At 43.3% G+C, this 72,089-nt stretch overlaps 1 pseudogene; it reads right to left on the bottom strand.

Moving 5' to 3' along the window:
• Window positions 1-29,673: 29,673 nt before the first annotated feature.
• Window positions 29,674-71,753, bottom strand: LOC139044050 (sodium/hydrogen exchanger 9B2-like; annotated as a pseudogene).
• Window positions 71,754-72,089: the final 336 nt, after the last annotated feature.

Here is a 72,089-nt window from a genome sequence, read left to right as displayed (position 1 = left end):
TTCAATCTGACGCAGCCCTCAGAGAGCCCCTGGTCTTGTGAAAGTCACAGAAAATTCTAATACAAGGTGGGATGTTTTGAGGAGAAGCACCTGGCATCCTTTGGGTGGGAAGAGCTCTCTGGAGGGAGTTTTGCCCAATTGGGGTCTTTAAGAAGGAGTAGGAATTATATAGGGAAATAAGGTGTGGAGCGTGTTCCTGGCAGAGGAAATTGCATGAGCAATGGCCCTGTAGGCAAAAACAGCATAGTGTACGGGAGAAGTGACAGGAATTTGGTTTGCCTGAAGCACAAAGCCTAACTCAGAGTGAATGCATCAATGAGGCTGAAGAGTCAGCAGGAGCCAGATGTGCAAGGGCTTTGAGTGCCAGGTCAAGAAGTTTGAACTTAACCCTGAAGGCCTTAGGGAGCCATGGGTGATGCTAGAGCAGGAGTGTTCTAGTGAGATCTTCATTTCAGAAAAATGCTTCTAATGTTCAAGGCAGAGAACATCCTTTAGACAATGCATCCAGTGAGCATGTTAGGGTGTTGGTTCCGGTGAGAAAAGATAAGACCTACCTGGGACGTGAATGAACAGAAGGAATGCATTGAGGAGCAATCTGTAGGTGCAGTTGGTGTTACCGGCAGGGGAGGGAGGAGGAGCTGAGAGATATGCTGGCTTCAACTTGGATGAGCGCAGCATTGAGTGGTGGTTCCACTGGGAGCAAAGGCAACAGATGATACTGAGTTCAGGCTTCTGATCTGGTCTCAGCCCAGCTCTCAGTGATGGCCATCTCTCTCCCTCTCTTCTTGCAGCCAAGGGGCACGACCTGAAGGCCCTCACACTCAACTCCACCATCTCCAACATCCAGTATTTGACAGACATGAGCAAGAGCTCAGCCACATTGAACTCCACTGAGAGAGTCCTGCAGCACCTGATGAGACCCTGGTGCCAGCAGCTCCCGGCAGGATGAGTCCCAGCCAGGAGCACCCCACCTGCTGTCTCTCCTGCTCGTCCTCCTCCTGCCTCCTCCCCTGCTTGGATCCTTGTTCAAGAAGAGCAGCCTGGGCCCCTTGTCTTGGGCTGTAGACTGATCTCCCTCAGGGAAGTCCCTTTTCTGAGCATTTGAGAGTCATGAACACTTTTGGTGACCACCCCAATTATCACTCTTCCCACTGACTGCCAATTTGCTCCTCCCTCCCTCTGGCCCCCATTATCAGAGGATTCAGGACATCTCTCTAGAGTCCCCACATTCCTCTCTCCCCGGGCCTGCGGAGGAAGGGGCAGCCTCCAGCATGGAAGCTGTCTGCACCTACCACCCTGACCCCATGGCTCATGATGGAGAATGTGACAGAGACCCCATGTGACAGAGAGCAGCATTCCTGGGTGCGGAACCAGCTGATCCACCATGTGACCCCGAGGGGCCTCTACTCCCTGGTCAGGGACAGCCTTTTTGTCGGTGGTGAGTGCTCGTGCTGAGCTGGATTGACAGTGATCGTTACTTATGCCTGTTCTGCTTTATTTCCTCTCTAACACGTCAGCCCAGGTTCTGAGTGGGGGACACAGAAACCACATATGTAAAAAGTTTCAACTTACAAACGGAGACTATGTAAATGGATTTGTTGATCCCAATAAAAAAAAAATGTGAACTATCTCACTATTAATTTTCATATAGATTGCCTGGACAAATGGTAATATCTTGGTTATAATGGGTTTAAATATCCCATTAAAAATTAGTTTCACTTGTTTATTTTTACTTTTTTCAATGTCAGTATTTAAAAAAAGTTTAAATTTAATTAGATAGAGTGTGAAATTCTACTGTTGGACAGCACTGTTCAAGACGTGAAAATAAAGCCCAGAGAAAGTGGTTAGGGACAATTTTTCCCAGGAAAGGAGTCAATCTGACCCACGTGGCAAGATGCAGACAACAGTCTCATACACACATACATACACACACACACACTTAGAAAGCAAGACCAACATCATCATAGAGTTGAACCACTACTTCTCATGTGGCAAGAGCTTGCAGTCCTACATTGTTCTAAGTGGACGAACCTCAAGAAAGGAGCCAGGAGTCAAGAAAATTTACCAACCAGGAAGATCTAAAACCAGAGAGTAAAGGTCAGGATCTTTGGTGAAGTTCCCAGCAGTGGATTCTGTTAGAGACTCAATACATTAGCGAGAACTTTGCAAGAAGCGTTGTTACAGAACTCACCTATCCTTTCCTATGTAAAAGTACACAAGTTTCGTAAAGAATACTAGCTCCTGCCAATCAACGAAAAGATGGTAGAACACGAATATCGCCCTTGTAAATCACTCCTGGATTAGTGAGCCAGTCAGGGAACAAATGACAGTGCATTGCGCTGGACCTCATTAGGCTGATTCTGACTTCATGACCATCCTGTGGATTGTCTCATGCCAGGAACTCTAAAACATGCTGTCCCCACCACTCTTTTGCCACCAAGGTCCACCAACCAGACCTTGCTGACAAATGCCCTGGCTGGGCCCCTTCTGACCACACCTGGAGGACTCTCCACAAATCCTACTCCGTCACGGCGCTCTTCCACCTGCCACTGGCCAGGGAGGCATTTCCTCCAAGGCTGACACTCTGTGTGCCCAGCTCTGGGAATGACACGTCTCCCTCAAGTGAAGAAAAGGATCTGAGTTCAGAGCCTGTGGGCTGCAGCCATTAGGACAAGGCCTGGGGTTTGCTGTCAGACAGAAGAGAACCTGTGGTGGGTGTGGGTCCCAGGGTTCAAGAAGCCCCCGTGATTCCTGGATAGAATCCCAGAAGACGATGCAGGACGGAGGAGGGATGCTTGGGTGTGATTGTCCTTGGGAATGTCCATAGGGAGGCGGATTTGCCATTGGTAATGCCTTCAACAGGGTTGTTCATTCATCGATTCATCCTGTCTCAGGGAGTGCTGTCTACATCCTTCCAGCCCCTAGTCTCCCGTCTGGAGCAAACAGACAGCGTCAGAAGAACATTTACATTTCATTTGTAATGTATGCGTACAGGGCATGCAATGTGCTGGATGTTGCAAGTGTTTTGAAACATTAACTCCTTTAGCAGTCTCCATATCCTCACAAATTAGGTACGCTTATCCTTCTTGCCAACAACAGATGAAGAAACTGAGGCACCAATGAGGTAAGTACTTTGCCCTCTACCAATATCTAGGAAGTGATTGAGGTGGAATTTGAACATAAGTTGTGGCTCCATATTCTCTGCTCTTAACCATGTTCTTTGCTCCCTATGACTTCACACCATGAAGACGTTGGCTCAGTGTATCCATTTTCTTGTTACACCCGGTAGCCCCACTCTTTGATCTCTGTCTGAAAAAGATGCTATTCGCATCAAAACTGCTGCACATACACAACCAAAATGACTTCTCCCCATATCCCATGTCCTGGAAAATACATAGAGAACATTTCAAAACATTTCTTGCCCAGGCTGGGAGTGCTTCTGGGAAATCCCACTGTTCCTGTAAGAAGCCAAGGGCAGGCTGGGAGCTGTGTCTTAGCGGAAAGGTGAGATCAGGAGATACTATGGGGTTACAAAATGGATGGGGGACCTCAGCAGGAATTGACTTCAGGATCTGGTGGTGTTTCAAGCTGGGTGCTAATTTTCTGGCTTTGGGTGTAGGGGCTGGTGCCGCATTCCAGGGAGAGGCCAGTCTCCCTGTGTTCTTGGGGAAACCAGACCCTTGAAAGCAAGGGAATGAGAATTTCCTTTCACGATGGACTTGGGAGGGGAAACATTCAGCCCAGAAGAGACAGTCATGATCCTGAGGAAACCAGAAGAAGCTGCCTCCTCGTCCGCCAAGCAGAAAGCCCTCCTTCATGGACTCACTTTATCCAGATGAGACCAAGAAGGAGGACATCATGAGATGCCCTTGCAGGTGGGAGACCTGTGACAGTGGAGCCTGTGCCTGGGAGGCTCTGAAAGGCATCATAGGGGTGACATTTGCTGTCAGCAGGGTGCCAGATGAGAGGCACGCCCGCTTGTGTCTGGGAACAGTTTGAGTGTCAGGGAGAAGGCACCGCTGGCGCAGAGGCTCACAGGAAGAAGTGGGTCTGACCAATGTCCGAAAGAGGGCAGTGTAGCTGGAAGGAGCCTGAGAAGAGAGAGGAGGGTAGATGGGGACAGGCAGGGCCAGAGGGCAGGAACTGGCAGACTGTGCTTTTCCCGTCGCTCTCTGATGACACTGCTCTAAGACATTGCACCTAGAAAATACAAATCCTTAACATCTCACAAATTCTGTGTGCCAGGAATGGGGCACAGCTTAGCTGGGTGCCTCCGCCTCAAGGTCTCTGTGAAGCAGGGGCTGCGGCTATATTGCGGCTCGACTTGTGGAGGGTTTGCTCCCAAGTTCACTCACATGCATGCTGACGGGGTTTGTTTGGACTGAAAGTCTGAGTTCCTGCCTGTCTGTTGGCCAATCATTCCCTCCGTTCTCTCCTATGGAACATCTTCATAGGGCAACTGAAAACATGCACACTTGCTCCCCCAGTTCCAGAGATATAAGATGCAGAGAGAGAGAGAGATGGAAACAGAAGGAGGGAAAGACGGAGGGGACTAAAGCCAATGAGTAAGAAGGAAGGGCCAGGCTTTTTGTTCTTAACCCTGGGTTGCAGGCCATCCCATCACCTTGGCTGCATTCTATTCAGAAGGCAGTTCCTGACCACTTGTGGTTCCACAAGGACGTGCACAGCAGAAGACAGTGAGCACCAGGAGCCATAGTGGAGGCTGCCCACTACATAGGCCGACACGAGGCACTTGGGTCTGATTCTAAGTCAAACAGGAGACCTTGCAAGGTTTCATGCCAGTGAATGGAAGTATCTGAATTTCCCCTAATTTCCACCTCTTAAAGGTGCAGACCTGGAAATGAGGCCCAGAGGGGCAGTGACTTTCTCAAGGTCACAGAGCTGGAACCCAGTCCTGTTTTGAGGGGTACTCCACACTACATCCCACCCCTTCTTGTCATTCTTTCATCTCTAAGTGTGTGCATCAGACACATGCAAACCAGACCACAGGTGTTGTTGCTATTGTCTCTTCTACACCTGAGGACGTCCCGAGGGAGATATTTCTGGCCTCGTCCCCATTGTGCAGGTTGGGTGATTGAGGAGGCCCTGGGAGGCCCATTGGCATTTCCAGGACACAGAGCTTGTAGGAAAAAAGAGGTCGGAACTCAGCTGCATGTCCTCAAGCTGGAACCCTGGTTCCATCTCAAGGTCCTGTGTTGGGATCTGTGCTGGCTATTTGTGTACAGTTCTGGAGGTGACATGGGCAAGGAGGGTGAGCAGCCAAGATCCCAGAGAGGTTTTCGGTGGGTGTGATTGAAGAAGGCGCCCAGGTAAGGGAAACTTGAGGAAGTGACCTCACTTCCTTGGAGACAGACCCCAACAGAACTTAGCACACTGGTCTCCAGGCGCCCACATTCTAGACATAGCATCCTATTGAGCCCACTTGAGTGGCGACACTGAAGACAAGAGGATGTTCTCCTGCTGTCTCCCGAGTTGTGGAGGCTCTGGCTTCAGGAAAGCCAAGAAAAAGAGCCTTTTCAGTCACTATAGACACTGGCTTGGCCCTCACCTGCACCGCCTCTGTCCAACTGGCAGGAGGAGCACTCAGGTAACACAGGGAAAGCCAACCGGGTTAGGCCACAACTGGATGCCACCCGCACAACAATTTGAGCCTCCTTGTGTGTCGGAGGGGAGTGAGAGATGGGCGGCGGTGCTGAGCGGGGACCCACACTGGGCAGGAGCCATTTGCTCGGTGTTGGAAGCCTGGCAGTGTGTCGTGTCCCCAGCCTAGGTGGTGGCTAGCAGGATGGGAGAGTGGGTGCTGGGAACCAAGCTCCTCTACCCATAGGTTAGTCCCGAGCCATCCAGGTGTCATCTCATTCCCTCCCTGGCTAGAGGTCTATGCAGATGCTGCTCGGTACCTGATCTGTGCTGGGGTTTCCTCCTGTGGCCAAGTCGAGGCATGCCCCTCAGGCCTCCCGGCCCGGCTCTCGGGCACTGTCTTTGCAGAGCTGCACGCAGGAGGTGGTGGAAGAGCTGACGGATGGCTTCGGGTACTCCATCTCCCTGGACAGGGACCAGCTGCACCGCGCCACCATCAATAACCAGGGCTGCTCTGAGGTGAGAGTGGGCACGGAGGGGTCTTCCCACCCAGGCCCCTGAGATGACCAGGGCCGGCCCAGAATCCAACCTCAAACTGCCGTTCTCCTGGGACCCTAACAGGGCTGTCCCCCATGAGTGTCCCACAGTCCCATTCCCAAAGGAATCTGGACTTCCGCTCCTCCCCACCAGCTGCATAGGAGGAGGGTAGGAGGGCACTCTTTGCATTTTCCTAGGAAGATTAGAGAAAACGTTGATGTCGTTGTCACTTCCCAATAGGCCCTGAGTATCTTTGAATTTCGCCTTTTTTGGAAAATGAAACCTCGATAACAAGGGTCTCCAAACTCCCTTTAATGTAAAAGAAATAACCATCAGCGTGTTTGAAAGTCAAAGGGATTCTCAGAACGTGTCACTGCCCTGTACACTGTTTCCAGACCTGGGAGGGGTGAGGTGGCCACATAACATTTCCCTCCAGGTCAGGGTCTGATAAAGCCTCAGGCAGTTACAGGGGATGTCCCTCAGCCCTCACTTTGGGCGGTTCTCAGTTCTGAGCCACAGGACCTAGAGAAGCCACTTGGCATGCCTAAGCCTCTGTTCTCCTCTCTAGAGAGGGGTGTCTGTTGAGGATTCACTGGGCTGGTGCTCTGCACAGACGGAGGTCTGTTGTCCCTCAGCGAGCAAATGGCCTTGAGGGAGATCAATGTGGAATCCTTCGCAGGACCAAAGTCAGATTGTGCTTTGAGAACCCAGAACTTTGCTGAGTTGGGACCCCTGTCTCTCCTGTCGCACACGTCTGGGAGGGGCTAGGAGTTCCTGGGTCAGCTGCAGACCCTGATAACGCTGGTGGTTGGCAGTGGTGACCCTGACTCTGTGTCCCTCCTCGTCCCACCCAGAGTGAAGATGAGTCCACTCTGTCTGTCACTGAGGCCTGCAGGATGCGTGCCCTCCGGGCAGGCATGATGCAGAGGCTCTCAGAGACTGTGCTGCCAGCCTTCCCCAGCAGAGTCCTCTGCAGTGTCATCACCTCCCTCTGCAGCTACTCAGGCTCCAGCACAGCCCACCAGGTGCTGGACCAGCTGTTTCCCAGGTGACTGCCCGCCTCCTCCTCAGCACAGTGGTGACTCTGCCCACTGCCAGCTGTGTGTCTTGCCTTGGGAATGTCACCGCATCTCTCTGAGCCTGAGTTGGCTCCTCTGAAACGTGGGGTGGGAGAGGATGAACTTGCTAGGCTTCTCCCAGGGATGAATGGGATCAGCCCTCCAGGTGCTGCCCTGGTGCCCGGCTCTGCAGAGAGGGTGGTGGGCCATGCTGTGGTTGCTGGTGGTGATTATTTCTCTGTCCCCCACGGAAAGTAGTCTTCCTCTCCCTTCACTGGCTTGTGGCTTTTTGAGTTTGGAAAAGCACCTGGAGAGCACCCTGTCAAGGAGTTTGAGATGCCATCCAGCTGGTCCTGGTGCTTGTCCTTGGTGTAGCCACTTAGGGATCTCTAGGGCCACAGAGGGGCCACAGGCCCACTCAGACACCCGGGGTGGTTCTGGTTGGAGGTCATTCAACAATGTCTATGAAGGACCTACTCTGAGCAGGACTTCTGGACACACTAAGTGTCACTCAGTGACTGAAGCAGACAGCCTCCCTGGCCCTCCCCTCTAATCTGAGAGTCAGACAGTCACACTTGACAGCATTCACAGGTCCCATCTACCCTCCATCCCGGGCGATGCCCTCATCCCCTTTGGGACACATGGAGGCAGCTTGGCCCATTGCGTGCGGGATGCTGGAGGACAGGACCACCTCCCAAAGTGAGTGGTCTTTGGGTCGAGAAGGAGGGCCTCCTGTCTCTAGCAAACAGGGTGTGGGGAGAGGATGGAGGCTGTGGCCGGGTCAGGCCTGGGAGAAACCTGCATCTCACCCATCTTGTGATTCCCATGGGAGGGCTGAGTTCTGGTGGCTTCCACTCCGGCAGGACTGGACTCAAAGAGAGCTGTGCATGGGTCCCAGGCCCCTTGAGAATTGGAAGGGAGGCTGGGCTGCGTTGTCCCCAAGAGACCCACTCCCAGAAGAGTCCCAGCCCCTCCTGCCTCCCTTTCTCCACATCCACACCTTGTGAGCACCACCGCCAGGTCCATAGTAGGAGGTGTGTGAGCAAGCTGCTCCCAAATCTGCTGGAGTCTTCATTCCAGTGGCCCACATTCATGCAGGGCTTGGGTGGGCTCTGTCCAGACCCTTGGGGAGGAGAGTATCGGTGGGAACAAGAGACTCTCACAGACTCTGTGTTCAGCCTGCTGGATGAGCAGGCCTGCCACAGCCAGGACAGCCAGCCAGGGCTCAGGGCTGGGATGGGGCCCTCCTCTGGAGGGGGAGGGTCTGGCAAAGGGGCGCAGATGCTAACAAGAGTGCCTTGGGAGGACGGTGTTTAAGGAAAGGCCAGGCCACTGACTCTCTGGCCCATCTGCCTCCACGCAGTGCTATCTATTTCCTGCTGGGAACTTGGCTGGGCCAAGGGCAGGATTGCAGGGAGCCCCTGCGGTTTCCCTCTTGGACCCTGCAGCTGGCCACTCTGCACATCAGCTTTGGTGGCTCCCACGTGGAGGGCCATGCCTACCTTCTGCCAGGCCACCTGGAGCATCTCAAGGCCATTGAGGCCGAACGGAAAGGTGAGGGGACTGGAGTCTGGGAAGACTGTCTGTGTTGAGGTTCATGGGCTAGCGTTCCCTTAGAGGCAGTGGAGCCCTTCCTATCTTTGGAAAGGCACAGAAACTGTCAGGTGTGTGGGTGCAACTTTCTCTTTATCCTGCTCCAGAGCCAGCTCCAAAGCTCCTGCCACTTCCAAAGCCAGAGCCAGTGCCAGCCCCCGGGCTGGAGCCAGCTGCACCTCCAGTCTCACCACGTGTGGTAGAGCTGGAGCCAGCAGCCCCTGAGTCGGCCACTCCAGGACCAGAGCAAGGGCCACCATTAGAGGCAGCCCCAGAGCCCAGCTGCCCCCGGGCCGTGACCACCGAGGACCAGCTGCGGGAGGAGAAGCTGAACATCTTGGACTTCCCTCCCCAGCTGGTGGCAGAGCAGCTGACGAGGATGGCTGCGGTGAGCAGAGGAGCTCACGGGGCGGGTGGCCCCTGCCTTCCCGGTGCCATGAGCCGCCCCACACCTGCCATTCCCTGCTCGGGATTCCGATGATCTGGGTCCAAATCCCTGCTCCCTCCCTTATCAACACTGTGACCTGGGCAGCTTTCTTTCTCCCCAAGCCTTCACTGTCCCCTAGAGAACAGAGGACAGTAGAGATGGACACTCAGAGCACCTGCTGTACAGGGTGGCTGTGCCGGTGAATGAGGTGGGAGAGAGTGGAAGGTGGGCAGAGTCTGGCCCTTTGGTGGGGGATGGGCACTCACTGAAGTGCTGCCAGGTCCTTGGGTGGATCCCCCATCTGTGCAGGTGGCCCGGACAGCCTCAGCACTTAGCAGGAAGGTGATGTGTATTGACTCCAGTGGAGACAGTCAAACAAAGCCGGGGGTTGTCCCTGCCTCAGGGGGAATGTGCATGGGAATGGGGAGTGGGACCTCAGGGGCACTGGGATGGGTGGATGATGGCCCTTCTGGTGGGCATGTGTGGGCTGCCTTCTGGAGCTTGGAGGAAGTGAGACGGGGCTGGGAGCAAATGTCCCCTCCCTTCCCCACAGTACTGTGTCCGGGGTCATCCTGGACTGGGTGCATTCAGTGGACACAGACAAAACCCAGGGACTCCCACAAGCCTCAGGCCACATGCTCTGCTTCCTGAGCTCCAGTTCTGATCTCAGCCTGCTGGGCCTATGGGGGAATGTGGACGCCGAGCTGGGGTGCGGCAGGACCGGGTGACACTCCGAATCTTCTGCAGGAGCTGTTCAAGACGTTGGTGCCCGCCCACTGCCTCGGCTCCATCTGGTCCGAGTGCGACAACAGGGAACGAGAGTACCTGGCACCCACTGTCCGTGACAGTGTGATGCACGACAACACCGTGGCCAATTGCATCCTCGTCACCTGCCTTGGGGACCCCAGCATGACAGCGCGGGACAGGGCCAGGGTGGTTGAGCTGTGGATCAGGGTGGCTGAGGTAAGCCTTGGCACGCTCTGTCTGGATGCGTGGGAATTGCCTCTTGTTTCTCAGCTCTCAGGATTGAAGTCTGGGGTCTTAGTCCCTGGACTGTCCCTTGACCCTCATGCCAGGGCCACGTTGACCTTGACTTGAGGTCCCAGTGGGGACAAGCTCACTTCCTCCCTTGTGTTGAGCTACAAATCCTTGTGCCTGGCAGTGTTACTCATCGGGTGGCAGGTGTGCCCTCCCTGGCTTCCCTGGGCATGTGTCTCCTCCAGGACAGGGGAAGTCCGTGAGGGGACAGAAACCAGAGGCAGCAGAGCTTCAGCTCCCCCTCACGGCTCCATCTCTTCGCTTCCCCAGGAGTGTCGAGGCCTCGGGAACTTCTGTTCCCTCCACACAATCCTTTCTGCCCTGCAGAGCCCTGCCATTGCCCGTCTCCAAGACACCTGGGGACAAGTTTCCAGGTGGGTAGTGGGTGGTCTGCTCTCCAGCCAAACACCATGAGGGTGAGGTGGCCCAGGCAGCCTGATTTGGGCCGGCATGTCCCCCAAAGTCAGGTGAGACCACCTGGGAGACAGCGAACGCCGGGCACAGGGACTGACCTGGGTGCTGGGTCTCTGAGTCTCTCAGCGCCCTTAAGCCAGCAGTTCCGTCCCAGGGATTCATTTCCTTCCAGACCAGATCCTGGCTTGAGCCCAGGTGGAGATTCTCAGGTGTTTCCTTTGCAGCAACAGAAGCCTCTATGCAGCTGAAACCAACACTGTTCCAAAGAGATCTGTTTGGGACATCTGGGAATGGAGGCCCCAAGGGACAAGAGGAGAGGCCCCTCCGCAGTCCCATGGGGACCTTAGAGCTCAGAACACCCCAGTGAAATCCCTCATCCAGGCCCCAGGCAGTTTGGATCTGCTGGGTTCTCAAACAAATGGGATTTGCCTTCAAGCATCCCACAGTTTTTCTTGCTTGCTTGCTTTCTTTCTTTCCCCACCCCGCAGGGAGAGTTCTCGAACCTGGAAGAAGTGGGTCAGGAGAGAGAAACGCGTGAGCAGGGAGCTGCTAGTGCAGGTAACCTGGAGGCTGGAGATCTGGAAGGAGGCCAGAAGGAGAGGGGAGGGGAGCATCCTGAGGGGATCCTAGGAGGTGAGGCTATGGCAAGGCTTGGCCCAGGCTGGGTGTCAGACAGCCCTGTGAGGGTGGGGCAGGCCGGGGCCACTCGGCCAGGTCCCCCAAGACACCCTGCCCTCCCCCTCCCTGTCTGTTCAGCTGGGGTCTGGACGCACCCCTGGAGTCCAGAGGTCGGGGCCTTGGTCAGATTTGGAGCCAGGGCTGGGGTGAAGGCAGCGGGGACAGGGCCTGTAGCTGGCACGGGGAGCAGCCTCTCCCAGTGGGTCCTTGAGCCAGTCACTGCCCCTCTGGGGGCCTCCGTCTCCTCCTCTGGGAAGTGGAGGGAACTGATCAGTGGTGCAGACCTCCCAGCGAGGTGCTACCATCCAAGGGAGGACAGGAACGCAAGGAGATTTGTGCCGGCTCCTCCTCGAGAGGTGAGGGGAGAGCAGTGATGACACACAGATGACTCTGAGTGCTCAGGAGACTCCTGGAAGCAGGTGACATTCTCCTCACACTTTTCAGCTGAGGAAAGAGGGCCAGGGAGGCCTGGGCAGGCCCAAGGTCACACAGGGCTGAGTCCTGGAGCTGGGACTGGTCTAGAATCAGAGCACCCTGGAGGTGGGAGCAGCAGAGGCAGCAGGGGACTGGAGCCGATGGCCAGGGTCTGAGATCAGGGGCCTTGGGGGACATGCGGAGGGGAGTATGGGCGCACTGACCCTGTCCTCGGCCCCGACAGGAGGCGACCTCCGTGTTAAAGACTGCAGAGAGGGCCCGCCAAGGAGCCCAGGAGAGGCAGCGGCAGCAGGTGAGGGTGACTGTGGGGGAGGGGCCTAGGAGTCAGAGGAGAGGGGGCTCCCCCTCCCAGCTGGAGACCTCCCTCAGGAGAGGGGCCTTCCTCCTCAGGCGAATCTGCTGTGGCTGCCAAGCATGACGGGCCTGCAGTGGCAGTGAGCAGGAGGAGGCCTGGAAGGGCTGGCAGCAGGGCAGATTTGGGGTGGGGAAGGGCAGGGGCCACTGCCCCTGGGAGGGGCCAACAGCCAGCCCTGGGACTTGACTGATGGAGTTTGGTGTTCCTGGCGGGGAGCGGGGGAGGGAATTGTGTGTGTTGGGGTGTCCCGAGGATCCTAGGCTGCTCTGTGTGGGAGCGTGGGGTGGGCAGGAGGCTGGGCTGAGGGGTTTCAGGGGAAGGTTCATGGGGGCACCTGAGAGCGGGAGCTCATCACCATGCCCATCCCGATGGCGGCACAGGGTGTCGTCCCCTCCCTGGTGACGTTCTTCCATTCCCTGGAGCTGCTGGACGTTACGATGGAGGATTATGTGGAGGTGAGTGAGCCCGGAGGTGGGTCCGGGGGCTCAGGCTCCTGAGGGTGGGGAGGAGAGAGTCCTGTCCTGAGCCCTGAGCTCTCTGCGTTTGGCAAAGGTCCTCTCAGCAGGACCTCCAGCCTCGTGTGGGAGTTGGGGTGTCAGGCCCATCTCCCCAGTGGGTGATGCAGGCTCTGCATAAGCCACCGTCCAGGTTCCCTGGGCTGCTGAGGCTCAGAGCTGCCTGACTGTGTGGCCGCAGGAGGTGGTGTCTGAGCTGGATTCAGCGTCTCCCTCTGGCCCTGCCAGTGAGGGAAGAGAAGTCGGGCCCCTCCCAGTCAGGAAGCACATCAGACGCTGAGCTGTCCCTTCCTGCCTGAGGCCTGAGTCTCCCCACGTGTCATCAGAGAGGGTTGGGTCACAAGGTCTGTTGCCTCAGTTGCTCTGCGCCCCCTGCTCTGGAGCCCAGAGACTGGCCCAGGTCCAAGTCCGGGCTCTGGATGGGCCTGCCCACTGGCAGTAGTGCAACATTGCAAGAGGTGTGGACGGGGGCTAGTGCTGGCCCCAGGGGGCTGTTTCTGATGGACTGCGGCTGTCTGCTTTCCAGGGCAATGTGCTCAACTGTCGGAAATGGAATGAGGTAAGCGGCTGCGGCCTCCCGGTGGGGAGGGTGGGGGTTGGAAATCAGAGACCCCCCCCCGCAGTGGGCAGGACCCCCTCTGGCCCAATCCCCAGGGTGGAACATTTATTTGCCCACTTCGATATACAGAGCTAGGGATCCTATGGCATTGGCGGGTGGGGGAAGGGCTGGCATCAAAGACTCCTTCCTGGAGGAGGAGCTATTTTGGGCCAAGTGTGAGAGCAGGCAAGCTCTGACTGGAATCGCAGGGAGGGAGGGCTCCCAAGTGGGCAAAGGCCCCAGACTGGCCCCTTGCCCCCTTCCTCACCCCCTCCACGAGCCCTGCAGGGTCCCCCACTCAGGCCCTGTGGGCATCCTGTGCTTGCTCTGTCCTAGCAATTCAAACTGATGGACGAGATCGAGCTGCTCCAGGAGGCTGCAAATCTGTACACCGTGCAGCCCGACGAGCACTTTGGGGCCTGGTTCCAGGCCGTGGAGCCCCTGAGCAAGGAGGAGAGGTGAGTCGGGTCAGGAGTTGGGGGAGGGCAGGGCAGCCTCTCTCTGCTGACCAGCTCCAGAGCCCATGGTCGTTGCTCCATGGTCAGCCCCTGATCTGACTGCATGGCGACCCCTGGGGCCCTTCGACCCCAGCTGCTGGCAGGCTCCAGGACGCACATGTGATGTGTGGCTCCTGAGAGCTCCCAGCTCCGCTCTGTCCCGTAGCTACAGCCTGTCCTGCCAGCTGGAGCCCCGATACCACTGGGTCAGAAAGATTCGACTCTTCTTCAAAGGCAAGAAGAACCGCTCAGTCCAGAGTGAGTGTCCAGACCGGCAGTGGCTGAAACCATGGGCTCAGGAAACATTCAGGCTGAGCGTGGGCCTGGGGAGGCAGACAGCTGGCCCTGGGTTCCAGCTCCACTGCTGAGCAGTCCCGTCCTGGGCGATTGCACTCACGTTTCTGGGACTGGTTTCCTCCTCTGTGAAGTGGGTGACGCTAAATATCAGCCCCTGTGTCAGGGACAGATGGGGTGCTGTTGGCTGACTGAGCACTGAGCACAGGGCTGGAGCACAGAGCGCAGTGGGGGCCGGGATGCGGTGTGCACTGTGGTTCCAGGGCAGGCCGCTCAGGAAATGCCTCTCTTTCTCCAGACACCAGACCCCCAACCAAGGGCCCAGTGGTGGTGGTCGATGACCCTCCTGAGACCAGCTGAGCTACAGCGGGGACACAGCGTTGATACTCAGGGTGCACAGGGCCACCTCCCCTGATTCTGATGAGGAGAACTTTGTGATCCATTTCTTGGGGTCCCCTGTTGGCCACGAGGGAAGGCACCAACCCCTCTTCCCCCTCCCCCCTTTTGCCCAGCACCTATTTCCCTATTTGGCGGGGCCATATTTTGTTGTCAATGGTAAATGCTCCGTTTGAGTATTATATTAAATTGTTGCTTCTTTCTAATCCTGGGAGTGGAGGTGTGAGTCTTTCGCTCGCAGCGCTCATGGAAACCAGATCCAGAAACTCACATTCCTCCTCGAATTTAGAAATCTCCCAGAGTGAGCGGCTCAGTTTATGTGGAGAAGGGAGAAGTGCCAGTCCCCTCCCTGGCTACTGAAGGACGTGCCCAAGTGCCCCTCCCGCCGAGAACAGGATCATTGCAGTGTGGTTCACCCTGTCCAGGAGCAGAGAGGGCCCCTCCGACCTCTTGGGACTAAGCGGTTGGAGGCGTTTTCTCAGGCAGAGCCACAACCACTAAGCTGGGCGTGTCTGTCAAACTAGCACGTGCCTGTCCCTAGCACACGTCCTGCCCAGGACAGTGGCTGCCTTTCGACACTCTGCCGGAAGAGGGAACATTTTCCCGGTTTCTCTTGCACACAGATTAGGACCTTGTTTTCTGATTCAGTCTCCGCAATGGCTTCAGCTCTAAGTGGGGAAAATACCGTCAAAAGCTCAAAACGTGCACATAGGGAGGACGAGGCCAGAGGAAGGTCCTGTGGACATGGACCATGGGCAGGCAGGACTCTTCCTTCTCGGGCCCACTAGGGGCTCCCTGTTCACCTCTGACCTAGACTGGATCCCCCTGGGCTTCTGGTCCCTGACTCCGAATACCATTTCCTGCTTGTTGCCTATCCAAGGGGAAAGCTGTGGGATGCAGCTTTTAGGGCCTCAGCCAGGTCTCCCTCCAGAAACCTAGTGCTCCCAACAATCTGTTCCAGAAAATATAACCAGAGACAACACTTTCCAACTCATCTTATGAGCCCAGCAGTACCCTAAAAGCAAAACTAGAGTTTAAAAGTAGGGAAAACTTGAGAACAGCAAGTCTCAGAAATGAGCAATTACTGTCTTCTACAAATATTAGAAAACTGAAGCCAACAATGTAAAACAATCATACACCAGGACAAAGAGGAAATTTATTCAGGTATGCAAGGTTGTATCAGCATTCCAAAATCAAATCAATGTGCATCAATTCTGTGTTTGTGAGGCTGTATTCCTTTGAAGTCTTTGGAACTGTTGCTGTCTTTCAGACAAGTCTGAGTTTACATCAAAGGTCATCAACTAAAAACAACTACAGTATAAATCTTTTAACAAATGAATTTGAGAGTCATACCCACAAACAGAATATTCTTTATAAAGAGCATTCAAACTAGATCTATTTTTTCTTTTTTAAGATAATGACTAGCTGGCATTATTGTTCAATCAGAAAAATACAACTCTGGGCAAAACTACTATTCCAATTCAAATAGACTTTGCTACTGTTAAAATTCCTATAGTATTTGGTGTTTGTTCTCAATAATCAGATATTATCTTGAATTTATATTCTTTTCAAGTGCCTAGATCTTGTTTCCACAATAAAATGGCATTCCACGGTTCAGAGTATGCTTTATATTATTCTCTTTCCCTTAGCACCAAACACATTGGTTTTTCTCACCTATAGAACAGTTGCCAACAACTTACCCAGAATCTGTTTTCCACAACATGGCACAAACTATCTTGTCAGCTTTCTCTTGAGTTCTCTGGACCCTGCATTTCAGTCAATTAAACTGTTACATGTTCTCCCACGCATTATTTGTTTTCTTTTATTTGCTCAGAATACCTTCCCACCGCATCTCTTCTTTGTAAATGATATCTGTCTATCGCTTGAGGGTCACTCCAAGGAAAGCTTCCTGCAGGTGTACCACCAAACTGGCAGTCGTCTTCCCCTTTGGAATTCTTATATCATTTTGTCACTTGCTCTGTCTTCCTTCTCCCTCTGCTTGTCCCTTCTTGGTCTTCTTTACAGGCTTCTTTTCCTCTGTCCATTCCTCAATGCGCACTGAAATGTTAGACTTCCTCGGCATTCTGCCCTATGCCGTCTTCTCTTCTTGCTCTCCATACATTTCTTAAGCAATGTATTTCACTCCTGTGGCTCTAATGGTGACCAGTATGCTAATGAGCCTGGCCTAGAGAAGCTCTCTTGAGATTCTGACTAGCATATTTAACTATTCATTGGATATCTCTACCTGATTGTCTTTACAAGTATCTTAAGCTCAACATACGCACAACTGAATTCAAGACCTTTCCCCACCAAACCTATTCCTTCTTCAGAGAATTTCCTGTCTTAGAGATTGGAGCCACCATCTACCTAGTTGCTCAAACTAGAAACCGAGGAGTCATTCCTTCTATGGACTACCCCTCCTTGCTGACATCCACTGAGTTACTCGATCATGTTAAATCAGGCTCCTAAATATTTAAAAACTTTGTCCATCTCTCTCCATATAAATTGCCGTTATTTCAGTCCAGGCCATAAGCACCTTTCCCCCAAAACACCATAAGGGCCTCCAGTCTTGGTCCTCCCCAGTGGAATTTCCACAATCCAGAGTAATCTTCTAAAATGTAGGGCAATTATGAGAACTTCCTGCTTAATATTCATCAATGGCTTCCCATAGAAGAAAAATGTCCAAATTCCTTAAACATAGCTTACAGAGCCCTCTGTAATAAGGGCTAACCTTGTCCCTGCCTATCTCTTCATTCTTCACTTGACATTCTAAACTTCAGGCATATGAAATTTCAGTTCTTCAAACTTGCCATGCATCACATCTCTGAGACTTTACATTCTGTATGCTGCCTTCTAACCCCACACCCCTGCTTTTTGCTCAGCAAACTCTATGTCAGTGTAAGAAGTCCTTCTTGTGGAAGCTCTCTTCACTTTGCATTCTTTTTTTTTTTTTTTGGGGGGGTGAGGAAGATTGGCCCTGAGCCAATATCTGTTGCCAATCTTCCTCTTTTTGCTTGAAGAAGATTGCCACTGAGCTAACATCTGTGCCAGTCTTCCTGTATTTTGTATCTGGGATGCTGCCACACCATGGTTTGATGAGCAGTGTATAGGTCCATGCCTGGGATCCGAACTTGTGAACCCCAGGCCACCGAAGGGGAGTGTGCAAACTTAAGCATTATGCCACCTGGCCGGCCCCCAGGATGCATCCTTATCATAGCATCTACCCCTTCTCACAGCATCCACCTTACTACTGTAATTGCTTGTTTAACTATTATCATTCTTTTATTTGACAAATATTCACTGAGAGTCCGCTATGTCACTGGTACTGCATTCTCCTCTGCATATAGAATTTAGTCAATTCAGGGTATTGTGTAAGCACATAAGGTATGTGGGAGACGGTCCAAGAAATGTCTCTTAATGACTTGCATTTCCATCTATTTCCCTACCAGTTTAAATTTCATAATCATTTCCGAGTTCTTTGAATTACCTAACACAGTGGATGGTAGATAAATATCTAATCTCATTAACTGTTGGATTTTAAACATATACAAACAATTTTTGCATTGTAAGAGGACTGCACCCAGCCATTACTTTCTACCTAGCAGAGTTTTTCTTTGATATCACTTTGGATATAATGGAGTGTAAACACTTAGGCAAACTTCTGCAGTGAAAAACGTGAGCCTCAGTATCAGAACAGTGTAATAATGCTGCCGCTTACTAGGCTGTGCCCATGGCCAAGAGCCTTAACCCCTCTGAGCCTCAGTTTCCTCATCTGAAAAAGTTAGTTACAAAGTCAAATGAGATATGAGAAAATAAAAGCATAGCACAAAATGTAAAGGGCTATCCAAATGCCATTATTACGATTGTTATTAGAGTGAACACAGATCAGGCCTCCCTGTCACTGGTCATCCCAGCTCTACAGGCAACGAGATTTCCAAATCTCATCCTTCACCTTCCCTTTATCATTTAAGAGGTAGGCTTCTGTACTTTAATAAACACATATTGATGGAAATGGTTAAAAAAAAAACACCCCACAACACCAGGAAAACCAAGCCAAAAAATTTAACAAGTAAATATTAAAGGGACAAGAGAGACAGAAGCACCAGCCTATGAAGTCTAGAATTTGGATATATGGACCAAAAAAAATCAGGCCACAATTACTTTTTTATTTTTATATTAACTAGAAGGGTAAGTGGCACAAAAGAGTAATGATCTGAATCACTTCTCAGTAAAATGGTAACCCACTGAGCTGCAAAGTCAGGAGATTGGGTTCAAGAACTAGTTTAGCTACGAACCTAACCACTAATCCCCAGGCAGTCTACCCACCCCACACTCTGGTCTTTCAGCTCCTGATCTCCTTGGCTCCTATCATCTTTTTTTCCACCCTATCTCAGCCACACACTCAGAAGGCCACAAATATCAAATGGCCACTCCATCGAGCCCAGCGATGCTACCATGCTCCTCTGGTATTACTATATACTGAATGTTTGTGTCTTCTCAAAATCCTTAGGCTGAAATCCTAACCCCCAACGTGATGGTGTTAGAAGGTGGGGCCTTTGGGAGGTGATTATGTGATGAGGGCAGAGCCCTCACGAATGGGATTAAGGCTCTTATTAAAAGAGACCCTGAGAGCTCCCTTGCCCCTTTTGGCCATCCATGGACCAGGAATTGGGCCCTCAGCAGACAGCAAATAGGCTGGCACCTTGATCTTGGACTTCCTAGCCTTTAGAACTGTGAGAAATAAATTTCTGTTGTTTAGGGGCCAGCCCCAGGGTTGAGTGGTTCGGTTCGTGTGCTCCACTTCAGTGGCCTGGGGTTTGCCAGTTTGGATCCGGGGTGTGGACCTATGATCAGGCCGTGCTGTGGCAGCATCCCACATAGAAGAACTAGAATGACCTACGACTAGCATATACAACTATGTCCTGGGGCTGTGGGGAGGAAAAAAGATAAAAGGAGGAAGACTGGCAACAGATGTTAGCTCAGGACCAATCTTCCTCACCAAAAAAGTATACTTAGAGAAAAAAAAATTCTTAAATTTCTGTTGTTTTATAAGCCTATGGTATTTTTATAACAGCGTCCCAGACTAAGACAAGTATGATTGCCTTCTGTCCTCCCAATGATTATTTTCTACTTTCCCTTTGCCCCTTAAACTGCCTACCCAAACATCCCTAGTCTCCTCTTACTGATCATGCTCATAATTCATTGAGAAAAAGTGAATCAATATCAGGCAGAAACTCTCTCACCTTCTAATCACTGAATCTACCCATCCACCTGCATCTCTACTTATACTCATTACCTTTCTTCCTATTACTGTAAATTTTATGTTCATATTTCTAAGCCAATACTTCATACAAGTTCTTTGGATCCTATTCCTTCTTGTTTCCTCAAAGACTTTACTCCTCTAATATACACATTCTCTGTTATACTATAATTTTTCCCCCTCTCTACTGGATCGTTCCCATCAGCCTTTTTATCCCCATCTTTAAGACCCTAATTTGACCCCACATATTCCTCTGTTACCTCCGTTTCTCAACTCTTCATAGTAAAGTATCTTGAGAAGTCTGTGCTATGTCCATTTCTTCACGTCACGTTTCGTCTTCATTGTGCTTGTCAGAGCACATCACCATATGTTGCCAAAATCCAATGGTCAGATCTCTTTATTTACGTGACTCTTCAGCATGTTTCAATACCATTGGCCATGCTTTGTTGTCTTGGCTTTTAAGTCATCATACTCTTCAGGTTTTCTTCACCAGATACTCCTTCTCCATCTCCTTTGGTTGCTTCTTTTCCTCGGCGTTACCTCTGATCATTGGAATACTCTACAAACACACTTTCTCTAGGTAGTTTTTCCTACATGCTGATGACTCTCAACTTTTATCTTTCGTCCCTTACACAGAACTCGACTCCCAAATTACTTTAGATTTCTAATAAGCACATCAAACTTAAGGTGAGCAAAACAAGAATATACCCCCCCACACACACACACACACACACTATTTCTTCCCTAGTCTTTTCCATTTGGTAAAGGGCACAACCATCCACTCAAGCTCAAGATGAAAATCAGGAGCTCCCCTTTTTTTTCTCACCTCTATATTTAAAACATCATCAAGTCTGTAGGCTCTGCCTCCAAATCTATCTCACAGCCATCTACTTCCTACCACTTTAGCCCAAGCTACTGTCCTTCCTTCCCTCCTGGATTACTGCAAGTGTCTTCTGCTACTAATCTGCTCCCCATCCCTATGACCCATTCACATGACAGGTGGAACAAACCTTTTCATAAAGTAATCAGATTACTCCCTTCCGAAACACTCTGTACTAGTTTCTCATCACACTTTACATACATTCCAAATGTATACCATGGGTATATTGCCATGGCTGATTCAGAGCACTACCTGATTTCGCCCCTCCCTATCTCTTCATGCTTATCCTGTACCGCTGTCTCTACATTCCAGCTACAGCGGTCTTTATGATGTTCCTTGAAAGAGTCAAGCTCTTTCATACCTTACGGCTTTTGCAATTGAAGTTCCCTTTACCTGAAATCCTCTGGCCCCAAATATTTCTGTGGCTGGCTTTTTTTAAAGATTTTTTAATTTTTTCCTTTTTCTCCCCAAAGCCCCCCGGTACATAGTTGTGTATTCTTCGTTGTGGGTTCTTCTAGTTGTGGCATGTGGGACGCTGCCTCAGCGTGGTCTGATGAGCAGTGCCATGTCCACGCCCAGGATTCGAACTAACGAAACACTGGGCCGCCTGCTGCGGAGTGCGCGAACTTAACCACTCGGCCACGGGGCCAGCCCCTGTGGCTGGCTTTTTTATATCACTGAGGCCAGCACAAATGTCAGCTCCTCAGAGAGGCCTTCCCTAACCAATCAATCTAAAGTAACCCCTCCCCTAGTCTTTCTCACTTCACACGGTTTTACTTCTTCACTGCACTCACCATTATCAACACTTCCTTGTTCATATATTACCTGTTTATTTTCTATCTTTGTTCACCAGAATTTAACCTCCATGAGAACAGGAATCTTACCAGTCTTCCTTACCGTTGTATTCACAACGCTTGGCAAAGCAGTAGATTCCTTAAAAAGATGTGACATATGCCCATCTCTGAGCAAGTCACTCAACTTCTCTGACTCATATTTGTGGGGCTACTATTGCTAGACTTAGCTCTGGGTGTCGGGATTACAAAGGTGAATAAGGCATGGCTCCTTGAGAATCTTATCCATTTATCTCTTCAACAAATATATACTGAATGCATATTTTACTATGTTCCAGGTCCTGTTCAATGTCATTATGTAGTTCCCTCTTCAGTAAAATGGAGTTTTGTTAACTAACTCTATCTCACAGAGTGTATAAACAGGATGAGTATGAAAATTATGCACAAAAAGAGGACTGCTATCAAAATGTTACCTTATATATTACTATCCCTGCACCTGCCTCTTTCTTTTTGTCTGGTAATGGGCAGGAGCTTATGACAAGAGAGAATCAACTGACAGAAACACAAGTATAAATTCTGGTACTCATAGAAAGTAACAAATATGAATAGCATTTCATAGGTTTTCATAATGTGCCAAACGACTAAGACGTTTGGCGCATTAATGTTTTAGATGTGATAGTAATCTGTTAATTTTCTGCATTTGTATTGCACAAATAACAGTTCTATTTACCTCCCTGCGAAAAACCAGGGAGTAGGGTGTGGCCTCCCTCAGTGCCACCGGGCCAATCGCCCTCTCCATCACTGCGTCTGATCTGTCACAGACTACAGGGCACACTTGGAGGGCGTCAGGGGCCTGGCGTGGGCCTGCAGAGCTCTTGGGCGGCCTCCTAAATGATGCGCCTGACACACGGTGCATGTGCAACAGCTGTCCCATCCTCTAAACGCACTGAGCTACAGCGCGGTCCACTGTGAGAAAGCCAACACCGGGAGCGGGGCAGGGTGAAGGAGCACGGAGGAGCGCTCTCCCTGCATCAGCAGCCAATCCTGGGCCACGTCTCCAGTCACAGGCGCGCGTGAAGGCTCCTGTGCAGGTATTCACTATTTGTACAACAGGCTGCGCTGAATAAAATGGATTGTGCGGTCTGGACTGACAGACCCGCTTTTTTCTTACTTGTGAGTACCTGTAAGACGAGAGAGAGGAGGCAGCGAACAGGAGCAGCGATGCGAGGGACGCGAGGGCGTGAAGGACCGAGTCGGGGGAGAGGAGGGGTCCGCGGCTGTGCCCCGCGTCGTGGGGAGAAGACGGGCGCTCCCTCGAATGGAGGGGGAGCGGCGTTCCCGCGGCCGCCGGAAGGGACCAGCGCGGGGGACGAGGCGCTGGTGCCCCGGGGCCTGGAAAGGGGCAGTGTCGAGAAAAATGGACCCTACCTACAATTCCTTTAGCATCCCCCGCCGCCCCAGGAGCGGCCCTGGCACCCAGCAACCGCCGCGGAGACCGCGCGCCGCTCTGGCAGAAGCCGCCAGGAGCGGACCTCTGCGAGGGTCACGGGGCCAGGCTGAAGGCCGCGGGCGCGGCGGGGGCGGCGGGGCGGGGCGGGGCGGGTGGCGGCGGCGGGGCGGGGGCGGGGCCTGAGCGGGCGGGCCGGCCTGCGGGGCAGGGGGCAGGGGGCAGGGGTCGGGGGTCGGGGGTCGGGGGCGGGGCCTGAGGGTGCAGGCCGGTGGGGGCGGGGCGGGGCTGGCGGCGGCGGCGCCTTCCAGTGGCTTGGCGGCCACCTCGGCCTGCGGAGGCGTGGGTTCCAGGATCACCTGGGACCGCCTGATGTGTTTTCAGTCTTTTCTGACTATTGACCTACTGGGTTATACAAGTCCAGGGACAGAGTTGACGTCACAGAGCCCGTTAGCCAAAAAACAGCGCCAGGGGCTGCACGTGCCAGAAGTAATTTATCAAAACTCAGATCGTATTTCCCCTTAAATCAGCTTAAGTATAGTGCAATCGTAAAAGGGCATAGTCTGTGGGGTCATGACCGTCAGGGTTCAAAGTTCAGCGCTGCCACTTTTTAGCTATGGGACCACCGGCAATTACATGATCTCTTTGAGCTTCGGTTTTCTCACTGTAAAGGATGTGGTGGTGAGAATAAATGAATTGATACCTGGCAAGTGTCTGGAATAGGGCTTGGTACAAAGTAAACACAATATCCTGTTATCAGTATAGAACCTTTGGCTTTTCCCCCTCACAAAATAACCTTCATAGGAAACAAATGAAAGCAGAACTGCTCTGGTTGAAGGTGGGCCCAGAAGCCTTGATTTCTCAATCCCAAAGGTTGTCTATAAGGTTCCTCTAATGGAATCTCCAAGCTTCCTAAAATATAGACAAAAACAACTATTATGGGAGAATATCCAAACTTCTTAGAAGGACAAACTGCTCTTTTGTATCTAATTTTTCTTGTGATAATCCGAACTTTTCCTCCTGCAGACAGTACTCCTTTTTGCCTCTGTGTTTTTTCTAGTTTGTCTATCGGCAGTGTTCTCTTTCTCCTTTTCCTATTTATCACTTAAGATCTGATTCAGATTACAACTCTTTCTTGGGTGACAATGAGAAATTCTCTTTTCATTGTAACCCCCTCCCACCTTCAGCATGGTGTAGACATCTCAGCAAAGATGGAAAGTTATTTTCCTCCTTGTTTTAGAAGAGTAGACAAAGTCTTTTGTGCTTATAGGGTTAAACGCTTTGTTCTCATGGTAGGGAAAGGGAAAGCAGGTAGATCCCCAAGGATACTGGGAGGAAGGACCTTTGAGAGAAGTCCGATGACCTCCAGGGCACGGCTCTGTGCCTCAGATGCAGTGGACTGCTGGAGGTGAAGTGCTTCCGGGTCCATCTAAAGAAGTGAAGGGCACATCAACAAATGGCGTTTTGGAATTCTCACCAGGTCAGAGGGCTCAGGCCAGATTTGAGTTAGTCAACTAACACTTGTGATGTTACTTGCTCCCAAAATGGCATGAAGCAATTCCCACCTGCTACGGAGAACTACAGAAATTATTCATATAGAAATACGTTCAGAAATGTTTAAAAAATAATGTCCTTCATTTATTTAAGGACAATGTGATGAACATCTAATAATGGATTAAACAACATCTAAAGAAACATCTGATATTTTTTCTCGTAAAAAATTAACAGCAACTTAAAAATAATTAAATTGTTTATATTAACATCAATGCCACTGAAAGCAAAAAACTTCTGAGGAACAAGGAGAACCTTATTCATGACAGCAGTTTTCAATAAATTTAATATGATGAAAATAGTTTTTTTTTTTAAAGATTGGCACCTGAGCTAACAACTGTTGCCGATCTTTTTTTTTTTTTTTCCCCTGCTTTATCTCCCCAAATCCCCCCTGGTACATAGGTGTATATCTTAGTTGCAGGTCCTTCTAGTTGTGGAGTTTGAGACGCCGCCTCAATGTGGCCTGACGAGCAGTGCCATGTCTGCGCCCAGGATCCAAACCAGCGAAACCCTGGGCCACCGCAGCAGAGCACGCAAACTTAACCACTCAGCCACGGGGCCGGCCCCAAAAATAGTTTTTAAAATATCTTCTATATAAATGGTTCTGTACTTCTGAAAGCACTTCAATAAAAATAGAAATTTGGCTAATGATATATTTGGTATGAATTAAGTGCCAATCTTCTCTTCCAGTCTTACCTCTCACTAATTCTATCAACCTTAAGTGTCAATCATTTACTATATCCTAAGCTTTACTGTTTTTAAACTTTGCTAATATACTGGCCCTCCACCTACTTAATCCTTTCTTCACCTTACTCCCTAATATTAACCCACCAATGCAAACCATAGCCACCCTTGAAGGTCCAATTCAAGTGTCATCTCCTTTAAGAAGTTCCCCTCACTCAGACTCTGAATCCTTCCTTTGGATTACAGCTATTTGTACATATTTTATTTTCTTGTAAGGTTCTTGGAGGCAAGTATCATGTCTCATTCATATTTGTATTCCCCACAGGGTCAATCTCCCAACTAGAATACAAGTTCCACCAAACAGAGCCCTTGACTATCATGTTCATCACTGTATTCCCCAGCAACCATAATGCCTGGCACATAGTAGGCATGTTATGAGAATATTTCGAGTGAGTGAATGAATGGATTTTAAAACATAAGCTCCATGAAGGCAGGGATTTGTCTGTTTTATTCATTGCAAAGTGAATATTTGAATATTACCAGGTGAATAAATGATTTTTTTGGAAAGCTTAGCATTCATTATAGACAACAAAAATTCTTCAATCTATATATCTTCACGGAACTCAAATATAAAGTATTTATGTTACCTTTCACCCAACTAATTCAGTGGATGATATATCTTTCTGAAAATAAGACACCTCCCAAAACTGTAAGAGCAAAATTTAAAAGAATCATAAAATGGGTGTTTACATTAAGAGTAGTTTCAGTTTTCTTCTTTGCACTTTTCTGTGTTCTAAATTTTCTGCAATGGAAATATATTATTTTGTAATCAGAAAAAATAATATTATTTTTAAAGAATGTAATGGATGAGATCATTTGCAAATCTATGGCTGAGGAAATTTTGAGGACACTCAAATCTCATCAGGGTTATTTGGAGTTAATACTTAAAGAGCTGAAACTTAGTCTGCTTAAAAAAAAAAAGAGCTTCTCAGAGGGAAGATGGATGACACCAGCCCTAGGAGAAAAGGGCACTGAAGAACAAGAATTTATTCTGTTTATCTAGCACCATCCTTGGAACTCTGACACCCCTGCTGTGGACTGAATTGTGTCGCAGCAAATTCTAACCTCCAGTGTGATGGTATTTAGAGGTAGGGCCTTTGGGAGGTGACTAGGTTTAGACGAGTCTTGAGGGTGGGGCTCTCATGATGGGATTAGTGTCTTATAAGAAGAGACCAGAGAGGCTGCACACTCTGCCCCAAACCCCTCTATTTCCCCACCATGTGAGGACACAGGGAGAGGAGGCTATCGGCAAGCCAGGAAGAGAGCCCTCATCAGAGCTTAATCGTGCTGGCACCCTCCTGTTGGACTTCAAGTGTCTAGAACTGTGAGAAAGTCAACGTCTGCTGTTTAAGCCCCTCCGTCTATGGTGTTTTGCTGTAGTAGCCCGCGCTGACTGAGACAGATGAAGCAGTCTAAGATCTGAACTCTTAAGTGGCAAGGAGTTTTCTGATACTGGAAGAGGATCTCCTGATTTGGTCAACAAACATTTATTAAATGCCTACTGTGTTCCATGCCCTGTGCAAAGTGCTGAGGATTCAAAGATGACCAAGGCAAGGCTCCCACCCCTAAGGGGCTGATTTAATAGGAGACAAACCTGTAAAAAAAAAAAAAAACTGAAAAAAGGTTCTAAGTCCTCTGACAGAAGTGTGTGTAGGGTACATACAGCCTTCTTTCAGGCACCCAGAGGTTAAAGTAACCCTTTCTATCTGTGGTTGGGGTGGAGTAAATTAGCTTGGTGGGAGTCAACACTCTGTATCAAGTTAACTCTGAGTTCACCAACCAAGTCAAGAGCTGTGACTTAGGATGTGGTGATGAACCTGAGACTTCACACGGTGAGCCCTGCAGAGGCCAGTACTGGACAGAGTCACAGAGATTTAGACAGTGGCCATCCACCGAGGAGAGGGAGGAAAGAGCTTGCTGCCTGCTGTGCAAAATGGAACACGCTATCGGCAGGGGCTTAGTGGGCTCTTCAACTATTTCTTCACACTGAAGTTCCATTTCTGATACTTCTTTGGGGACTTGGATATTTATAATAACATTCTCATTTACTTATACTAACTGTACTTTGTATAAGTTAGTAAGTATTCAAAGCCTGGTACTTAAACTACTGGTGAAGGTGGGAACGAGCGCTAACTGCTGCGCCCTTCGGTCTCACGTGCCCTTTGCTGTCCAGGTCCTCATCGTCCCCCATGTCCCAGCCGAGGCCACCCCCTGGATTAGCTGGGGGCTCCTGCTGCGAGCTCCCTAGCACTCCTGTACTTCTTGCCTCACAGCACTTATCACACCATTCTTCAATCTCTTGTTTAATTGTCTCTCTCTTCTATCAGACTGTCAGATCCTTAAGGACACGAACAATATTAGTCTTAATAATGTGCCTGGGTCACCAAAGCCCTTTAGTAAGTATTTGTTGAATGGATCTAGTTTCAGAGTCTGTGAAAGTGGAGGACCAGACGAGCATTCGGTTTATGGTACCACCAAGGGGCACCTAACCAACGAAGTGCAGTTTGAAACATCTGTCTGAACTTCGGCATGAATTAACCCAGTCCAAACTGACAGCACAAACACTAAGGGAATATATTACCATGGAGTAACCAGTGTCAGGCTGACATAAAAATTAAGCCTGTTAAGGCTTCATATTGTGTTAGCTTAATAAGAATTAAGCTAGTTTTGGACAGGGGTGAAAGTCATGGTGGCAGTGGCTGGAATGGTAGTCTAATGACGAGAGGAGTGGACAGGCTATATGCAGATCAGCTTGGTGGGATCAGAAGATTCTAATTCATTCATTTAATACGTATTTAATATCTCCTTCAAGATTAGCTTCAACTTCAAATTCTAGATTAAAGAGTTTAGATGGGAAGTGATAAGTAATAAACGCTTCAGGTATACAGCATGATAAAAGGTGTAAACTGTATTTAAACATGATTATTCTAGCAACTAGGCAGGAGTTGACCTAGACTAAAGAGAAACTTACGGGTGATACACAAAAGCCAAGATGGTCTGTTGAATAAGTGGGATAAAATATGACCTATGCAGATAAGCCTTTCTTCTAATATCATCTCTGTTGTCATGTCACAACGTCTGAAATTCCTGCCACAGAAGTCAGTTTTTTGGTCAAAGGTACTATCTTTAGAAAGCCCTTGTTAACATGCAAGAACATGCTACTAAGTGATGGTAACACCCAATACAATGGTACCTCTGACTCCCAAATCTGATCTTTCCATCTTCATAGGAATGTGAATGTTTATTGACAGACACTTCTCAGCTTCCTCATAGCTGGGTGTGGTTATCACCAATAGAAGGTAAGAGAAGAGATGTGTCTAACTTCCTCACAACTTTCTTAAAAATAAATTGCTTGCCTTGGACTTTCTTTTTTCCTTCTTCCTGAAGGCTAGAAAGGAGACATGGGAGAGATCTACTTCCAACCTGTGTCCTAAGCTAGGGCGTGGCGGAACATCAAGACAGAAGGACACAAATCGGGGCTGGCCTGGTGACGCAGCGGTTAAGTTCGCACATTCCACTTTGGCGGCCCCAGGGTTCGCTGGTTCGGATCCTGGGTGCGGACATGGCACCACTTGGCAAGCCATGCTGTGGCAGGCGTCCCACATATAAAGTAGAGGAAGATGGGCACAGATGTTAGCTCAGGGCCAGCCTTCCTCAGCAAAAAGAGTAGGATTGGCAGCAGATGTTAGCTAATCTTCCTCCGAAAAAAAAAAGGACACAAATCTCAGTAGACCTCATGAGCAGAGTAACCCTGTCAGCATCGACCAGGCAGCCAGTTTCATGAGAGGTAAATAAATTTCCATTTTCTTTTAAGTACTGTATTTCTTGTTTCTTCATTATAGCAGCTTAACTTACCCTGATTAATATGATATTCTTGAGAGTGGCATAGATTTGAAAATTGGCTCTCTGTCACCTAGAGAACAGGAAGAGCCTGAAGACGTGGGTCACAAGAAACAACTAAGAAAGGGCTAGACCAGGGCACGTCTTAGCGGGAGGCAAACTCAGAGGGGCCACTGAAGTGGGGGACTCTGTGGAGCCAGGCAGGAAGTTGAATGAGGGCTTTTGTCATCCAAATAGGTGCAAGAGGAAGAGCCAATGAAGATACTTTGTGTACATAAAAATTTTGGTGGGGCCAATCAGTTACAATACTTCACAGAAAGGTAGTAAGAGGGGCAGAAATGGAGAAGAGGCAGATTAACAGGGAAAGCGAGGGGAGAAACTGATGAGAGATTACAATGTATTTAAAAAGAAAAGAGGATCCAAAAACAACTCAAGGCATGAGAGGCTAGGTGGCCACGCATCATAAAACTGTGGCGGCAACAGTCACTCAGAGCGAGCTGTTGGCCAGCAGAACGCCACACCGAACTCGGTCTTTCCCCTGTTAATCTGATATCGTGGTAGTACATTAAAGAGTATTTCTCCCCACACAGATTAAGATAATGATGGAGTGTTTGAAGCAAAAAGAAGAAGATAGAGAAATCAGGCTAGAAATGTAGAACATTACCACCTACATGGAAAGGGTAATGGCTGAAAATGCTGTTTAAAGAAATAACCACACTTTAAGTTCTGTTACATTTTAAGCTTAAATATTATATATTTCAATATCTATCTTGATAAAAGCAGCCTCTGGTACAGCTTTCTAATCATATATTTAGCATTCTCTCTTTTCACCTCTAAACTTCTTCAGAGGGCTCTCCTCGAACTTCTCCATCATTATTTTGATGTGCAGCTTTCTGGAGAAGCCTGGGGCCCAGCAAACCAATGAGGAGACTTCCAATTGGGGCTGTGATGAGGATGGACAAAAATGCCACTGTCAACACATCCATTCCATATTCTTCTAATTGTTTCTCTCCATGTGACCTTGCTGTGTCCAAGGCCACGGATCCTATTGCAGCCTGTAAAAGTTTAATGGTAAAGTTGGACACAGGCATATAAGACAGGCACATAGAAAAAAGGTGAATTATTTTATCATTTGCAAAAACAAACTGCTTGTTCTTTTGTTCAACTAAGAAAGTTCTTTCTTTCAAAGTGTACTGCAATTGGTTTTGGTATTCTGAAAATTCTCCTGCCCTGGCATGGGGAAGGGATGGTGATTCATATGTACTTAGTTGCAGAAGGCAGGGTTACAAAAATATCAGGCAAATATATTTCAAAACACAAGGTAAATACAGCCTCATGATATAATTGACTATAAGACGATTCTGTATACTAAATTCCTTATGAGTAAAGAAAGTCACTGGTCATCTCACTCTTTTATCTTCAGGAATCTGGAATTAAAAAAGAACAAGATGAAAAAGTGCAGTGAGCCCTGTGGCCGAGTGGTTAAGTTTGCATATTCCACTTCAGCGGCTGAGAGTTTTGCTAGTTTGGGGGTGGACATGGTACCGCTCATCAGGCCATGCTGAGGCGGCGTCCCACATAGCGCAACCAGAGGCACTCACAACTAGAATGTACAACTGTGTACTGAGGGGCTTTGGGGAGAAGAAGAAGAAGAAAAAAGAAGATTGGCAGCAGATGTTAGCTCAGATACCAATCTTTTAAAAAAAGTGTAGTGATACTTACTGGAAGATGGCAAAGTTTTAAATGAAAAAACATAAGAATATGTATTGCTATAGAGCTAAACTAATTGTTAAACATAAAGAAACCTGAAAGTGGTAGGCACTGTCAAAACTTGAAGGTAATCTTATTAGGTATTTGGTGAACTCTTTGCCTTAGGTCTTGGTGAAATGTTTTATTTAAAATTTGTCTACTGGGAAGTATTATGAAAACCTTCATTTTCTTTTAGAGGCAAAATGCCATATTAGTGCACTTGGGAAAATAATATATTAATCAATCTGGTTATTCCCTTATTCCACAAAACACAACAATGTTGTCCTCTAGGACAATGAATCAGAAGAGAGAATGCTGGTGTGGATGAGACACAATGGCAGAGACTACTAATTGCCCACAAATATCTGAATGCCCCTTTTCCCTTCTAAACTAGAACTCCTGAGTGTTAGCTGGTCACATTGCTGTCCAAACCAAGACTTTTTTTCATCCTTCTTTGCAACTAGATGAAGCTATATATCTAAGTTCTGGCCACTGAGAGGTGAGCAGAAGTGATAAATGCTACTTTTGGATTGTTCCCTGAAGAGAAATGGACACTTGCACATCATTCTTTTTCCCCTTCCCCCTGATGAGAAATGGTGAACTGATGGAAGGCACATGCTGAGGACAGTGTCACCCTGCCAGCTCTGGAGTGTCCATGCTGGACTGCTGGTGGGAGAGAAGGAAAAATCTATCTCACTTAGTCCCTGTATGTGAGGGCTCTTTGTTATTTCAGGTTCCTTGTACCATAACTAATTCAACATTTCAAGAAGTCTTGGCAAGAACTGCACTCATTACAATGTATATTTCTCTTTCAGTTCTCCGTTGTGTGTGTATGTTTTGAGGTTTGTAGGTATGCTGATTTAAAATATATTGTGATTTAAAATATATTTCTTACAGCAGGTCATGGACCAAAAAGTTTGAAGAACACTAATATGGAAAAAAACATACAAGAAAGTCTTGTTTCTTAGGCAGTGGCAAAAGAAGAAAAAAGAAAATTCCATACAATACTTGCTTCACAGTACATACATTATTCACCACATCCAAGATAATTTCTCCTTATTATAAATTTGCTTTGACAGCAGGAAAGTGCTGTCTTTCAAATTTTAACCTTTAGAAACAAATCTTTCAAACCAAAGCTACTAGAGTAATTATTTTGATAGTTACCTAATAAAGTTACCAGAAGTAGTGTAGAAGCTGGAGACACTGAGGGAGAAACTATTCCACTTATTGTACCATATAAACCTCACAGTATTCTTAGCCATTATGTCCCAGACATCTTTCAAAGTCTGATGAAAAAAAAACTTCTCTGGGATAATGCCCAAACCTATAGCCACACCAAATCTGGCATATAGTTACAGAGCATACACAACCCTCAAAGTTTCCTAAATTAAAAATATCTGATTTTCATCTCATGAAATAGAAATTTACATATTTAAATAATTGCAAAATAATCAAGGATGCAACAGTTAAATCTTGTTTGCTATAATTAGTCTGAAAATATACAATACAATCAGGGCTATTTGCAACAAATGATAATCTATACAGTTCTAATTTAATTAGCAATTATAGGTATTCTACCAAATGCATGGTCAATAATTTCAAGCACCTGTTAGTGCCTTGTTAGAGTGCACAAATTTTGGGTCATGTGATTGAGACAACTGACAGGAAGTACAGCTAGTTTGAAAAATTTAATATTAACTAATAATCTAGGAAATCAATAAAGCATTTTCTGAGTTGTTTCTCAATAAATCTTTCTCCATTATATATAAAGACCGAGGTTGAGCATAACTGATCATCAATCATATTGACAGTGAAGTATTTCCAAACACTAACATGGGCCGCGCTATTTCTGTTTCACTCTCTTCTTAGAAGACATCAAAACGAAAAATCTCTAGGTGATTCAGAGAGCTCTGACTGATGAAAATTCAAACTCTTCCCTCCCTCTACTACTGCTTTCTAGTAACATAGGGATTTATTGGATTTTCAGTTGTACCCTGGAGATCTAAAGAAATTTAAATGAGCCATCATATTAAAGGAATCAGCATACCAAAAATAAAACTTTTAGAGTAGATTAGTAAAAATTCTTTTCATAAATCAAACTTTAGTTACTTTTGTTCACCAAATTTGGACAAGCCCTCTTATTCAAAATTTTAAGGGATCATATTGAAATAGGAGTTAAGATCCATCATTACCTGGACTGTGGCCTTTGGAAGCCATGCAAATGAAATAAATATCTTTTCCTTTATGTTAAAACCAGCAAAACACACCATCAGAAATGTAGTCAAAATTCGTATCAGTACTGCAATACCCAGGGTGGCAACACAAAGGCCTGTAAGAAATACTCAATTTTTAGACATAACGAAATACTGGGGAAGAAATGGAATCTCCTGATTATTGATTCAAAATTCTATCAACAGAAATAATCTAAAAACATTAAAAAATTAAAAAGACAAAAATGATTAGGCATAATTTGTCAAAACATCAATATTAAGGATCAATCAGACCATTTGTTTAAAAGAAGGTATTTGCCCTAAATTAAAGCCAGAAATTAACTAAATATATTTGAATTTCCACAAAGGAGATTTGAATGTTATTTATCTTATGCTTTATAGCAAGAACCACACTTTTTCCCATGTGTTTATTTAACAAGAATTTATTAAACTATAACTACGCATAACAGAATTTGGACTAGGTTCTGATACCCAAACACGCATAACGTACAGACTTTGCCTCCATGAACTCCAAAGTCAGAGGAAGACAGAAACATAAAGAACCAAAAGGTGAGTGCAGTGTAAATATACCGGTAAGAGGGCGCAGAAGAGAAAAAACTTAATATTTTCATCAAAGTGGTTGAGAATTCTTTACAGAGGATAAGACCAGAGGTGATATTCAAAATATTTATCAGCAAGTATGGAGGCAATCAGGCAGTCAGAAGAGAGCTGGCTGGGCACTGACCAGTCAGAATAGACACTGGCTTCTACACCTGTTTCCCCATACTGGTGTGTGCACTGACTGCCCATCACCCTGGCTGATGTGTACAGCTACTTCGTTCAGTCCTTCAGAATCCTTTGCTGATAAAGGTAAGTTCATTCTGATTTGCAAAATAAGAGATTGTGACTAGGGCAAGGCAAGCTACCGGACCTGAGAAAGGCAAAGCTAAGGTGAGTACTAGGTAATAGGGTGGTTTTTGAAAAAGTAACATTTGTTGAGTGCTTGCTCTGTGCTAGGTTCTGTATTAAGCTTTAAATGCATCTCTTTACTTAATCTTTACAACCTGTGGAGTAATTATTCTCACTTTACAGTTGAAAAAAAATGAAGATCAGAAAGGATAAATAACTTTCTCAAGTTCAAGAGGCTGGTAAAACACCAGACAGACATTGCTTGATGCTCTATTGTGAATCTGCAACATGGTTTCTTTATGAAAAGGTTCTGTGGCTCTTTATTGGAGGGCATTTTTCCCAGCGTGGTAGATTTTCAAAAGTATTTGTTGCCTTAAGTACAAGATACAAAAGGGACGATCCCATTCCCAGGAGGGAGCAGTCTGGGGAGGATGATGAGGAAGCCTTGGACACACTGAGCCTCAAGTTTTGTGGGATTTACAAGTGGTGATGTCCAAGCAGCAACTGGCTATGTTGAATTCGAGATAAAGATTTTGCAATTACATAGTTTATAATCGAAGCCACTGAGTGTAGCTGAGCTCAGAGAAATGATACCCAGCGTGAAGTGTAGAAATCTTTTGAAAGAACTTGGAGGAAGAGCAGCACTTAAGCCATATATAGTGTAAAGGAAGACTCAGAGGGCACTGGAAAATGTAAAAATTCAACGTAAAAAGTGTTGTAAAGAGGTCAATAGCGTCCAATGCTGCTGAGAGATCAAGTCAAGTCAAGACTAACACGTATTTCGTGTATCCAGCAATACGACCGTGGTGAGGGCGGGGCTGGTTGTGGAATGGGGCAGAAGCTGGGCTGAAATGTTCTGAGGGAGGGCATGAGAGTTGAAATGGAAAAGGGGGACACAGTTACCTCTTTAGAAAAGTTTGAAAAGAGGAAGAGAGAGAGTGGTAGGTGAGGGGGGAAGTGAAATGAAGAAGGGATATATATATATATATGTATATATATTTATTCAAATTTTGACTGTGGTAAAATACACGTAAAATTTACCATCTTAACAATTTTTAAGTGTACAGTTCAGCAGCATTAAGTTAAACACTCACATTTTTGTGCAACCAATCTCCAGAACATTTTCATCTTGCAAAGCTGAAACTCTACACCCATTAAACAGCAAGTCCCCATTTCCCCGCCTAAACCCTGGCAGCCACCGCTCTCCTTTCTGTCCTTATGAATTTGACTCCTCTGGATGCCTCACAGGAGTGGGATCATGCGGGATTTGTCTTTCTGTAACTGGCTTATCTTACCCAGTGTAATGTCCTCAGGTTCATCTATGTTGTCACATGCGTCAGAATAGAAAGATACTATTTTAAGATAGGAGAGATTAAAATCTGTTTCAATTCTGCAGAAGAGAAAGCTGTGACAAGGATATCTGAAGATGTGTCAGAAAAAGGGGAGACTCTGTGTGAGATCTAGAAGGAGGTGGCAGGGATGGGATCCCTAGTATGGACGGAATAATACTGTGATGCAAGAAAAGAAGGAAATAATGAGTACAGGTCTTTCTTGATGTACGATGGGGTTACATCCTGATAAACCAATCATAAGTTGAAAGTCAACTTTAAGTCAAAATATTGTAAGTCAAAAATACACTTTGGGCTGGCCTGGTGGCATAGTGGTTAAGTTCGCACCTGCCGCTTCAGCAGCCCAGGGTTCCCAGGCTTGGATCCCAGGTGTGGACCTAGCACCGCTCTCAAGTCATGCCGTGGCGGTATCCCACATACAAATTAGAAGAAGACTGGCACAGGTGTTAGCTCAGCGACAATCTTCCTCAAGCAAAAAGAGGAAGATTGGCAACAGATGTTAGCTCAGGGCCAATCTTCCTCACCAAAAGAAAGAAAGAAAGAAAGAAAAAGAAAAAAATGCATTTAATACACCTAACCTACCAAATATCATACCTTAGCCTAGCCTACCTTAAATGTACTAGGAACACTTACATTAGCCTACAGTTAGGCAATCATCCAATACAAAGCCTATTTGATAATAAAATGTTCACTATCTTATGTAATTTCTTGAATACTTACTGAAACTGAGAAACAGAAAGGGTAGAAGTGTATGGGTCGTTTGCCCTCATGATCCTGTGGTGACTAGAGCTGCAGCTCACTGGCGGCTGCCCAGCATCTCGAGAAAGGATCATATGGCATATCGCTAGCCGGGGAAAAGATCAAAATTCAAAATTCGAAGTATGGTTTCTAATGACTGCATATCACTTTCATACCATGGTAAAGTCAAAAAATCCTAAGTCAAACCATCGTCAGTCGGGGACCATCTGTATACGTGTACAAATTAATTTTTGAGTATGGTACTAAAAGTCAACAGTTTTAATATGATGGCTTTTGAATGTATGAATGAATAAAAGAATGAATGAACAAACATTTCTATCCCATGGATACATATTATAGAACTGCCTAATTATCTTTAAAATTCTGGCCCTTGATCAGGACAAGCCTAGATGAACATTCTTATCGTTGGAAAAAAATTTTAAGGCCTGCATTTTCTTGATAGTAGTTAAGAGCGACACTTTTCTTTACAAGCAACAATATTGAAGGCATAAAATTTACTGTCTTAGATTGACAAACATTCTTTTCTAACCAACTGCTTAAAAGATCAGTATTAACTTTTTATATAATTGTGACAATGGGAACCACCAAATATAAACCTACTACAGATACTACAACTGAATATAAAAAGTTGATTTTAGCAAAAACACTACTTTGAAATTCTCACCCACAGTTTCTGGTCTGAGAGATGCAATAGATACCTCTGCTCCAATCAGTCCAAAGAGAAGGGGCTGGAAGATATCCCAGGCCACTGCAATAATCTTTTCAACCTCTGCCTAAAAGAAACACACATACACATACAGGGATTTTTATTATGTGAAGTTAGAAGATCTAAGAATTTTACTAATTTGAAATCTGAGTCAATTTGACCTGAGATAGGCTTTATCTATGTGGCATCTATAAATAAGAAGGTAGCTAGAATACAGCAAAAAATTGCATAAAGATACTTCTAACAGTTAAGGTATTACATAAGGTGCGTTGGTGTTGGTTTGCAAAAGGATGTTAACTATAAAGAATCTCATCAAGTCATCTCAGGAGGACTTCGACTTCTGAATACATGATGTGTGTGTCCATAATACTTAGTATTACTTTATAGTTAATTTTCACTCAACAATATGATTAAAAGATCTTGTAATATTTATACATATATCTAGAAATGCACCTTATTGCTGCATAATAATGTATGATATGGAAGTACCATAGTTTATTCAACCATTTCTTTATTAATAGACCTTTAAGTTGTTTCCAATTTTATTTTATTATAAAAGAATACTGTTTATGACTATCTCAAATCATGCACAAAAATAAAATTCCGGTATAGTGAAGTGCTGTGCCAGTTATTAACTTACTGCCCCTCGGCTCCAAATCCTCCTTTCAATTGTTGCTCTGCAGAAGATGGAGCCAGGGGCTGGCCCAGTGGCCGAGTAGTTAAGTTCGCGCGCTCTGCTTTGGCGGCCGCGGGTTTCGCCAGTTCGATTTCTGGATGTGGACGTGGCGCTGCTCAACAAGCCATGCTGGGGTGGCATCCCGCATGCCACAACTGGAAGGACCCACAACTAAAAACACACAACTATGTACCGGGGGGCTTGGGAAAAATAAAATCTCAAAAAAAAAAAAAAAAAGAAGATGGAGCTGGACCCTTTTAAGTCTTTCCCCTTTGCTAGCTGGACCATATTAAATTTTGCCACTAGAGGGCGCCCAAGAGCTACTCCAAGAGGAAGGCGCTCGTCTGGTTCGGTGGCTCCTCCTAGCAGGATGCTTCCGCACCGGGTCCTGCAGCCCGGGTGGCTTCTCCAGAGCCAGGCTCCTAGGGTGTATGGCGGCCAGCAGCACTCAGCGGTCAGCAGCTGCCCCCAGCCTCCTCCTCGGGTGATTTCATAGCCAACTGCCCTGGGCAACATACCACCCCATACACCTTTAGAGGGTAGATTTCCAGCAACTTCTGCAGGCAGGGTACCATGGTGACTTCTCTGCCATCCAGTGAACCAAGGCTCTAACAAGGCTTGGATTCTCAGCCCTGGGTGCCGAAGTAGGTGGGGTGGGGTGGGGAGGTGGAAGCGGATGCTGCATCTCAGCCCTAGGGGTTTATAGCTGCTATTCCTATATTCTTTAGGGGCCTCTTTACATCTTACAAGACAATCCCTAGTATGGTTAATAATAAGCTTTCCCTATTCCAGTTACTATATGGTTTCTCATTCCTTCTAAGACCCTAATTGATATAAGTACTAACTTTATAACACACAATACAAAAACCCTTGGAAAAGATTGACATAATTGACTAGAATAAAACGAAAATATTTTGTGGCAAAAGAAACCATAAAAAAGGATAGGTGACAAACCAGGGGAAAATATCTGTACTATGTGTAACAGAATAAGGAGCAATATCCAATCAATAAGAAACAGACATAGAACCTAATCGAAAAATGGGCAAGGCATACGCACAAGTAATTTGTACCAGAAGAAACACAAGGGCCAAAAAACATGAGATACTAAAACTCAGTAATCAGAGAAACACAAATTAAAATGATATACCATATATTTTTTTGGGGGGGGGAGCCATCATATTGGAAAAAAACACTAAAAAGTTTTAATAATGTCTAGTATTTATAAGACTGTAAGGAAACTCAGCAATTGGTAGGAGAGCAAATTGATAATGCTTTTTTTGTAGGGCAATTTAGCAGTACCCTTAACAGTGTCTAAGAATTTACATTTAACAGATTTTTTCAATCAACTAATAAGAATCTATGTTTTTGAACGACATTTTAACATTTTTTTACCATTTTTACACATCTAAGGATCTATACTTTCATTTACGTACTCAGCAGTTTGACAAAGGAGGATTACCTCGTTTCCCTATTTTCTTAATTTTTGTTATTTCTGGTATGTTTATTAAGGTGAAGATTCTATTTCCTCTTAGTTTATAAATGTTTAAAGACACCGTATATGAGGGGTTGGTTGATTTATTTATATAGTTCTATTCCTATATCATTATAAAGTTATGTTTTCACATCGTAAGGAATCAGATCATGACTGAGGTTCAAATTCTGCCACACACCAACTGCAAGCCACTCGCCTCTCAGCACCTAATTTTCCTCATTTGTAAAATGAGAGGTTTACATTAGATAACGTCCAAGATCCTTTATCACTTAATGACAGTGAATCGTCTGCCAAACTAAGGTCCAGATGCCACCCTTCTACATATCTTTAAATTTTACTTTTTAATTTAGTTTTTAGAGTATATCATAGCTAAAGTTCAGACTTTAGCTGATATCCATAGTTGTAAAGAACAAAAATCAACTCCATTAATTTTAGGTTACTTAGCCTTCTGTTGCCATGACTAATGGCTTAACAGAAGTCCTCGAAAGTATTTCATGTACTGAGAACTCCAATGAAAGCAGAGGCATATTGAGTTTTCTCTATCAAATTGTTTTTATTTCTAAACTTGGACAAAGGCCACAATTTGGTTTTTTTTTTTTTTCTCGCTGAGGAAGATTCGCCCTGAGCCAACATCAGTTGCCAGTCTTCCTCTATTTTGTATGTGAGCTGCTGTCACAGCATGGCCACTGATAGACAAGTGGTGTACATCTGCGCCTGGGAACTGAACCCAGACCACCAAAGCGGAGCATGCTGAACTTAATCACTAGACCACCAGGGCTGGCCCCACGATTTGGTTTTTGATTGTAATACTGTAGACTAATTTAATATCAGACATGGCCCTATATATTGTAAAACTTAAAGATGAGAGAGGAGCCACAATGTACCTTCTTGTGGGTTTTTTTGTAACTTCAAAACTAAAATGAATCTGTTTATAAAGAAAATAGAGGGGCTGGCCCCGTGGTGTGGTAGTTAAGTTTGGCACACTCCACTTTGGTGGCCCAGGTTTGCAGGTTCAGATCCCAGGCGTGGACCTACACCATTCATCAGCCATGCTGTGGTGGTGACCCACATACAAAGTAGAGGAAGACTGGTGCAGATGTTAGCTCAGTGACAATCTTCCCCAAGCAAAAATAAAAAGAAGAAGATTGGCAATGGATATTAGCTCAGGGTGAATCTTCCTCAGGAAAAAAAAAAGAAAGAAAAAGGAGTCATCAAATAGGCTAAGTACAAAAGAAGACATGAGTTCAGAGGAATGAAGACTGTGGTGTCCACTGAAAGTTAAGGCCACTTTACCTATCTGTATGCACCATTAGTAAGAATCTTCAACAATGGAAATCACTTTCCATTATGGACAAAAAGAGAAAGTTAAGAGAAACAGAAGTTTCATCATGAGTTAAATATCTACTTAAGCTGACACTTCTCTTCTTAGAGAGAAGATTTCAAGATTCAGAAGATTGAAAATATATCAAGAAAAACATCCTGTAGCTGTTAAAGTCATCAGAAGAAGCACTGCATTTGAAAACAGATGAAAAATATAGATGAAAAAGGCCTTAAAAAAGTGAGTGCATTTGAATACAATAATGGCAAGATTACAAGGAAAACCAAGCAGGAAAGTATGAGATAATGTCAGAAAACTACAGGCGCAAACAAAATTTTATAAAATATTGTAGCTTGTCAAAGCATAATTCAACAACAATATAGCTACAGCACTGAGTTTACAAGTGTTTTATTTCCATTTTCCCACATAATAGCCACAATAATTCTTTAGTGATTATTATTATTTTTCTCAGTGTACAGTTGAGGAAACTGAGTATTAGAGAAGGTAAGTGACTTGCTTGGGATTACACATCTAGACAGTAGAATCTCTGGGACTGGAATCCCAATTTCCATAGATTAAATTTTATGCTCTTTTTATTACATTGTGCTGCTCAGAGATAGTCATAAAAATTATTAGTGTGTTCTGACTAAGCACTTTGCCTTATATAGATTATTTCACTTAATCCTCCACTCTACGAAGTTGTTGCTATTATCATTCCCCACTTGAGAGATATGGAAATCGAAGACTGAGAAGTCAGATACTTTGTACATGGGCATACAGCTACTCAGGTGTAGGGCTGAGCTTAATCCAGGAAGTCTGAGTGCTCAGACCCTATGCTACACCATGGAACAAGGAGGAAAAGCAGTCCAAAACCTGGACTCATTGATTTGGTGCCTCCAGAAGTAGGGACTTGCCTGAGTACTAAATTAGAAAAGATATGGAGAGTGTCTGCCATATAAGTGATTCAATGAAGGTTTTTTTACCCTGTCTTTAGGAAATCATTTTCATATACTCAAACAGTGTGTTTTCATCCTGGCTCTGCCACTTATTAGCTTGGTGACCTTAGGCACTCTATCTACTATCTCTAGGCCTTGGTATCCTCATTTGTAAAATGGGTCTCGTATCTACCTCTCAAGGTTATTGCAAAGAATAAATGAGATAACATAGGTAAGATTTCACTAGGAAAGGAATCTTTAAGAAAAAATAAACTGAGGAAAGGTCATAATAAGAGATTGATAGATCGGACCACGTGAAACTATAAGATATTTGTGTGTTAAAAATGAACAATAAAAAAAGGCACAAAGGGCTAATATCATATATATAATCAGTACATTCAACTTTAGGAGATAATGGACAAAAAACCTATCAAAGAAAAAGAAAAAATACAAATAGCTAAATATATGAAAAAGCATTCAATTTTATTGTTAAGCAAGGAGGCATAAAACAAAAAAAGATACCACTTTTGACTATCAGTAAGGATAAAAATTAAAAACAATAATATTCTAAGGCAGTGTTTCACAAAGTGTGGTCCCCAGGGAAGCAGCATCAGCATCACCTGGTAACTGATCAGAAGTACACATTCTCAGGCCCCACCGTAGTCTAACTAAATCAGAAATTCGGGAGTGGGGTCCACAAGTCCAATTTAACAAGACTTCCAGGTGGTGCTAAAGTTGGATAAACATTATTCTAAGCTGATGACGATGTAATGATATAGGTACCTCACATATTACTGGTGGAAAAGTAAATGGATACAACTCTAGAAAGCAACCAGTTTGGTAATACGTGTCAAAAACCTAAAAATGTTCATGTTATTTGACCCAAAAAATTTAGCATTAAGAATCTGCCCTAAGGAAACGATATTGGATTTCAGCATAATTTAAAATAGCAGAGACTGGTTTTAAAAAGCTTATGGTGCATCCACGTGTGTGTGTGTGTGTGTGTGTGTGTGTGTAAAGAGACATACATAGGAGATTAACCAGAGGTAAATATGAAAAAAAAAGCTGTCAGTTCTCTCTCCGGGTTTTGGGATTACATTGATCTTCTATGTAATCAGCCAGGCTGCTGGCAATTCAGGCAAAGTTATGGCAAATGCAGAAAAACAGATGATTTGTTTGGTTTATAACGGTCTTTTCTACATGACTCACATCCTCGTTTTCTGAAGAATCGTGTAACCGGAACTGGCCGGGCCCCCTCCCTTGTCTTCTGCGCGAGTGGCTCACGTCCACTTGCGGTGGGCACCCGTCTTCCCCTCGACGTCTGTTGCTAAAACTACTCTTTTATGTTCTATTCCAAATGATATGGTTCCTTTTCACTGTTTATTTTTTATCCTATCATTTATTAATTTACAAACAATCTGAAATTGCAAAGTTTGGAAGTATAATGTTTTTAATACACTTGCTATATGTTATTCGAATAGATGTCGAAACATAAAAACGTGCCCTGCACAATGATGGTATATTCTGGTCACTTTGGAGTCGATAAACCTGAGTTAAATCCCAGTGCCACTTTCTAATTTTGTGACCTTGGACATGTTATTTAAGTCCTTCTGACTTACAGTCTCTATAAAATGTAAATGGTAATATTTTTTCAAAGGTTTTTTTGATGAGAATAAATGAGAATATCCCCTCACTGGCTAGCACAGGGCCATACGGAGTGGCAATAAAAATTGATTAATTCTCTTCCCTCTTTTCACCCATGACAGTATAATATAATGAGTTGGTTGTAATTTTTGAAGACTTTTAAACAAGTGACAACAGAAAGCATTTACCTATAAAATTCAATTTGAAGAAACTTACTACAAGCATATTTGAGAATTTTCCTGTTGAATAAATGAAAGGAAATAAACCAAAATAGTTTACAGAGCTGTTGGCTTTAGGTGGAGAAATTACAAATCATTTTTTCTTTCCTTTTATCTGACTTTTAAAAAATTTTTCAAAGTTCTACAATAAGCATATACCGCTTTCATACTCAGAAATCAAATAAACTTTATTCTAAACAATATTCTCTTTGGTAATTTATTTTTTTAAATGCTAAAAAAGGTTACCATTCAAAAGTGAAGGGACAGTTTGTAAAATGCTAATGTCAGGCAAGCTCCCAGATGCTCGACAAGGGTCACAGTGCACACACAGTGGCATGCCTTCACGGAGTGAAGACTGCGAGCTCTGTCCCGGACAAGGGGGCCAGAGTGCTCCGAGAGCAGTGCGCTGGTCAGCAGCCCAGGCAGGATGGAAGGCACTCAGCAGTGAGCGCTCAGCGAGGAGCCAGGGAGCTGAGATCAGACCTGAGACTGAACAGCAATGTGTGATCACCTGCCTCGGCCTGCAAGGAAAGTGAAGCCACGGAAAAGCAAATTTTGACAAGAGCAAATGTTTACAAGAGATGAGGGATGATAAGAGGACCCAATTTATACTGGGAAGTTTATGTTTTAGCTTTCCTCTTGTCAGATGTTAAGTTACGTGAAATCACAAAGGAGAATTTAATAATACGGGTGCTGCTAAGGAAAAAAAAGTAGACCTGAAATAAGCCTTACAGCCAAGCCTCCCCAGGAGGACGCAGCAGCCCTGGGCCCATGCAGTGCCTGCAGCAGGGCTCTGCAGAGCCTTGCTCCTTGCCTGCAAAGCCCAATCCACTGCGGCCTGCTTTCCTGGGGCCTCAGTCCCTTATCTACACAAGGCTCCAGGCAGCCCCACCAATCCACCCTCCTCTACAGCAAAGGGATGCCCAACTGCACATGTCTTGCCTCCCGAGAGTGAAAGCCTCCAACGGAGTGCCATGTGCCCACAGTGAAGCCCTGCCTCTACAGACCTCTGCAGAGACCGCTCACCTGCAGGGCACTGCACACCCAACCTCAGGACTGATAATCAACATATATTTTTCATGTAGTATTATTTTAAGCTGAATTATTTTCAACAGTTGTCTTTGGTTTTCCCAAATGATATATGTGTATTTAGTTTAGGTCACCCACATCTAATTTCTTCATGAAGCAGAATAGTATATGATCCTCTCAAGTTCAAATCCATAAAAATGTACCTTGAAATTAAATAAATGGCAACCAGCTAATTTCCATAATACACATAAAGGAAATGAATAATTTTAATGATCTTGAAAGTCAGTAAGAAAAACAGACAATCGTAAAAAATGGGCACAGGCTTTTGAATAAACTGGCTAGTAAATATATGACAAGATGATTAGCTCCACTTGTAAAGAAATACAAATCAGATCAATAATGAGAAACATTTTTCACCTGTCAGATTAGCAAAATATCTAAAGATTGAAAGTACACAGATCAGAAAAACAGATCCTTTCACAAACTGTTGGTGGGAATATAAATTGGTACTGCTGTTTAAGAGGGCAACTCAAGGGGCTGGCTGCATGGCTGAGTGGTTAAGTTCGTGCACTCTGCTTTGGCGGCCTGGGTTCACCAGTTTGGATCCTGGGCACAGACCTACTACACACCGCTTGTCAGGCCATGTTGTGGCGGCGTCCCACATAGAAGAACTAGAATGACCTACAACTAGGATATACAACTACGTACTGGGGCTTTGGGGAGGAAAAAAAGAGGAAGATTGGCAATAGCTGTTAGCTCAGGGCCAATCTTCCTCACCAAAAAATTTTTAAAAAGCATACGTTAAAAAAGGGCAAATTGATACTATCAAAAGTATCAATGTGCATACTCTTTCATAGAGAAATCCTATTTCTAGAAATTAATCCTATAGATACACTCAAAGATATGCTATATTTTGTTGATTTTAAGAAACACACTTTTTCATTTCTGAAATTAGGAAGTGATGTCATAGTTTAATTGGCAGCATTCTTTTTCTCTCTTGGTGGCATGTAAAATAATGGTGCTTCTTAGACTTGATAGTGTCTTAGTGGTATATGCAAGGATATTTTATTGATGCACTTTTTGTCTTGGCAGAAAATTAGAAACAATTTAAATGTCTGTTAAATTAAATTTAGGCAGGAAACTGGTTAAATAAAGTACAGTACAGCTATACAATGCAATACTCTGCAACCCTTACAAAGAATAAGGGAGGCATCATGGAAATATGACCATGATACATTTTAAGTAAAAACATCAAGTTATAGATTGGTATGTAACAGGAAAAAAGGAAGTGTATGTGTGCATTTGGGCATACATTTGTATATGTACAGAAAATAGCTCTTATGATTAATTTCATTAACTTGATATTATGAAAGTATCTGGAAAAAAACTAATCTAATCAGAAAGTAGTCATGAGAAGAAGAACTTAAAATGAAATTCACCTTTTCACTGCTCCATCCCATGCCTGCAAGGAAAGCCATGAGCAACGTACACAGTCCTCCTGACCCAGGGAAACCAAGATACACACTGCTGAACACCGACAGCACAGACAGCCCCAAAACAAGGCACGCCCGCTTCCATACAAGTTTGTCCTTGAGGAGAAAAAACGTGGATTAGCTCAATTATTTCATAGAACTGATTTTTAATTATTGATTTTTCCATATTCAGGACTTAGTAGAAAATAAAAATGTCTGTATCTGTGCACATAAATGCATGACATAACATTTACTTTCTTTTCCTTAACAAAAGTAGAGTTAGCATGTGTACAAATGCAGCTTCCCCGTTCAGGAACCTCAGTGAGCCTCCTCTGAAGTCATTGACGCAGAAGTCCGCAGGGCTGAACGGAGCAGCAGAAAAGAGTGTGTGGGCTTTGGAAGTGGACAAATTAGGGTTAAAATGCAAGCTCTTTCCCACCATTGGCTATGCAGTTGCCATATTACTTAGCCTCTCCAAGCTTTGTTTCCTCCTCCTTGAAAGCAGTTACATCATGGGGTTTTTGTGAAGCTTAAAGATATGATATCTCTATTATTTTTAGGTTCTCTATTTACTCTTTAATGTGATGCTCTCCAGTTCTTCTTTCTAAATCTTTGAATACCAAGAAACTCTAGGTGGCTGTAGACTGAGAGGAGTCTGTGGTGTTGATTTTTAAAATCTAAGCAATGTGCTCCTCTCTTTCGTTACTTGTCCCTGTTCAGCCTTTAAACTTCTTGATTGCTTTAGAAGGCAGCAGGTCCTTAGAAGGGTTCGACTGGAAGCGCACAGGCCCTGGCAGTGGATGAACTGAGTTCATACCCAGCTCTACGGCGTTCTAGCTACGTGACCTTGTTTAAGTCATCTCTCCCTGAGCCTCAGCAGTGAAATGGTCATATTAAAGGTATTCTCTTCATGGGTTATTGTGTGGATTGCACTAGATCAGCGCTTCCCAACAGAACGATCAGTGATGCTGGAAATTTCTATGTCTGTACTGTCTCTGGAAATGTCCTGTGTCTGCTGGAGCTGCATGTAGATAGTCGCTGCCCTGATGAGCACAGCGGGACTTTACTCAACTCACCTGTCATTTTATACACAGTAAGCAACAAAATGTAAGCCATCATTTTTCTTTGTACTTTGTTGCATAATTAGAAAATCCTTGAATTTTCTTTTATGCATTCATAAAATCTTTTACAGACTATTTTACTTGGAGTTTTTTTGCAGCACAATAAAAATTCAAATCAACATACATTCTGATAATGCAAACATTAATTTTCTTAATTAAAGTTTTACTTCAGTTAAGATTTGAATTCCATTCAAAATGCTCTGAAATCTCAAAATAACACCAATTCTTTTAGAAAAGAAAAGGTTTTTATATGTTTACCTATCAGAAGAGACTAAAGAGGGTAAAGGAAAACAAACAAGCCTTTGTTTCTCATTAAGAATCACTATGTACAGTAAAGAACTTCAATCTACTCGGTGAGAAAGAGACTATATTTTAATGAAATGTTAAGGTCTATCTATTTGATAGTATTAGAATCTAAGGTATTTTGACACTAAAACCGTGGGCCCAAAGAACCATTTTATATCTTGATTTAGTTGAGTATTATGAATAATAATAAAAATAAAAAATAAATTAATTAAAAAAATAAGACTTGCGGGGCTGGCTGGGTGGCGCAGTGGTTAAGCTCGCACGTTCCACTTCGGCGGCCCATGGTTGGCCAGTTCGGATCCCAGGTGCAACCTATGCACTGCTTGTCCAGCCATGCTGTGGCAGGCGTCCCACATATAAAGTAGAGGAAGATGGGTACGGATGTTAGCTCAGGGCCAGTGTTCCTCAGCAAAAAGAGGAGGATTGGCAGCAGATGTTAGCTCAGGGCTAATCTTTCCTCAAAAAAATGAAAATAAAAATAAGACTTGCATATCCTATTAGTTTGGAATTCATGTTATTTGTTTTACAGTGCAAGCTGAAGTGTACAGAATATAAATAGGAGAAGAAAATCCCAGGACTGCATTAACATCTTCAAGGTTTAGCTGTCTTCCTAAGCCTCACAGACAGCACTGACAGAGCAGCAAGCAGTTTTAAAATGGGGGTCATTTGCTAAATCACGTCCTTCACATGGCTCTGAGGGAGTGTTCCAGAATGTTTTCCCGTGACATTTTAGAGCACGACTTTCCCACAGATGGTTTCCTTTACCTGGTCACTGCTTGGGAAGTACTGAATAAAAAATCCAAGAAGAGCCCCAGCTGCCACACCAATTACTACCTCCAAAATGCCTCTGAGGACATTAAAAACCGTGGAACCTTAGACACACATAAAAAAAAATCTTCAGTCAGAACTCTAAATCCATAAATACAAAGACTTTACTTCAATCATCACACAAAGCATCTGATTACACAGAAGGAAAAGTTTACAGATATTTCCTGCTCTCCACAGTCTTAAATATATGTGACTTAAAGTGTCTAATAAAATGGGCCTATCTTATAAGAAAGGTATGCATTATTAGAGATAAACTTCAAAATAGGCATAAACTATGATTTGTGCACTTTTTTGTACATTTACTTCAAAAAACTTTACCTAAAGGGCCTAAGAAAATATGAAAGATAAAATTCATGATTCAGAGCTAATTGGTATGATATGCATAGGCTGGGTGAGTAGACTGATCTAGTTTTCAAACAGCCATTTAATAGCCTGATTTTTTTGTGTGTGAGGAAGGTTGACCCTGACCTAACATCCGTTGCCAATCTTCCTCTTTTTACTTGAGGAAGATTGTCGCCGAGCTAACATCTGTGCCAGTCTTCCTCTATTTTATGTGGGACACCGCCACAGCATGGCTTGAAGAGCAGCGCTATGTCCGTGCCTGGGATCTGAACCCACGAATCCTGGGCCACTAAGGCAGAGCACACGAACTTAAACCATTACCCCACAGGGCTGGCCCTACGAGCCTGATTTTAAAATAACAAATGTACACTGATTTTAGTAGGTTTGATATGTATAGAATACAGGAACTTAATTTGAGAATTAAAATCAAGAATCTTTTCTTACTATGATGAGTGTAAAGGACTCATTCCTTCTTGAATGTTTATTCTAAAAGCAAACTGAAAACAAATTATTTTTGAAATTGCTCTTAGAAGAATCTTTATTTCTTACTCAGCTTCTTTGAAATAATAGAGAGGTAAGTAGAACCAATATTTTCCCCCATATCATACAGAACTTAGGAAACTTTAATTAAAAAAACTTTGTGAACACATTGTGCAGAAAATTATATTAAAGTTGCTCAAAGGGGCCGGCCCAGTGGTGCAATGGTTAAGTTCACACATTACGCTTTGGCGGCTAGGGTTTGGCAGTTTGGATCCCGGGTGCAGACATGGCACCACTTGGCAAGCCATGCTGTGGTAGGCGTCCCACATATAAAGTAGAGGAAGATGGGCAAGGATGTTAGCTCAGGGCCAGCCTTCCTCAGCAAAAAAGGGGATTGGCAGCAGATGTTAGCTCAGGGCTAATCTTCCTCAAAAAAAAAAAAAAGTTGTTCAACACATAAAGCCCTTCTTCACACACTATTCTAAGAAAAAATGTACTAACTAGTTATTGTGGGTTTTTGTCATTGTGGTTTAGAGTACACAATATGTCACCCCAAATATGCCACTGGGGCATAAGGATTATTCTGAGTTGAAGGCAATTGAGAAGAAGCAGATATAAGAAAAGCTCTCTGCCCTCTCACTATTTGCCCAAAAGCAGGACATACATTCATAAAGGTGTCCCCTCTCCTTTTTACCAGGAAGGACAGAAGTTAATCACTGAGACAACTTGGGACACTTATGGGCCCTTATCAGCCCCAAGACAGCACCAGAGGAATTCACATCACAAACTTTGCTAAAACAAGCCCTTATCTACCGTTAGGTCCCCATATGTTTCTTTTCCCACAATTTGCTGCCTCTAGAAGCTCAAAGCTCCTTTATCTTGTGCTTCTCCACATAATTATTGTTCTTTGCTAAAATGCTGAACAAGCCCAAATTCTGACCGCTCCTTTGACTTACTCATCTTTGAGGTCTTGTGTAAGCACAATGCACACGTTAATAAACTGTTTTTCTCTTGTTAGTCTGTCTCTTGTCAGTCTGATTACAGGGCCCCAGTCAACGAACCTGGTGTGGGAAACGGTTTTTCCTCCCCTACAGTTTCAATTATCTCTTGTATTTAAAAAAATGATTACCTCTGTAGTAGTTTTATTTAGCTAGGACAGCTCTCTATTAGGTAATAGTGTGACTGTCAAAAACATTTATCTGTGATAATAGTATACGTTGCAAGATATTACAGTAAATAATTTACTATAAATGTGTAGAAAGTAACTAACCACTTTCAGTCTCCCGTATAGTAAGATTGTTTAAAAGAAAAAAAGACTTCTTGGGCCCCACCTCTGAAAATTCTGATGCAGTAAGTCTGGCCGGGCCTGGGATCCACATTTTAAAGAGGCTCCAGGTAGCTCCTATCCAGATGGTCTAAGGACTGCATTTAGTAGGGCAGGGCAGAGGGTACAGAGTATTGTCAAGTAGGAAGGTTCTTCAGGCTAGCCCCACCCCCACCCCCACCCCTCAGATTATGAAAACCCCAGCAGCCACTCCCCACGGCCCTCCCTACCCTGCTCCTGTGTGATTTTAATGCAAACTCTGTTGCTCTAAAGCTGTGGTTTCCATTCCCAAAGATTATGATTTAAGTGGCCTAAGGTAGGGCCCACATATGAGTATTTTTAAAAAGTTCCCAGGTAATTATAGTGTGCAGCTGAGGCTGAGAACTATTGTTTTAAAGGTGTATACCAGGAAGCAGGGAGAATGTACGATTGGACAGGTACAGTAGAGTTAAAATAGAGACAAGGGTGTAGATTCGACCTAATTGGTAATAGAGAATCCTTGCTGGTGCTTGAACAAGAAAGTAAGACTATCAAAACAATGCTTTGAGAAGATTAATTCACCAGTGATACACGGTGGGGACTAGACGTAAGGCAACTTCAGGGTGTGGGAAGAGGTGAAGTACTAGGTAATTGGCATACGTCAAATATAGTCATAAAATGGGAGGATAACCATGGGGCAGAGAGACTGAGAACACAAGACTTTCTAAGGTGTGTTCCCACTAAATAATCTGAAGCTAAACTTAGCCCACAATTACATTTTGTCAATAATATGAAATTGCAAATCTTATCTTCCAGTCTTGGAAACAGATTAAAAAGTGAACTTAAATGTGTGCTGTCCCAAAGGATAATAAAGGTGTTGAATAACAGTAGGGAAAAAATGCCTTAAGTTCCTGTTTTATTACTACTTAAAACAAAATATGTCTGTATCAGACAGTTATTAAGTATTAATAAGATACACATTAAAATAATTATTTCCCCTAAAATGTTAAAGACGAGAGAACAGAAACTGTCCCTCCCACTTGGACTACTTTGTCCTTTGTGCTCACTGAAACACCTGCTCACCCTCTGTGCGCAGTCTCGAAGGCTGACCCTCCCGGGTGGCTGCATGCAGAAGCTGTTCTCCTTCTTTCGACTTTGCTCTTTTGAAGCCCCCTCACGCACCTACCACAGTACTTGAGCATTTTATATTTAGAGGGTGAAGGGAGTAAAGACAAGAAGCCACTGGTTTCTCCTTAGGTATAGAACTAACTCTTGGAGTTGCTTTTTCTATTTTAATTTGCCTTAATCAATTATCAAGGAAATATGCCACACTCACAACATCATATCTATGTCGCTAGAGCATAAGAGAACAGCACACATGAACTGATCAGTTTACCTGTGGAAAAGGCCATGCCCAAGCACGTGTTGAAGCCAGTGGTGGCCAGAATGTCATCAAAGCTGCCAGCAGCCATGAGTAAGGTCGGGACACCTTTTTCAACACCATAGCCCCCTTCCTGCAAAAGGAGCATTGAAGGCACCACCACAGCTGGAGACACAGCACCTAAGACAAAACTAAGCAGGCAGCACTTTAAATATTTATGATAGCATCTTCTTCATTATTACTATTATTAGTGAAATTATAATAACCTCCACTCTTTCAGAGGTTACACTTTAGACAATTACAGTCTTTCAAAGGCAGTGAGGTCCCAAACAGAAACACACGCACAGCTACAAGTTCTACAGAACACTTCTTCTGAGCGTGGCCATGGACAACTTGCGTTGGGACTACGCAGCCTGTCTGAAATCTGTATTTACGGCTGGTCTGGGAGACCTAATGGGGTGAGGCCCCAGGAATCTGCCTTCTATCTAAACAAAACATCCACGGCATGAGGTTTGAAAAACACGGCCATGGACTTTTTGGATTGGAATCCAGTGATGCGAGGCCTTCTATCAGGACCTGGCATGTAAAAATCAGACAACAGATTAGAAGAGGAAGGCCATAGTGACAGTAACAGTGACACTGATAACGGCAGCAGTAGGATAGCAGAAAGCATTTATGAAGCTCACTATGTACCTAACACCATTTTAAGCACTTCACATATATTAACTAATTTAATCCTCACAACCACCCTATGAGGTAGCTACAATCATTATCTTTGTTTTGCAAATGAGGAAATGGAGGCACAAAGAGATTAGGTAATTTGCCGAAGATCACATACTGGAAAGTCAGAGCCGAGATTTGAATCTAGGCAGTATAGCTCGAGAGTGTTAACCGTGAGAAGTAAGTAGTTCTTACTTCTTGCCTACTTATCAGCACCAAATTATTATTATTTTTTTTAAAGATTGGCACCTGTGCTAACATCTGTTGCCAATCTTTTCTTTTTTCTCCCCAAAGCCCCCCAGTACATAGTTGTAGACTGTAGTTGTGAGTGCCTCAGGCTGTGCTATATGGGACGCCAATGCCACCTCAACATGAGCCGTGGGGCTGGCCCCAACACCAAATTCTTACCAAGTACTTTCATATTTATTTACTTCTTATGGCTCTTAAATCTTAGAAGTAGGAACCAGGGGCTGTCCCAGTGGCATAGTGGTTAAGTTCATGTGCTCTGCTTCGGCGGCCCAGAGTTTGCTGGTTCAGATCCTGGTGTGGACCTATATACTGCTCATCAAGCCATGCTGTGGTGGCATCCCACATAGAAGAACTAGAAGGATTTACAACTAGGATATACAACTATATACTGGGCCTTTGGGGAGAAAAAAAAAGAAAAGAGGAAGCTTGGGAACAGATGTTAGCTCAGGGCCAATCTTCCTCACCAAAAAAAAAAAGAAGAAGAAGAAGAAGAAGAAGAAAGAACTAACAGCAGGAGGAAAATACAGCAGAACAGATAATCATAAGAGCCTGGTGAAAGGAGGAGGAGGCCTGTGCTAGGTGTGGATCACCGTTGAGCATTCGTTATCCTTTGTATGGACTTTGAGGAGAGATCTGGCATCTCTCACTGGCATGGAATCAGGCATAATAAAAGTCTATTACTTCCTCAATAGTTTAAATTATTATAAAACTGTCAAAGTTAGCACCTACAAAGACATACACTATATTTTGAAGTTATAATGTTTATATGCTGGTATATTAATAGTCATAATATTATGCTGGAATATCTGTATTGTATTTTCTGATGTCCTTACGAAAATATTATGCATTCACTTGTATAGCGTCAGAGAAAGTCCTAAATGTCCGTGTGTATTTTCATACGACAAAGAAAAATCATTACCCCAGTATAAATCCCCATTGCCACGGCAAACCCATTAGGAAGTGGGCAAGAAGAGCAGATGAGCATGCCTCCACAAGACAGGGACCCATGGCTAATCTTACACAGACACCCTTCAGCTTCCTCAGGGCCTGAAATATAAAAATAGACATACGAAATAACCCTCTAAAGACACACAGAGAGAATGACATTAAATGCTTTTTCTTCAGTGTTCAGACTGTCTGGATCATCCATCATGAATTTTCCAGGTAATGAGTTTTATTTAACAAACATTTCAGTGTTCTAAGTGTTTTAGAGTTGGCTTATTAGTCCTCATAGCAACCTATGACACAGGGGATAATATTATCATCATTGTTTAGATTTTCTCATCCAAAAAGGCACAAGTTAAAGCTGTTCTCCAAGATCATGAAATTAGTGAGTGGTGGAGCTTGGTTTGAGCTCGGCCAGGCTGCTTTCAGAGTCTGTGCTCATAACCTCCACACTAGCTGATCTAACCGTCTCGGTGTTGGCCATATGTATAATTTGTGGCCCCAGAATGAACCGGATGTAAAGGCAATCCTCAAGAACATTCATTCCTGCTTTCAAAAGCAAACACGAAAAAAGCACACTTTGAGACTCATTCTGTATGCTAGGCAGTTTTCTGAGCCAGCATAGTTAGTCCTAAACACTCGTATAGGGCTTTCCACACCAAAAATATGATGTCTTCTCTCTCACAACCCTTATTTATAACTACGGCCTGTATCTCTGTCAGAGAAAAGGGGAGCCTTTATTCTTGGTGCTGTCCCTAGATAGACAGTAACTCCACCTTTCTCCAAGAGAGAGTATGGGAACATCTTTTGGGGACAGTCCTGTATGAAATAAATTTCATTCTGTCGTTCTGAATGCTGTGCAAAGTGTCCACATCCATTTCCTAAAGCTCAGTCATTCTAAATACTTGCAATATTGGAAGAACAAAATTCCAAGTCAATAATTAGAAATTTATACTTCAATACCTGTGGATCAAGCCCAAGGCCAGCACGAACCAATATGACAGATAGTGCTATGCTTCTCAAAGCGGAAGACCACTTCTGCTTGATCTGTACGTTATCATTGATGACAGGGATATTTCTGATGAGAAACCCAGCAAGCAGCATGCCTGGGATGGAGAAATCAAACAAATCTTTAGTTTTCAAATACAGAAAATATTTTCAGTACTTTAGATGTAGAAGAGACTATCCCAGGATTATAATCCCAGGAACCACTTCTTTTATGCTTAGTCCTTAGATGAAATTATGTCAAACTTTTGATGAAAAAAAAAATTACAGGAGCTAAGAAAAGGCTTTAATATGCAGATAAAAATGAAAGATTAGAATAATTAATAATTCATTAATAATTGAACCTGAAAGAGAGAAACAGGATGTAGTATTTGGGTAGAAAGTATGATCAAATTCTGAATATAAAATGTTTTAATACAAGGCCCAATTCAGTCATCTCTTTGTATGCAAACAGCAGAAAGATTCTAAAATTATTTACCATGCCAGATTACTTGAAATATCAATACCTATATGGGCTCTATTTTACCTATTTTCAAACCAGATAATTTAATAAAAAACATATAACCTGCTTTGCAAAGGCTTAGAAGTGAGTTATCATGAAATAGACATTGTTCTGTCATGTCAGCTGGTGGCTCTTCTTTCCTTCAGCCATTCAACATTTATCAAATGCCTTCGGTACTTTCGACACTATAGTAGGTATTAGAGATATTGCAATGAACAAAGGCTCAGTACTATCCCTCAACAAGCTTTCAGTCTATGGGGGCAACCTCAATTTTATGGAAGCATGAGGAGGCCTTATACAAGCTGAGACAAGGAAGGGTGAGTCAGCAGGGGCCAAAGAAGGGGAAGGGGAATGAAGAAGGGGCTGGAGAAGTTGAGAAGTTTCTGGGAGAAATAACAGTTTCTTCCAAGGTATGAAGGGAAAGTGTGACACATTCTGGGAACTGCAAGTAGTTGAGTGTGCCTGAGGAAGCCGGGTAGTTTGTCAGAGAATCCTGCCCTCCCTGATACCACATGCCCAGATAGGGGAAGGATTTCTCCTCAGAGACTGCAAGCCGTCCACACTCCGTTCTTCTCCAGCAGGACTCTTTTCTTACCACGTCCTTATATGGACCACACTTCAAAGGACTAAATAAATTTACTAACTTTGGGTTGTTTTATATGTAAGCTATGAGAATAGAGATGAATTACAAGTATAGCTTTTTGTGACTTGTTCCAGACACCATTAGGCAAGGAAGCATCTCTTCCAGGCATTTCTCATTGCTGCCATTTAATCTAGAAGAAGTTATGAATTCTGCAGTCATGATCTTTCTAGAATTTTTGAAAGTAAGAACCAGCCTACAATAGCTGTTTTTAAAAGAATAATAATATATTTGCTCATGATAAAATTAAACCATGACAGACAATGTAAAGTGACCAGTACATGTCCTACCCCAAGTGCAACTTTCCAGCTTCATTCCCCAAAGGTTTCCACTGTCCAGAGTTTTCTGTGCCCTTCCAGAAAGTTTCTCTACCTATTAAAGCATGCTTCTCTGTGTGTGTGTACGTGTGCTCTTTTGCACTGGACACAAATGAGAGCATGTTTAAATACCATTGTATAATCTGTTTCTTTTCCACTTAACAATATATCGTGGACATATTCCCAATGATGCACATATATATTTGCCTTGTTTTTTTTAATAGTTGGAATAGTTTCTCGTTGTGTGGAAGTACCATAATTTTTGGACTAAGTAAGGGACTTGAAGGAACTTTCCAGACTTTTCATTACAAACAGTGCTGAAATGAGCACAGTATTTATTAACTGCATGCCAGACCCTTACTCTACCCTGGTAATGCAGAGGCGAGCTACACCAACATGGGCCTTGTCCACATAGAGCTTACATATTTGTAGGTTTGTGCAAGTATATCCATAGGATAATTCTTAGCAGTGGAAATGTTAGGCTCCAGGGTACAGTGTATATCATTTTTATAGATATTAATGAATTACCAGCCAAAAATGCTGCACTAACCTTACATTTCATTAATTTGTCAACAGTTCTTTACTGAAACTTAAAATGTGAATCTAAACCAGCCCTAAATTGATTATAGCATACAACTACCTGAAATCAAAAGGAATAATAGTCTAATAAGAACTCACAAATATGTAGGAGTTTCTTTTGGAGTTTTGGAGGGGATGAAGGAGCATTTTTCATTTCTGAGATGAATGTACAAACAATTTCCCTGAGACAGTTCTGTTTGCCGATGGCCTCCGTTGATGTGGCCACCTGACTGTGATTAGGAAGGCGCCCCCTCTGGCCTCTGAGCCCCTGGGGGGGCCTTTCCCTTGGGTGTGGAGAAAAGAATACCTTCTTTGATAAGGAGTATTCTTCTTTCCTCCTTAATTTCTATTACGGAAATTTTTTAAAACATGCAAAAATTATCAATACATGGCCAATCTTATTTCATCTACTCTCAAGTTATTTTGAAGCAAATCATTATTGAAAAAAATTTCCAGCAACCCAGACCATCAGCAAAGGAAACAGTGTCCTAGGAAAGTTGTTTTCACATTCATTTTTGGAATAAAAAATGCTCCTTCATCCTCCATCTCTGGCAATTATTTCAATGAATTTTTAAAAATATGGAATAGGCAATCACCACACATGTCTGCCTTAACAAGTCTTCTTTATGGATTCAGATAATGTTTCAGTTTTAGATACTGGCCCTAATACGCTAAGAGCCAGTAAACTTCTGTCACAAACGTACCACTATAGAAAGGGATGGTAAGACACATTACGTACGTGACTTTTAAGAATGATTTCAGTGACCTCAGGAGATTTCATGTAATCACAAAGCCCAAGGATTTATCATTTTGCAACATGTGTATTTTGCTTGTTGCAATAACAGGCATGGAGTGGAAAAGAGAAGGATGAGGTGTAAAGGGCCTTTTCATGGCGTCTAGAACAGTAGTCCTCAACTTAGGTTGCATATTAGAATCACCTGGGGAGCTTTTAAAAATTCTGATACCCAGGGCTACTCCATTCAATTAGTTCAGAATCTCTGGGGTGGGTCCCAGGCATCAGCTTTTTAAAAAATTTCCCAGATGATTCCTACGTGCAGCCAGGTTTGAAAACTTATGATTTTTCTGTGGAAAGTGTGGTCTTTGAGCTTATTAGAAAGGCAGAATCTCAGGCCTCACCCCAGACCTACTGAATTAGAGTCTGCATTTTAACAAGATCCAAGGTCATTCTCTGGATAATAAAGTGTGAGAAGCTCTGACTTAGATGCAGGGGTTAGTAAACATTTTCTGTAAAGGGCCATACAAGAAACACTGCAGGCTTTGTGGGCCACATGGTGTCTGTTATAAGTTCTCAGCCCTGCCACTGTAGTATAAAAGCAGCCACAGACAATATGTAAATGAATGAGCATGAGTGTGCTCCAATAAGATCTTATTTACAAGAAGAGATGGTTTGCCAACCCTTTATCATAGCACACAGGCATATTTAGAAACAGCCCCCCTTTTGTTTTTTGGTGAGGAAGATTTGCCCTGAGCTAACATCTGTGCCAAGCTTCCCCTATTTTGTATGTGGGACGCCACCACAGCATAGCTGACAAGGGTGTAGTCCACAGCCAGGACCGGAACCCACGAACCTGGGCCACTGAAGCAGAGTGCACGGAACTCAACCACTACACCACCGGGCTGGCCTAGAAACAACCCATTGTCATAATAATTCAATTAAAAACTTTAACAAAAAGCACCCATGATAAACAATATGAATTAAGTGAAATAACTTGAATTTTACCTAAATTGAAAAATATATTGAGAAACAGTGTAGAGTAAGATGTAAATAATTCTACTTCTTTTTACATTTAGTTTCAATTGCTCACCACAAATTCACAAGAAAATAATTTTGGTCTATGTTAACCAATCCTGAGGTCCTCACTAATAGAAAAAAATTTTTACTTAGGAAATGTGTGTGTGGGGGGGGGTCTGGCCCTGTGGCTGAGTGGTTAAGTTCATGCACTCTGCTTTGGCAGCCCAGGGTCTCACTGGTTTGCATCCTGTGCACTGACCTAGCACCGCTCATCAGGCCATGCTGAGGTGGTGTCCCACATAGAGGAACTGGAAGAACCGACAACTGGAATATACAACTATGTACTGGGGGGCCTTGAGGAGAAGAAGAAATAAAAAAAAAAAGAAGATTGGCAACAGATGTTAGCCGAGGGCCAATCTTTTGAAATAAAAAAAGGAGATGTGTGCAAATATGCATGTGTAAAAGGTACATGGTTTTTAAATAAAACTTAATGATTTATAAATCTGTGAGAAAGGGACACAAAATGTCTTTTGTGGTATACTGAAAGTAGTACACTGAAATTTTGTAATATGGAATTTTTAAAAGAAACATTAAAGATATAATACCTAGTTTTAAGACTAATTTTTACGTGTCGTATCTGCACAGTTCTCATGGCCTCTGGAAGAATAGTTTTGTAATACATGTTGGAACTTCACTCGTTTGTCAATGATGTGAGTGACTGACAACATATTAAGCCCTGGGCTGCAGCATTTGCTGATTTCTGTATTACAGATACTTCTACCAGGGCTGATGTTAACCTACCAACCTGACGTCATTGAACGTGGAGCTGGGAACAGATGGGCAGTGACACACCGTGATATAGTATTTCCATAATCTCAAGAGGAGAGATAAGAGGAAAATGTAGTAAAATAATTAAGAAGTGATTGGTTTTGAGTATTGCTCTTGTGTTTAATGCAAGTTATTTAATTGTAAGTATATATAATTTAATTTTCAAATTGCTGTTTACCAACTGGCTCATAAAACTCATCACAATTTAACAATCAGCTTTAAGGGCCAGCACAGCAAATACAGAAATAGTTTATTCCTTTATTTCCCAAACTACTATTTTAAAAATATGATTTACTCTGAAGGACACAGGAAGTGTTTGGTACTTACCAAGAAGAGGAGGTAGTGGAGGCAACGTAGGTAACTTAATGAGCCCCAAAAGTTTCCCTCCAAAGATGGCACAATAGAACAGGATTATAATTCCAAATAGGTTTCCTCCAGGAAGACATTCACTGCCAGTAATTGACCACACTACAGCCCACAGAAGAACAAGGATGGTAACTGAAATAAACCAGGAAAACTTCTATCAATAAGTTGTCATATGTCGGTTTTGATATAATCTAAAAGTTTTTAAAAATAAATACTGAATACACATACAAATATTTACAACCATGTGTAAGTTTTGAAGAACACCAGTGATATGAACAACTGGGTAATTACCAACCATCTGAAGAAATAGGATACTACCAGTGCCTTGAAGGCACCTCTGTGTTCCTCTTAATCCCATCCCCCATCGCCTTCCACACTGCTACAACTACTACCTTGAACTTTTTTTCTTTTTACCATTCCCTTATTATTCTTTTTAATTTTACTATAAATATATCAGTAGTTAATAAAAAGAGAAACAATCACTATCTTTAACCTCTTCACAGGAGCATGAGAATACTTGAACAACCACACTCCCCTATTTTAGCTCTGCCTTGAATTAAACATTAGCATTGTTTCTCTTCTATGTTGACGTTTGTTTAGAATTACTCAGATACTTACCTTTTTGGGGGGGCCATCATTCATTGTGGCACCTCAAACCTTTCCTCTGGGACAATCATCTGGTTACCTGAAGTATTTGCTTTAGTAGAGGCATTTCTGTTAGAATGCAAAATATGTTTCCCTGTTTCAAAAACCTTGTGTTCTACAAAATCAGACACTGAAAACAAAAAGACTTATGGGAAAAACAGAGTTGGAGCAGACGACCCAAAACTCAAAACTCAAAACTTGTGACCAAAGCACTAAAAAACAGTAACAATTCTAATACAGTATCAGCACAGTTAAATCTCTACTGACATCGCATCTAAAGTCAGTCTCTTCTTTGCAGACTTAAACCCTGGAACCACACTTCCTTTTTCCCGAGATGTAGAATCTTGAGGGCATTTGCTTTAAATAGAGAGCAGCTCCATCAAAATCTTATGCAGATTGTAGCTTATTCATCAAACAAAGGTTTGTTTGTTTTTAACTGAGGGAAAAGTGTTGGCAGCTTCTTCACCTGTACTGTCAGCTTCTTCATCCACGTGTGGTTTCATTAGATAGCTTAACATTGTGGGAAGTTTCAAAAGTCTTTGAAGCCCCTAAACCAGCAACTAACTGCCCAAAAAGAACGCACTTTCACAGAGATTTCAGCTTTTTAAAAGGTCCTCAAGTTGATAAGGCTTTATCTTTAATTGTAAGAAAACATCTATCTGATTTTTGTTTTCAATTCACTTTGTATTCACTTGCTATTGCTTGATGATGAAAAATACTAAGGTGACAGGAAAAATTATGTACAAAAATGCAAATTCCATCTGGCACTCACACAATTCCCTCTTTACCATCGCATAAGAGCTAATTGATGGTACAGAAACTCTCTGTAGCAAAGCATGTTATGTTTCTCATAAGGCTCTGTTGGTAGTAAAGGCTTAGTTTTGTCTGAAATTATCTTCATTTTCATTCTTAAGACAGAGTTTTTCTGCATATACAATTCTAGGTTGAGAGTTACTTTCTCTCAGGTCCTTGAAAATATTACTCTTTGGCTTTCTGGCTTTCATTGCTGCTTTTACGTCTAATTTCTGCTTTTTTAGGGAATTCTTTTTCTTTGGCTGTTTTTAAGATTTTTTCCTTTTCTTTGGTTTTCTGCAATTTCAGTTTGATGTATTTAGGTATGACTTCCTTTCGGTTTGCTTGGGATTTAAGTTTTTCACTAATTCTGGAAAATTCTCAGTCTTCATTTCTTCAAATATTTCCTCTTCTCCATTCTCTATTCTCTTTTTCTGGAACTAAGATCAGACAGTCATACTCTTCTCCATGTTGCTATCCCTCATTTTCACATTTTCCATCTTTGTGTGAACTGCATTCTAGATAATCTCTTCAGATCTCTTACTAGTTCACCAATTCTCTTGTCACTTAACCCACTGCTTCATCTATCCACTGAGTTTTACATTTCAATTACTGTACTATATCTTTCATTTCTAGAAATTCGACTTGGTCGTTAGCAAAATGTTTGTTTATTTTTTAAAAATAGTTCCTTGTTTTGTACTTATATTTGCTATCTCCTCTTTAATTTCTTTACAGATACCAAAAATATTTTCTATTTTCTGATAATGCAAATTTTTGAAATCTCTGTTTCCTTGTGCATGTTGTGATCTTTTAAAATTTGTTGTGACAGTGACCTCTTCCTTGGAACTTTACCTTTGGGGATTGTTGGAGCCTTAGGTTGAATGTGAGTTTTCCTGGATCGGATCTGCATTTGCTTCTACCATGTGCTTAGAAGCTTCCAATCTGGGATCACTTTTAGATATATTTTCAGCTTGTGTTTTTTATGTGAATTTGGAGCACAGATCAGCATGGAGTTACACATTTTTAGTGGGACGCTCCTCTCCCCCAGCCAGCACCATAGTTGAGATAGGTGTGGGTGCAGGCCCCATCTGCAGCTGCCACGCTGGGCTCCAGCTTTGTGTGGGTGAGGGAGGATGAATGCTCCTGAGACTTCTGCCCACCTGGACCAGCTCCAGCGCAGCCCCCTATGCTCTCAGGGCCTCAGAATGACTCTCAAGCTCACAGGTGTTTTGCAGAAGCCTCCAGGGTGAAGGCCAGCTTGAGTGCATATTTATCTCCTCTGCTCAGTTTGGTTTTGGTGTCCAATGACTTCCTGTTTTCTTCACAGAAAAAAGGTACATTTAAAAAGACTTAAAATACTGTTTTCATCTTGGCATAAGTGAGAGAATTGTTCACTGAATCTTGTCTACCATACTGCTAGAGACTGAATCTAATGCCCCAGTTTTTACATCCTCACAGAATTCTTCCTGATTTTCTAGGCTTATGATGATGTTACAATGAAATAAATAACTTAAGGCCTTCAGTATTTTCCAGTTGGCTATAGGGGCTGAAATTTCTATACAGTATTGAAGGTATAATGGGAAAGTAGGAATTACCAGCTACTAAATTTTACTGTATCACAGCATGAACCTGATTTTATACTAAATTCAGCAAGGTAGTTTTCTACTTCAAGACCACTTTTAAAAAAAATCTCTAATTTTCCTTTCCTCTCCCATACTCAAAATTCAGTTCTAAATACACAGTAAATATATGTGTATAAGGTTTCTCTAAATCATCTTTAATTTAGTTAATAATTTACTTCTCATTTATGATTTTGGAAAATCATTTTTTCACATGTAAGATTGACTTCTTAAGACAAATACTTATGTATTCTGAATGGGCACAGGAAGGAGTATAGGAGAAAGCCCTCTTGTGAGCCTCAGGAACAGAAGTACAGAAAACAAGAGAAGAGGTGCTCACACACGTGAGTCCACTTCTCAGGCAGCTGATGGACAACGATTACAGAACTCAAAACAGTGAGTCTCCAGACCACATCGTTCATTTACACCTTTCCTATGTCAATCTGTATCAGTTTTCCTGTAAATGTTTTAACTAGAAATGTGCCATAATTTGAAGGGTAAAAGTTTAAAAAAATAATAAAAAGGACAGAAAAGGTATTAAATTATCTGTTGCCTTATGAACTAGTGTACATTTTGGAACCTGGTTTTCTCCATGTGTTTTAAATAAAGTTTGAGATTTTTTTCTCATGCTAGTTTAGAAAATTAACTAATTTCAGTAAAAACATATCCAGAGTCTAAAGTATAACATACCATTGTTCCAGTTGAGAATGGTAAAATGTCTTTCATTTTCATTTCGTGAGCTTCAGAGCGTACATACACACACAGGTACATTCACACACTTCTTTTTTGAACAAAAAACAGCATTACTGAATCTGAACATCCATTTATTAATCAAATTGATATCAGCTTAATGTTTGGCTGCCTCCAAAGACCAAATCCATTCCTAAAAGACAAATATACCCCAACTCTAACAATATCCAAAATTGTGCTGAGATAAATTCTCAAGGAAAAATCTTCCAAATATTTTTTTTTTTAAATTGAGATTCATAATAGTTTGCATCATTGTGAAATTTCAGTTGTACATTATTTCTTGTCTGTCACCACATAAGTGCTTCCCTTCATCTCGTGCCCACCCTCCAGCCCCCTTCCCCTGGTAACCACTGAACTATTTTCTTTGTCCATGTGTTTGTTTATGTTCTGCATATAAGTGAAATCATATGGTGTTTGTCTTTCTTAGTCTGGCTTATTTCGCTTAGCAAATAATACCCTGCAGGTCCATCCATGTTGTTGCAAATGGGAAGATTTTGTCTTTTTATGGCTTAGTAGTATTCCATTGTATATATGTACCACATCTTCTTTATCCAGTCATTGGTCGTTGCGTACTTGGATTGTTTCCATGTTTGGCTATTGTGCATAGCGCTGCAATGAACACAAGGGTGCATATGTTACTTTGGATTGTTGATTTCAAGTTGTTTGGGTAGATACCCAGTAGTGGCATAGCTGGGTCACATGGTAGTTCTATTTTTAGTTTTTTGAGGAATCTCCATACTGTCTTGCATAGTGGCTGCACCAGTTTGCATTCCCGCCAGCAGTGGATGAGGGTTCCCTTTTCTCTACATCCTGTCCAACATTTGTTGTTTTTGGTCTTGGCAATTACAGCCATTCTGACTGGTGTAAGGAGATATCTCATTGTAGTTTTGATTTGTATTTCCCTAACAATTAGTGATGTTGAGCGTCTTTTCACGTGCCTGTTGGCCATCTGTATATCTACCTTTGAAAATGTCTGTTCATATCCTCTGCCCACTTTTTGATCGGGTTGTTTTTTTTTTTTGTTGAGGTGTGTGAGTTCTTTATGTACTTTGGATATCAACCCCTTGTTTGATAAATGATTTGCAAATATTTTCTCCTAGTTGGTGGGTTGTCTTTTCATTTTGTTGATGGTTTCCTTTGCTTTGTAGAAGCTTTTTAGTCTGATGTAGTCCCATTTGTTACCTTTTTCTTTTGTTCCCCTTACCCGAGTAGACACGGTATTCAAAAAGATGTGGCTAAGACCAAAGTCAAAGAGTGTACTGCCTGTTTTTTCTTGTAGGGGTTTTACGGTTTCAGTTCTTACATTCAAATCTTTAATCCATTTGGAGTTAATTTTTGTGTGTGGTGAAAGATAATGGTCTACTTTCATTCTCTTGCATGTAGCTGTCCAGTTTTCCCAACGCCATTTATTGAAGAGACTTTCCTTTCTCCATTCTTTGCTCCTTTGTCAAAGATTAACTGTCCATAGATGTGTGGTTTTATTTCTGGGCTTTCAATTTTGATCCATTGATCTGTTTGTTTTGGTGCCACTACCACGCTGTTTTGATTACTGTAGCTTTGTAGTATGTTTTAAAGTCAGGGTTGTGATACCTCCAGCTTTGTTCTTTTTTCTCAGGATTGCTTTGGCTATTTGGGGTCTTTTGTTGTTTCATATAAATTTTTGAATTCTTTGTTCTATTTTTGTGAAGAATGTCATTGGGATTCTGATTGGGATTGCACTGAATCTGTAGATTGCTTTAGGTAGTATGGACATTTTGACTATGTTTCTTCTTCCAACCCATGTGCATGGAAAATCTTTCCATTTCTTTACATCTTCCTCAATTTCTTTCAGTAATGACTTATAGTTTTCAGTGTACACATCTTTCACCTACTTGGTTAAGTTTATTTCTAGGTATTTTATTCTTTTTCTTGCAGCTGTAAATGGGATTGTATTCTTGATTTCTTTTCCTGCTAGTTCATTGTTAGCGTATAGGAATGCAACTGATTTTTTAAAATTGATTTTGTACCCTGCAACTTTGCTGTAGTTGTTGATTATTTCTAGGAGTTTTCTGGTGGATTCTTTAGGGTTTTCTATATATAGAATCACATCATCTACAAATAGTGAAAGTTTCACTTCTTCCTTTCCAATTTGGATTCCTTTTCTTTTTCTTGCCTAACTGCTCTGGCCAAAACCTCCAGTAATATGTGGAATAAGAGTGGTGAGAGTGGGCACCATTGTCTCGTTCCTGTTCTCAGAGGAATGTCTTTCAGTTTTTCCCCATTGAGTATGATGTTGGCTGTGGGTTTGTCATATATGGCCTTTATTATGTTGAGGTAATTTCCTTTAATACCCATTTTATTGAGAGTTTTTATCATAAATGGATGTTGGCTCTTGTGAAATGCTTTCTCTGCATCTATTGAGATGATCATGTGATTTTTATTCCTCATTTTGTTAATGTGGTGTATCACACTGATTGATTCATGGATGTTGAAGCATCCCTGCATCCCTGGAATGAATCCCACTTGATCATGGTGTATGATTCTTTTAATGTATTGCTGTATTCAGTTTGCCAATATTTTGTTGAGGATTTTTGCATCTAAGTTCATCAGTGATATTGGCATGTAGTTTTCCTTCTTCGTGTTGTCTTTGTCTGGTTTTGGTATCAGGGTAATGTTGGCCTCACAGAATGTGTTAGGAAATGTTCCCTCTTCTTCAATTTTTCAGAATAGTTTGAGGAGAATAGGTACTAAATCTTCTTTGAATGTTTGGTACAATTCTCCAGAGAAGCCATCTGGTCTTGGACTTTTGTTTTTTGGGAAGTTTATGATTACTCTTTCAAGCTCTGTACTTGTGATTGGTCTGTTCAGATTCTGTTTCTTATTGATTCAGTTTTGGGAGGTTATATGAGTATAGGAATCCATCCATTTCTTCTAGGTTATCAAATTTGTGGGCATACAGTTTTTCACAATAGTCTCTTATAATCCTTTGTATTTCTGCCGTATCTGTTGTAATTTCTCTTTCATTTCTAATTTTATTTATTTGAGCCTTCTCTCTTTTTTTCTTGTTGAGTCTGGCTAAGGTTCTGTCAATTTTGTTTATCTGCTCAAAGAACCAGCTGTTAGATTCATCAATCCTTTTTACTGCTTTTTTAGTCTATATTTCATTTATTTCTGCTTTGATGTTTATTATTTCCCTCCTTCTGCCGACTTTGGGCTTTATCTGTTCTTCTTTTTCTAGCTCTGTTAGCTGTATGTTAAGATTACTTATTTGAGATTTTTCTTGCTTGTTGAAGTGGGCCTGTGTTGCTATGAATTTCCCTCTCATGACTGCTTTTGCTGCATCCCATAAGAATTGGTATGTTGTATTTTCATTTTCATTTGTCTCCAGTTATTTTTTAATTTCCTCTTTGATTTCTTCAATGATCCAATGGTTGTTCAATAGCATGTCCACATATTTCCGACTTTCCCAGTTTTGTTCTTGTGGTTGATTTCTAGCTTCCTAGCATTGTGGTCAGAAAAGATGGTTGGGATGATTTCAATCTTCTTGAATTTATTGAGGCTGGCCTTGTTATCCAACATATGGTCTATCTTTGAGAATGTTCCATGGGCACTTGAGAAGAACGTATATTCTGCTGTTTTTGGATGGAATGCTCTATATATGTCCATTAACTCCATCTGGTCAAGTGTTTCATTTAAATCTGCAATTTCCTTGTTGAATTTCTGTCTGGATGATCTGTCCCTTGAAGTAAGTGTGGTGCTGCGGTCCCCTACTGTGATTGTGTTGCTCTTAATTTCTCCCTGTAGGTCTGTTAATAATCGCTTTATGTACTTTGGTGACCCTGTGCTAGGTGCATATATATTAATAAGTGTTATGTCCTCTCGATGGAATTTCCCTTTTATCGTTAAATACTGCCCCTCCTTGTCTCTCATTGTCTTTTTTAACTTGAAGTCTGCCTTGTCTGATAAAAAGTATGGCAACCCCTGCTTTCTTTTGTTGGCCATTAGCTTGAAGTATTGTCTTCCATCCCTTCACTCTAAGCCTATGTTTGTCTTTGTAGCTGAGGTGCGTTTCCTGGAGGCAGCATATTGTTGGGTCTTGTTTTTTAATCCATCCAGCTACTCTATGTCTTTTGATTGGAGAGTTCAGTCTATTTACATTTAGAGAGATTATTGTTATATGAGGGCTTAATGCTGCCATTTTATCTCGTTTTCTAGTTGTTCTATGTTTCCACTGTTTCTCTTCCTTTGCATTTCTGACTGCCATTTCATTTTGTTGGTTTTCCAAGAGGGATTTCTCAGTTCTCTCTCTTTGTGAATTGTGGTTTTGCTCTGATTTTTTTGTTTAGTGGTTACCGTGAGGATTGTATCAAAGATATTGGAGATGAGACAGTCCATTTTCTCATAGCCTCTTATCGCCATTAACCTAAGCAAGTTCCTTCCATTTCCTCTCCCCTTCTGGGTAATTGCTGTTACACAATGCTCTGTTTTTAATTTCCTGAGTTTGTGGCTAAGTTGAAGTGTTTATCATTGCTTCTGATGCTTTCTTTCCCTTTCTCTTTTAAGTTGTAATTGAGTCTTTACCTTCCTATTCTGGTAGAGAGCTGCAGGTTTCTGATCATGTCTGTCTATTTACCTTCTTGCTCAGAGCTTTGTAGACCTTCGCCTTTTTGTTGCCAGTGTGAGGGCATCTTTAATTATTTCTTGTAGGGGAGGTCTTGTGGCAGTGAACTCCCTCAGCTTTTGTTCATCCGGGAAAGCTTTCACTTCTCTATTGTATCTGAGGAAAAGTTTTGCTGGATAGAGTATTCTTGGCTGAAAGTTTTTGTCTTTCAGTATTTTGAATATATTATTCCATTCTCTCCTAGCCTGTGAGGTTTCTACTGAGAAATCTGCTGAAAGCCTGACGGGGCTTCCTCTGTAGGTTATCTTCTTGTACCTTGCTGCTCCTAATATTCTTTGTTTATCCCAAACTTTTGCCGTTTTTACTATTATATGCCTTGGAGAGGGTCTTTTCACATTGATAAAGTTGCGCATACGATTAACTTCATTTATCTGTAAATCTGAAACCATCCCCATGTTTGGGAAGTTCTCAGCAATTATTTCTTTGAATAAGCTCTCTGCTTCTTTCTCCCTCCCTTCTCCCTCTGGGATACCTATAATCCTTATGTTGCTTTTCCTAATTGAGTCAGATATTTCTTGAAGAATTCCTTCATTTTGAAAAAATCTTAGTTCTGTCTCCTCCTCCACCTGTAGAATTTTTACATTTTTATCCTCAAGAAGACTAATTCTTTCCTCCATAAGATCAATTCTATTTCTTAATGATTCTAGATTATTATTTGTGTTTTTCATATCCAGAATTTCTGCTTGATTTTTTTTATAGTTTTAATCTCTTTGGTGAAGAGATCCATTTTGTTGCTGGGCTCCTTGAACTGTCTTTCTGTGTTTTCTTGTAAATCGTTGAGTTTCCTTATGATGGCTATTTTGAATTCTCGGTCATTTAGCTTGTATATTTCTGTATCTTCCATGTTGGTTTCTGGAGAATTGTCATTTTCCTCCTGGTCTGAATTGTTGCTGCAGTTTCTCATGGTGTTTGATGAACTAATCTTTTGTTGTGGCATTTGTGGTATTCTTAGGATGCAGATTCCCCCTGTTACCGCTAGCGGGGAGCAGGAGTAGTGTTTCTGGCCGTACCCCATCTGCTGGAAGCTGTGGGGGTATTATGGGTGCTTGCCCCAGCCTGGGATGCATTCAGGCACTTGTGTGGACTGTCCTTGTCAGGCGGGGCTTCCTCACTAGGCTAGGGCCACTCTTTGGTGCCTCAGGGGCACTCTGAGCTCCCCCTCTCCACCGGAAAGTGATCACCAGTGGGCTCAAAGCTACCTCACCTATTCCCACAGCTGCCTGGGACATGTTCCCTCTTTGGGAGCACTCATGTGTGCCTGGAAGTGTTTGTCCCAGCACAAAAATCTGCTGAGGTCCCTTATGATCCACAGTCCGTGGTGCTACTGAGCTTGGTGGGCAGGGCTTCCAGGCAGAGACCTGAGCTATGGCTGCTCCTTGACAGCCCTGGGGCATGGTGGGCTCCCCCTCCCCGCCAGGAAAGTAAGTGCATGTGGGTTCAAAGCTGCCACACCTATTCCCACAGTTGCCTGGACTGGTTACCTCTTTGGGAGCACAGCTGCACTGTGAGCATTCATGCACACCTGCGAAGTATTTGCCCCAGCTTGGAAATCTGCTGAGGTCCCTGTTTACGATCTGCAGTCCGTGGGGCTGCTGAGCTTGGTGGTCAGGGCTTCCCTGCTGGGACCTGGGCTATGGCTGCTCCTTTACCGCACAGGGGTGTGGTGGGCTCCCTCTCTCCACTGGGAGATCAACCACGAGTGCAGGCTAAGGGTTACCGCCGCCTCCTCTTATGGTTGCCCTGCTGCGTGTTCCCACTTTCCAGGTGCTTGCACCAGGTTGGAGTGTTCGTGTTGCATGCACAGGGTTAGCGGGGAGAACAGGGTGTGCTCACCTGTCTCCATCACTTCCTGGGGGGCCAGTCCACCCACCCTCAGATTTATAGCTGCGTGTGTCTCTCAGGCATCCTGTTGTGCTGTGTGGGTTTCCTCTGTTGGTCAGTAAGTGTCCATTTAGTTATAACTCAAAAGGGAGAGCGAGGAAGGGACTAGCTCACTCAGCCATATTGCTGACGTCACTCCTCCCAAATGTTTTAAGTAATAGCAGCTCTATGGGAATAAATTGAATTGCAAACGAGGATTCTTCCTTATAAAATGATGTGACATTTGGAAGTGTAGCTGTGTTGGCTTAAACCTTAGTTGCATTACTTAACAGTAATAACAACCAACATTTATGTAATGCTTTTCTGTTTACAACTGATTTCTCAATCACTTTTCTCATTGGAGGTCTAACATAATCCTGTGAGATTACTCTGACGCAGAAGAGGAAAAGGTCCTTGATCTCTGCTCTTTTCCTCTTTCTGACAGCTGGAATGGTGGTGACCACAGTGCTCTTGGAAGCCCTCCATGTTGAAGATGGTGGAGCTTTTCAGCCTGGGCCCCTAGTGACTGTGTGGAATAAAGACACATACCATTGTGAATTGTTCACCCAGTAACTTTTTTTTTTCTTTTCAGAAGGGAAGCCCACCCGTTTCTACTCTCCCCTTTTTTTCTTTAAGATTTTATTTTTCCTTTTTCTCCCCAAAGCCTCCTGGTACATAGTTGTGTATTTTTAGTTGTAGGTCCTTCTAATTGTGGCATGTGGGACGCCGCTCAGTGTGGCTTGATGAGTGGTGCCATGTCTGCGCCCAGGATCTGAACTGGTGAAACCCTGGGCCACCAAAGTGGGGCTTGCCAACTTAACCTCTCGGCCATGGGGCCGACCCCTCTTTTTTTTTTAAATATGGTTTTAAGGTATCCTTTTTTTGGTGAGAAAGATTGGCCCTGAGCTACCATCTGTTGCCAATCTTCCTCTTTTTTCTTGTTTTTTTCCTCCTCAAAGCCCCAGTACGTAGTTGTATATCCTAGTTGAAGATCTTTCTAGTTCTGCTGTGTGGGACACTGCCTCAGCATGGCTGGATGAGGGGTGCTACGTCTGCACCCACGATCCGAATGGTGAAACCCTGGGCTGCTGAAAGGGAGCATGTGAACTTAACCAGTACACCACCTGGCTGACCCCACCTAGTAGTTTTTATGTGTGAGAGAAATAAACTTCTTTTTGTCCTTTAAACCATATTATTTGAAATCTTTCATTATATGACAACTTCATCTTTTACCATCTTTCTGAATTCACCCGTACCATTTACATACCATTTGTTATCACTCTATCCAGTAAACCATGTGGAGGCAAGCAAATGTTTGTCTCAGTCTTTGCAAATGAGTTGATTCAGTTGGTGTTTCCTGCAGCCTTTTTTCACTGCTACTCAATAGGTTACTTCCTTCTGTTGGTTCATTTCCCTCTGTACCTTTGAGGTTCATAACTGTCTCCTCCTGTGTTTAAAGCAATTAAAAAAATACTTAAAACTGTACATTTGCTGTCCATTTTTATACTCACTGAGCCACCACATCACGAATAAAATTTCCATTATTAGAATTAAGGGTAACAGTTCATAGGGGAAATATACAGCTTCATTTCTAGCTAATCAGCTACTGCTTGGAACAAGAACTCTCTTAGGGGTGTTTACCACTGAGTCACTATTGTAGCATTATAAATGCCTGAGTCACATACAATGTCATTACATTTGCAATACTGTTTAAAAATTAGCCTATTTAAGATATGATTCAAAGCAATAGTTGGTAAATATATCAAAGTGGTTCAGAAAAAAAATAACTATCTGTGATGAAAAACAATTCACATTCATTCATCTACTTAAATTTAAGCAATAAAAACAGAGAGGGAAGAAACCAGAAGCATTCTAGGGTTTAGGCTGCGAACACAAAGCATTTCACAGGCTCTCTATTTCTGCAGTTTTATGTAGGGCTAGCTGCTAAAATGACTGGGAAAATTGGTAGTCACACCTACTGTACAAGCTTGGGGATTAAGAATGGGAGAATTGTTAACTGAGTGACAGAGAACGAAGAGGACACGTTGCTATCATAGATTTGGAAGTCCCTTCCTTAAGGAAATGGTTGAGACGGTCTACACTTGATCACAGATTTACCTGGGTTTCTTGATCCGTAGAGGCTATGTTATTCATCTCTGTGGATGGTGCCAAATCTTCATGTTCAATTGTCTTATCTTCATTCTCCATGATTGATAATTAAGAGTAAGATGATAGAGGGAAAAGGAACAAGATCTGTTCTGAAGGAGAAACAGTATAGATATAGAATAGCAATTTGGGATTTAAATAAATGAATCAGACAGCAATTTGAGCCATTTAAAGGAATGAATTGTACTTATTTTTCCCCTTAGAACTCTGAATGGCTAAGATATTTTAGATTATTCTTAACTTTCAATTGCTAATCTTTTCTTTGATTACAATATATTATCCTATTGCTTATCTACCTTTTTATCTCTCTTAAAAAAGCCCTTGTTGACCATCATATGTTCATGATTTCTCTCCCATCCTGTTTTTTGAGTTATACTTTACACATTCCAGGCAATATTACTGTTAAATTGTCCTCTGTAATGGGCCAACTTGATGAAGCAGGAAAGCTCCAGGTAATTTTCCAATGTTGATAGAGGAAATGAGTCACCAAAGAGAAATCTATGGACTCCATCATTTT

Source organism: Equus asinus, unplaced genomic scaffold (assembly GCF_041296235.1).
Source record: "Equus asinus isolate D_3611 breed Donkey unplaced genomic scaffold, EquAss-T2T_v2 contig_545, whole genome shotgun sequence".
Classification (NCBI taxonomy): domain Eukaryota; kingdom Metazoa; phylum Chordata; class Mammalia; order Perissodactyla; family Equidae; genus Equus; species Equus asinus.
The sequence above is the reverse complement of the archived record's forward strand: the minus strand, read 5'-3'. Positions and strand labels throughout refer to the sequence as shown.